The sequence below is a fragment of the Camellia sinensis genome, chromosome 3 (assembly GCF_055761805.1).
Source record: "Camellia sinensis isolate YWXY chromosome 3, ASM5576180v1, whole genome shotgun sequence".
Classification (NCBI taxonomy): domain Eukaryota; kingdom Viridiplantae; phylum Streptophyta; class Magnoliopsida; order Ericales; family Theaceae; genus Camellia; species Camellia sinensis.
In genome coordinates, this window is record NC_138963.1 from 53,520,674 (window position 1) to 53,592,762 (window position 72,089).

Genomic DNA, 72,089 nt, shown 5'->3' on the forward strand with positions numbered 1-72,089 from the left:
ACCCAACATTTGTAAATCCTAGATCTGTTCGAAGGTTGATCTTCAACCAAACCCATCTTCAACCAAACCCTGTAGGTTCAATAGTTGATATTCGAAAAAACTCTATTCATTCTGTGATTGATATCTAAGCTACGAAAATCTATTCGACATTGGTTATGTGAACAAGTTGAGAGAGAGATGTTAAAGTTCGAAGAGGGTGTACATGATCGACTCAGAGAGAGAGAGAGAGAGAGAGAGAGAGAGAGAGAGGAGAATGTAGGAAGGTTAGAGACTATAGGGATAGTGAGATGAAAGGCGTTGAATGAAAAAGAAGAAGATGCAGTTGGTTGGCAATGGGCGGTGGTAGATCAACGGGGTGGCTGGTGGATGTGTATTAAGAAATTATAACTAATAAGGGTTTGTTCTAAATGGTAATTTAATTATAGGATAAAAATGTTATTTTGAAAAAATTCATTAAGTGTGTGGCATGTGCAAGGTTTTAAAAGGCGGTTGCGGTTGTCGTATTGGTTGCAGTGATGTAGTTGCGGTTGCGGTTGCGATTGCGGGTATAAAAATCGTAACATAACGGTTGCGGTAACCGGAATCGTGATCTTTTTTATTTTTCGCACAACTTGAAGAAAACTTATTAATATGTATATTTTTTTTTTCTAGAATCACATTTATTAGGGTTTAAAATATATTTTGATCAAATTTTGTTAATTTTAAGTATGATCCAATATATTTCATATTTTCAAATCACTATAAAAAAGGGTTTTTACATTTTATTTTAATAGTTAATGACTTTAAGAATAATTGATTTTAAATGTTTACAAATTATTTTTGACCAATACCTTAACTAATTGGATAAAAAATATTCACAATTATTAAATGAAACGATTATAGAAATAAAAATTGTACAATAAATAAAAATTATTTTTGAAGCATTTTTTTAGACAACACTTTATAGGTAACTAAATAAAGTTATTTACAATTAAGTATTAAATGAAATGATTAACAAAATAAAAATTGTGGCATAAACAAAAAATATTTTTGAGTCTTTAAAGGCATTTTTAAGATAACACATTACAGTAATAAAATTAAATATTAAATAAAATAATTATAAAAATAAATACAACCACTGTTTATATATTTTTTATTTTACATGTTAATGTAATTAAAAAAAATTATAAATAAAATAAATTCATATATGATTTTTTCTTTGAGTTTAGATCACTTTTTATTTATTATATGATAAAATAAAGGGATTTTTATTGATAAGTCCAATTTAGAAGTGTTTTACCCCAAGAAGTCCATGAAGGAATTTTTTAACCCATTTAGTCTCATATATGTATAGTTTTATTCCATAAAGTCCATTTTATTGATTTACACTATTTTCTTGGACACTTATGCCCTTATATTTAATATTGATACCCTTATAAATATTTTTTTAACGATTAGCAATTTAATGATGTGAACATTCATATTTTAAAATTCACATTTGTAGGAATGTAAATTGGCCCGTGGGCGGCCCGAAACCCGCCCGCGAGCCAGGGCGGGCCCGGCCCGTTGACAATGTGAATATTCACATTGACATGTTAAAATTCACATTAATAGGAGTGTAAAATTGGCCCCCGTCCCGTGGCGGCGCGAAACCCGCCCGCGGCCCATGGGCAGCCCGGGGCGGGCCCGGTCCGGCCCGTTGACAATGTGAATATTCACATTGACATGTTAACATTCACATTGATAAAAGTATAAAATTGGGCCGCGGCCCATGGCGGCCAAAAGCCCGACGAAGCCCGGGGCGGGCCCAGCCCAGCCCGTTGACAATGTGAATATTCACATTGACATGTTAACATTCACATTGATAGGAGTGTAAAATTAGCCCACGCCTCGTAGCTGCCCGAAACCCGCCCACGGCCGGTGGGCGGGCCTGGCCCGACCTGTTGACAATGTGAATGTTCACATTGACATGTTAACATTCACATTAATAAGAGTATAAAACTAGACAGCAGCCCAGGGCGGGCTTGACTCGGCCCGGCCCGGCCCGTTGACAATGTGAATATTCACATTGACATGTTAACATTCACATTAATAGGAGTGTAAAATTGGCCCCCGTCCCGTGGCGGCGCGAAACCCGCTCGCGGCCCATGTGCGGCCCGGGGCGGGCCCGGTCCGGCCCGTTGACAATGTGAATATTCACATTGACATGTTAACATTCACATTGATAAGAGTATAAAATTGGCCCACGGCCCATGGACGGCCAAAAGCCCGCCCGCTGCCCGGGGCGGGCCCGGGCCGGCCCGTTGACAATGTGAATATTCACATTGGCATGTTAACATTCACATTGATAAGAGTGTAAAATTGGCCCGCAGCCCGTGGGCGGCCCGAAGCCCGACCACAGCCCGAGGCGGGCTTGGCCCGACCCGTGAAAATGTGAATATTCACATTGGCATGTTAACATGCACATTGATAGGAGTATAAAATTAGCCTGCGCCCCGTGGTTGCCCGAAACCAGTCCACGGCCCGTGGGCGACCCGGGGCGGGCCCGGCCCGGCCTGTTGACAATGTGAATATTCACATTGATATGTTAACATTCACATTGATAAGAGTGTACAATTGGCCCGTGACCCGTGGGCAGCCCGAAGCCCGACCTCGGGCCAGGGCGGGCCCGGCCCGTTGGCAATGTGAATATTCACATTAACATGTTAACATTCACATTGATAGGAGTGTAAAATTGGCCCACAGCCCATGGGCGGCCCGAAGCCCGATCGTAGCCCGAGGCGGGCTTGGCCCGACCCGTGACAATGTGAATATTCACATTGACATGTTAATATTAACATTGATAGGAGTGTAAAACTTGTTCGCTGCCCGAAGCTCGCCTGCAGCCCGGGGTAGGCCTGGACCCAAACTCGGGCCACCCCGGGCCGCCCATGGGACGCGAGTCAATTTTACACTCTTATCAATGTGAATATTAACATGTCAATGTGAATATTCACATTGCCAACAGGCCAGGCCGGGCCTGCCTCGGGCCGCCCACGGGCCGTGGGCGTGTTTTGGGCAGCTACGGGGCACGGGCTAATGTTACACTCTTATCAATGTGAATATTCACGTTGTCAACAGGCCGGGCTTGCGTCGGCCCGGGGCCGGGCTTCGGGCTGCCCACGGGTCACGGGCTAATTTTACACTCTTATCAATGTTAATGTTAATATGTCAATGTGAATATTCACATTGTCAACGAGCCGGGCCGGGCCCGCCCTGGACAGCGGGCGGGCTTCGGGCCGCCCACGGGCCACGGGTCAATTTTACACTCTTATCAATGTAAATGTTAATATGTCAATGTGAATATTCACATTGTCAACGGAGTGGACCGGGCTCGCCCCAGGCCGCCCATGGGACGCGAGTCAATTTTACACTCTTATCAATGTGAATATTAATATGGCAATGTGAATATTCACATTGTCAACAGGCCGAGTCGGGCCCACCCCGAGCCGCCCACGGGCCATGGGCTAGTTTCGGGCAGCCACGGGGCGCGGGCTAATTTTATACTCTTATCAATGTGAATGTTAACATGTCAATGTGAATATTTGTATTATTAACGGGTCGGGCCGGGCCCGTCCAGGGCAGCCCACGAGCCATAGGCGGGTTTCGGGCCGGCCACAGGCCGCGGGCTAATTTTACACTCCTATCAATGTGAATGTTAACATGTCAATGTGAATATTCACATTGTCAGCGGGCCGGGTCGGGCCCGCCCCGACCCGGGCTCGGGCCTAGGCTTCGGGCTGCCCACGGGTCATGGACCAATTTTACACTCTTGTCAATGTTAATGTTAATGTTAATGTTAATATGTCAATGTGAATATTCATATTGTGAACGGGCCGGCCCGGGCCCGCCCCAGGCGACGGGCTGGTTTCGGGCCGCCCACGGGCCGTAGACCAATTTACACTCCTATCAATGTGAATGTTAACTTGTCAATGCGAATATTCATATTATCAACGGCCCGGGTCGGGCCTATTTTTTTGGCTTGTGGGCCGGCCCGGCCCGACTCGAATTTTTCCGGGCACCCACGAGGATCGACATGAGCCGGGCCCCTACACATTGACGATATAAACATTTATATTGACGGTGTGAACATTCACATTAAGGGTATTTTGGTAATTATGTCACCCATAGGACTTATTGAAACATAAGAAAATAATGTGAACTAAATGGAATATAACTAAATGGACTTATTGGCTTGTGGGCCGGCCCGGCCCGACTCGAATTTTTCCGGGCACCCACGAGGATCGACATGAGCCGGGCCCCTACACATTGACGATATAAACATTTATATTGACGGTGTGAACATTCACATTAAGGGTATTTTGGTAATTATGTCACCCATAGGACTTATTGAAACATAAGAAAATAATGTGAACTAAATGGAATATAAGTAGATGAAAAGGGTATTTTGGTCTTCTTATCTCAAATTCCACCTAATGGAATAGTCAAAAAGAATATGGGTTGGATGGAATAAAGCTCTTAGAAAATGGATTTATCAAAAAAGTTTCCTAAAATAAATTATATGATTTTTTTGTAAATTTTTATTTATTATTTTTTTGGAAAATGAAGTTATTCAAAATATTATAAAATTGTGTAATAGACCATCATTACAACGTATAAGAGTTTTAGAGACTAAATATTTGGGTCTCTAAAAGTGAAAATTTTGTTACAAAACGCATTTAAGGATCAATTTCTATCGTCATGAAAATAGTCGCTAAAAGGTCGTCCCAAAAAATCAAAAACAAGGCTTCTAGGGACAAAATTTTGAAAATGCCACTAATAAATAGACTTTTAGGGACAAAAAAAAAATTAGTCTCAAAATAGTTTATTTTTTAAAACAAAAAATTTGGTCCTAAAAGGATAATAATTAATCACTAATGTCTAATTTTCGTTACTAAAAATATAATGATGACACTTTTCGCAATAAAAATATTTGGTCCCTAAAAAATATTTTTGTTCCTAAATTTTGGTCTCCAAAATCTTAATTTTTTGTAGTGCGTTACGGCCGTTACGATACTGCTACGGCCGTTACGTAACACTGAAATGGCCATTACACATATGAATTTCCGTCACACTACTATAGTTACAGCGGCCGTAACAGGTGACGATAACTACCACAACCATTACGTAACAACGTTATGTAACAGTTGCGACCGTTTTTCAAAATCTTGGACATGGAAATTTGATGTGTGAAAATTACCCAGTTTACATCAACAAATCATAATACCCTGGCGTCGGAAGGTTGTAACAAGCCCAACATCATGCTGGCCTTACAATGACCAAAGAGAGCATAATGCATAATTTTAAGGTCATGAAATAGGCATTTGTATTGGGATGAAGAATGTTGAGTAGTAGTAGTGGTGCAGTGACCCACCGAATGCTGTGGAGATAACAATGTGATGCCATTGACAAACTTTATCCGCAGATAGAGATGAGGATAATGAAATAATTCTGATAAAATGATTCTCATACTTATCATCCTCTTCTGACCTTTTAATTTTTCTTTGTTTTGTCTCATATGCTTCATGTTACCAAATGTTTAGTATTAGCTAGACACTTTATTTAGTGGGGGAAGAAAAGACAATTGGTGATATTATTTAGTGAGACAAAAAAATAATAACACATTTATTTACCAGAGTTGCTACGTAGCTCGAAAAACGCTCGACTCAAAATGGCTCGAATCCAAAATGACGTCGTTTTGATTTTTTTTTTTTTTTCTTCTTCTTCTTGCTTTCTCTTCTCATCTGTTTCTTCTCTCCTTCTTATTCTATTCAATGAACAGTGTTCATCTCTCCATCTCTTCATCTCTGTCTCTCCCTCTGTTCACAATCACCAAACTGAAATCAAAATCATTTTTTTTTTCCCTGCCGGCCAACAATCTACAAAGAAGAAGAAGAAAGCAGAGAAGAGGAGTTACATCATCAATCAGCCAACAGTCTACCAATCAAATCCAAAAATCTAAATCAAAACCAAACATCAACAACGACACATCATCATCATCATCATCATCATCATCATCCTCAACACACACAGATACACAAAGAGAGAAAGAGAGATGTACATAGATCTGTGCCGGTGATGGCGTCGGTGATGGTGCTCTAGTGCTCCCCCTCCCTCTTTCTCCAGTGATGGTAGCGCCGATGATGGTGCTCTGGTGCTTTCTCTCTCTCTTCCCCCTCTCTCATCTCTCTTCTCTCTCTCTCTCTTTCTTTTTCTCTTTCTCTTCTTCTCTCTTATCTCTCTTCATCCCTTTGTTTCAACGATATAAGAGGGAAAGGGGGAAAAAAAAAACCCAAAACGACATCGTTTTGGGTATTTGAGCCATTTCGGGCCAAGTGTTTCTCGAGCTACCAAGGATTATCCTTTATTTACACACATGTTTGTTTGGTTTTTTAGAAAGGAGGATTGGACTAATAGTCTATGAGACCCACTTAAGAGTGTTTATTTGGAGACATATGAGTGAAGGGGATTAACTATCCCCTTGGACTAATAATCCCCCTATGTGGTGACTAACAAAGTTGGGATTAGAAATTAAGTGAGAAAATTAGTGAAATTTTAAATGATTTTTAAGCAAAATTATATTTTTTAGAATAAAAATAACAATTATAATATTAAAAAATTACTAAAACTTAAAAAATATTAATTTTATATATTAATACTATTTATAGTATTACTAATTCGGTGGTGTACAAACAGGCATTCTTTGTGCCTGTTTGGTGCAGCTTAAAAGCTACTTATTTCAGCTTTCAGCTTAATTTAAGCTATTTTGATGTGTTTGGTTTAGCTTAACAATGTAGCTTATACCTTTTTGTAAGTCAGAAATCAGCTTATTCTTTGAGTGTGGTAGAAGATGCTTAATTTATAAATCAGAAATCAGCTTATGTTCATAGTTGTAAGCTATAAGTTGTTAAGGCATAAGTTATAAGCACTTTCCCACAGCTCTACCAAACAGGGCCAATCTTATATCTCCAATCCAATACCACCACACTAATAATCTCCTCACTCAATCCCATCGTACTCGTAATCCCTTTTATCTTATAAAGCCAAACAAACGTGATATAGAGGGTGTGTTGGCAGGTTGCGTATTTGACTGACAAGCTATGTAAGTAAATGTCTTTGTAAAACTATTGTTTCAAGAGTAATGATTGAGATCCCTATCCCATAAGAACCTTACAAGACATTTACAAATCTGAACCACTCATGGTGTAAATCACACATATACATGAGTGAGCCCTACACATACATGGAGAGTAAGAATCACTTTGGAGGTGTGGGGTCATCCCCAAAAGGGTCCCAAACATTTTCCTGGTTTCAATATTTGACTCTTTATTTGTGAATGACTTCATGGTTGTTGAAACTATTGAACTTGTCATATGTATGTGGTTATGTGATGTTGGATTTTTTATATATATATATTTTTGATGTAGTTTTTATTGGCAAGGAAATCCTTTCTTGGTCATGACCTAACAAGGGCTTCCATAAACTATCTTTTTTATTTATTTATTTATTTATCGTGAAACAAAATTTATTGATGTAAAAGAAAAATAGTACAACAAAAATACACCACTTGCACATCAAATGCTTCTACAAATTAACATGCTTTTGTTTTGAAAAGAGAATTTCAAGAGTGCTCTTGTGAGCGAAAGTGGGCATTGTGCCCGAAGGGACGTATTAAGTAGGTGTTTCAAATTTTTCCATATAGATAGAGATAGTTGGAGATTTGGAGAGCTATCGACTCTTAAAGACGGGTAGTTCTTATAATATTTATAAATTATTTCTTATTAATTGACCCTAAAAAAAGAAAAAAAAGGCGAGAAAAAAAAAATGGCCATAAAATTCTTTCTTGGTCTGGACCTAACAGCTGCTTGTACAAACTCGCATGATTTTGTTGTGAAAAAAAATAAATGAAATGAAGAGTTTATATACACATAAATAAATTATAAAAAAATGTTATGAGGATATACAAGTGAGTATGATTTGAAAAAAAAAATAATGAGTATGACAACAAATAAGAATACCTCCAAGAGCTTAAGTTGTGTTGGTTTTGGGGCATTAGGTCATACAATTAAATTATGTACCTTGGTCAATTTCGAATATTATGTTTGGATATAAAATTAAACTTCTGAATTAATAGTTTTTTAGACGGCATATTCTTGATATGAGGGATTATTGAACCTCATAAGAGGGTAGGATACAAGCATCTTTTAAAAATAGAAAATATTTTCTATCAAAACAATTTGATTTTTGTCGACTACCAAAAATTATTTTATATTAATTTGTATTTTTTATTGTATCGAATATTAAATATATATATATATATATATATTTAAAATATTATCAAAACAAAAGCGTTAACTCTCTCTAGATTGGCTTCACAAAAAATGTGACTATTATGTCAAGTAAGACACACTAATAAGGGGTGTAATTTGGGCGGGTTTGATCGAGTTGGAAAGTTGTTTAAGCCTGACTTAAGTTGTGCTGAGACCTGTCTAGGTTTGCCCAAATCCAAATTGCAAATCGAGATTGTCTGTCAAGCCCGACTCGAGTTAAGCCCGAATTGCCCGAGTTATCCAAGTTGCCCAGATCGTATATGAATTTTAGTTTTTTTTTTTTTTTGCAACTAAATTATTAATTTATTAAAATTAGACTCTATTTATATTTTTTTAGAAAATCATTAATAAAATCAAAACAAATAATGTATATAATGTAAAAGAGATGTCGCTATGGTAATTTTTACAATTTATGAATAAAAATAAAAAAAAAATGTAAGATTTTGTGTTACTTGTGTATAAAATATACATTCAACATGATTTAATAATTTAAATTATTTTAATATCATGTAATGACTAATAATTTACATGTATATTTAATATTTTTATATATCTAGATATATACAATTTGAGCTGCGGGTTGCTCTGGTTGTTTAATGTCACTAGTCAAACCCATTCAAATTTAATTTGAACTTACCAAATTTAAAAATACTTTATCTAAACTCTAATTACTCAAGTTAAGCCGGTCCAAATTGCAGCCTAACACTAATCAGATTCAAATGCATGTAGTGATGGATTGAGTTGTCCAAATCTAGTCATGACTCATTGAGGGAAAAGTCACATGAAGGCACTATAAAAGGAAGAAATTAATTATTAAATCTCAATCAATGTGACTTCATGTCAATGAGCACAATATCTTAGTGCCCCCTCTAGCAATTAGCACAATATTTTGTTAACCAAAAAAATAAAAATTTAACACAATATTTTATGGTATGTTTGGTACAACTTTAAGTAAGTTTAAAATTGATTATTATAAATTAAAAGCCAAAAACATCTCTATTACTGTCTTTCAGTAATCAACCTTTTTTAAAATATATATATATGGAATCAACTTTTAAATTTGTATAAGTTTTTTTTTCATAAGTTATAAAAACAAGTTACACCAAATATTTTACATATAGATTTTCAAAATTAAAAATAAATAAATAAAAATTATAAATAATTTTATAAGTTACACCAAACCGCCCCTTACATGCTCTTCTGCTCAGGCACTATATTTTAGAATATTGGATTCAATAATCTTTACAAGTGGCAAACTGGTATTATTTGTGGTGGGCTGGGCTTAAGGCCAAACCCACTTTTTATTTTGATGATCCAACATTAAAATTTCAAAGCCCAAAGCTATCCACCCTCCTTGACCTTTTATTAGTCAGAGCATTATATTTGGAGTTATGTTAGGGATCCCAAATAATCTGCCAAATATGTGAATCCTACACCCACGTGAGAGATTTGGTAGAAAATTTGATAACTTATTTGGGTTCTATAACATTTTCCTTATATTTGTAGTAATAGGCTTGAACCAGTTTAGTCCAATTAGCCTGTGAGACCAACAGTTTTATTGGGCCTATAATAAGTCCATGGGTTTTACAATAAAGCCCATTTTCTGAAACATCAAGAAAAAGCCCACTTTGTAAAAGGTTAGAAGCCTAGAGCCCAGGTAAGCCTCTGTTCTCATATTGATATTAATTAGTATCTCATTATTTTCCAAATTCCAATATATAAAATAAAATAAAAAATCTTACAATTATTTGGTCAATCTAATTTTTTTCATAAACAATATACACGAAAAAAACCTACAAAATAAACGATTTGAATCGGTGAACAAGACCCATAATAAGCTCCACAAATTCAAACAACACCTTCCAACCCAAATAAGAATTGCAAGTAAGCCAACCCTAAATTTAACACATCTTTCTTTCTGTATACATTTTATGTATAAGTTTTGTATTTGTATTATCATTACTTACTCATAAAAATTTAAAAAAATTATTAGGAAATCATTTTTCAAATATTTATATTCCAATTTGTTCGTAACAGATTTTAATATTTCAATAAGTCCCATTATTTAGACATTTGATCCATCAAATCTTAATTCTCATATTTAAAATATTTTATGAATAATTTTAGGGGGATTTGGTGATAGACCCCTCACTGTCTAATTTGTCTTTCAAAAGGACAAGAATTATATAGGTACTTTCAAAACCCCTTAATATTTTAAAACTTGTTTCTTTTACTATATTACCTTCATATCTATTAGCTCTCCTATTAAGCCATCTTCACAGTGTATTTTAGAGTAAAATTTTACTTTAAATCAGAGTAAACTTTACTCTGATTCAGAGTAAAATTTTACTCTGAATCAGAGTAAAGTTTACTATGATTTAAATTAAAATTTTATATTATTAAGCAAATCAACATGTTTTTAACCAAAGTAAAATTTTACTCTGAATCAGAATAAAATTTACTATAATTCAAAGTAAAATTTTATATCGTTAAGCAAATCAACATGATTTTAACCGGAGTAAAATTTTATTTTGAATCATAGTAAACTTGACTCTGATTTTGAGTAAAATTTTACTCTGAAAGTACAATTTTACTATGATCTAAGGAGAGTATCCACTTTGAATCACACTAAGTGTCATGTATTAATAACCTTGTGTGTTTGGTTGCTGAGAAAATCACAGAAACATAACAAGAAAACCAAATATAGTTTGGTTGCTGAGAAAATCAACATGTTTTTTAACCACAGTAAAAATTCAAAGTAAAGTTTTACTTTGAATCATAGTAAACTTTACTCTGATTAAGAGTAGTAAAGTTTCTGTGTGAAATTCTTATTAGAGAGATTCTTATTAGAGAGAGAGAAATTGAATAGATCATCCATTTTAATAGATCGATCATCCATTTAACAAGCTGAGTATGAACAGATCAATTCAAAAACTAGTAAAAACACAAATCTATATTACAAGGATATATAACCACAAAACACATAGATCAAAAACTAAACAAAAACATCCAAATATCAACATAATCATAATCTGATTGAGGTGGCCATTTCAGATAACGCATCCAAATATCTCTCTATCTTTTGATTTCAAAGAATGCATGTATTCAACAACACTTATACACATAAATATATATTTATATATATATACATATATATTCAAGACTTAGATCTGTGTTTAAAAAAAATATCATGCAATATACATACATACATACATACACTCACTTACCGATATATATATATATATATACATATACACATTTATGTATGAGTCATATATAGATACATACATACATGCACACACATATATATAAATACATACATACACATATATATAGGAAGAGCAAATCAAAGGAGACGTGGCGGAGCTTGGCGTGTTCGCCGGAGGGAGCAACGGAAGAGGATCGGACGCCGACGGCGTTGGTGAGGTCGACGTAGGAGTTCCAGAGGCAGTAGCTGAGCTTCCAGATCTGAAGCTTGAAGGAGTTAGAGAAGGGAGAGAGGGAGGAGAGAGACAGAGAATGTAGGGAGAGAGTGTGTGGAGAAGGTGTGGAAATTTAGTTGATGGTATAATAGTCTAATAAAATATTTAAATAATAAATTTTGTTCTTTATACAAGATTTTATAATTATGAGAGGATTTAGAAAGTATAATTTTTTTTTAGTCCTTTTAATAATGAAAGGAAGATAAAGGGGGTTTATAGCCAAATTTTTCATAATTTTACCCTTACAAATATTTTTTGAACGGTTAACAATTTAGTAATGTGAGCATTCATATTTTACAATATGAATATTTACATTGACAATGTGAGTATTCACATCACGGAATATTCACACTGTCAACGTAAATATTATTATTAGAGATATTTTGATAACTATGTCACCTATAAAATTTACTGAAATATAAAAAAATGATTTGAATTAAATGAAATGTAAAATAGGTAAAAGAGCGATTTATAAATAACTGCTCCTAAAACTTAAACCTTTAATCCAATATTTAAATATGTGAGATAAAGGAATTGCTTTTTCTTTTTCTTTTCTTTAAATTTTTTTTATTTAAAATTTATTTAATTTACTACAAAAAAAAAATAGATAAACTATAAAAATAAGGAAAAATTACTAGAAAAGTTTTGAAAAATTATTACAGTGAAAATATTTATAATTTTAATTATTAATATTTATAAAATTTATCACTTTTTTTATAAATAAAAAATAATAATTTCTACACACCATTGTGTCATTCCTTCTAAAAATAATAAATAAAATGGTAAATTACACTTTAACCTCACGTGGTTTGCCCAAAAATACGAAATTCTCATATAATTTCATTTGTAACACTTAAATCCCTAGACTTAATACCAAATTGTAATTTTGGACCGACGTAACAAAAGAAATAAGAAGTCATAAATGTCCATATATATTTTACACTCAGTCATTTCATTTGTATTATTTTGTATCTCTCTCTCTCTCTCTCTATATATATATATATATATTCTCTCTCACGCGACCACCATCATTATCACCACCTTTCAACACCAAACCCACCTCATTCACCCATTTTCACAACCAAGTTCCATCACCACTACCATCAAGCTCCACGATCACCATCACCACAAGCTCCACGATCACCATCACCATGAGCTCCACCCACTACAACAAAAACACACTTTAGTGACATTATATTAGTAGCATGTTTTTAGTAAATGCCACAAAAATAATATTTGGTGACATGTTTTAGAAAAATGCCATAGAACCACAAACATATAAGGCTCTAGTGGCATTTCAATAAAGAAATGTCACATTAATTGTATGACATTTTATAAATGAATGACACAAGAAATTGTTTGTGACATTCATTAACAAATGCCACTAAACTTTAGTAGCAATGACATTTTAAAAAAAATGTCACTAAACTAAGGCCTCGTTTGGGAACCCTCCATTTTAGCCAAACAGTTAAAAAGTTACTAAATTAGCCAAAAAGCTAACAGCTCATACCAAAAAGTCAAAAATTCTTTTTTCTCTCTACTTTTTGTACATCTTTTCGTAAAAAGCCAAAAAGTCATCCCAAACATACTAATTTTTTTTAGCTCATATTTTAGCCAAATAGCCAAAAAGTTACTAAATTAGCCTGTTCCCAAACGAGGCCTAAGTAAGTGCAAGTTATTTTTTATGGCATTTGGTAAAAAGTATGATAAACAAATATTTTATAGCATTTTGAGAAATGTCACTAAGCCAAAAACTTTCCAAGCTATCTAATGGCATTTTTTTGAAAAAACAAAAAATGCCAATATATTTTCAAAATTTTTAAAATGCACAAAATAAATTAAACTCAATATAACATGTTTTTTAACTTTACTTGCCACATGTATAAAATTGATCAACGGCTTTATATGACTTAACAAAAAAAATAAAATTTCAAATTGCTCTCCTGTACAATGATAAAGTTTCTTGAATTTTAGTCCCTATAGTTTCAATTAACTCGATTTTAACTATGAATTTACGGTATTATTAATTAGACTAAATTGACACAAAATTAAAGATTGCAGGTTACAATTAATTTAATTAAAAACATAAGGACCAAAATTAATACTTATTTTTTTATTTAAAATATGGATAAATTTAATCCATATGATGCATTTGGCCTCATTCTCCACCTTTTTTTTTTATTTAAATTTATATTATATAACAAAGGAAATAAGCTCAAAGGAAACAAACTGTAGTAACCCTAACTTTTTATTAAGTCATTATTTATTATTATTATTATTATTATTATTATTACTTTATTTTTATTTTTATTTTTATTTTGGCTTTATTAATTGCGTAAATATATAAGAATTTAATATGGTATTTAATTAATTTAATGTGCTATTTAATTATATATAAAAAAAGTGTTTTATATATTAATAAAATATATATTATATTTATGTTGTGTATTTATAATATAATATAACAGTTATTAGGTTATATAATTGTGATTAGGTTGTAATAGGGTTGTCATTAGGAAAATTAAAAGAAAAAGAAAAAAAAATCAAAACCAGAGACGAATCGGGGTGTAATTTTGGCCCATGACCCGCGGGCGGCCCGAAGCCTGCCCACGGCCCAATGTGGGCTCGGCCCGTTTAGACCCGTTTAGGCCCAAGCCCAGCCCGAGGCCTTGGGCCATTGTTTTGAAGCCCGGCCCGCTTGGCCTGCTCAAAAGCCCGGCCCGGTCCATTTTTTTGCGAGAGCCCGCAAGGCCCGACATGGGCCGGGCCGGGCCAAAATTACACCCCTAGAGACGAAGAGCAGCAGCCAAGAGAGAAAGAGAGCCGACGGGAGAGAGATGAAAGGAAAAAAAAAAAAGATATAGGATTTTATTTTTGTGGCTTCATTAATTCTCTAAGTATTTTTTTAATTTTTGAAAAATAATTGTGAGTGTCAAATCCACTTCCCTTAATTTATATTTATTTTGTTGTTTTTATTTATTTATTTATTTTATTTTATTTATTTGATGTTGGTTTGATATTGTATTGGCATATATAAAGATGATGGATTGATTTCAATTATTTTGGTTAGTTGTATATTCAAAGTTTAGGGCTTTTATATAGATTTATTTTATGGTTGTAATCACACTCATGGATATATGAAATTAAAATAAATTAGGAACCCATAGATAAATTCTAAATACTTCACCATGACCCCATGAATTTTGTTTTATTTGAGTACTGATAAAAAAAAGTGTATAAAAAAAAATTTGTTGTGTTTTCATGTTATCCTTATCTACTATCTACACCACAAATTTGTTGTGTTTTCATCTTTTACTATCAGAGTTCATTACGTATTCTTTCTATTTTTCTCACTATTATCAAACACACACAATACCTCTATCTTTGTGACTTATTCACGATCTTCTTGTTTTAGGTATAAAACTTGATACAATCTGGAAAATCTAATCTTTTAACTCATGAATTTATTAATTTTCATCTTTTAATATAAAAGGTTAGTTGTGATTTACTATTATTGTATTTATGTTGTGATTTTATATAATGTCTTGCAAGTGTTTGTTTAAATGCTTCAGTGAAATTTGCATTATTTTACTCTGTTTTATTTTATTTTATTTTATTTTATTTTTACCTTTTTTCTGTTTGTAAGGATGGATAAGATGACAAAATAATACTAATCTCTTTTCACACCATTACTTTAAGAAAGATTCTAAAGCCCCATCTATGGTTTTTTTTTTTTTTTTTTCATTCGTAAACATAGCATTTCTAAAAGTCCCAATTAGGTGATTAAATCATGTGGCTTGCTTATCTACTAGAGAAATGTATATCACTTTCAGTTGTGATTATCTTCACTCTGACACTTTGTACTAGTTTATTTTTTAAATATTATTTATTAATTGTAAATATATAATTACTTAAGTAGTTAAATCTTGATTTACAGGTGGGAGATATAGTTGTTCTAAAAAGTACATTAGGCCAACAAAAACAGTTGCAATTGGAATACTTAAAAGTACAGACCCATCTAAAAAAGTAGAATGGGAATAATTAGGACCTGACTATTGAGAGGTACATGTTCAAGTGACAATCAAACCTAATGAGAACTTGACCCGATCATATGAACTTGTCAAAATATTTGGACAAGCTATTGGAGCTCATGTTGCTTGGCTTGTTCCATTTGTGGAATATTTCTTTCATAAATACTAATTTCATTAACAAATTTATATTAACTTAATATAATTTCAATTACCTTTATATGTTTATTTTTTAGATGCAAATTTCGCAAGTTATGGATGCTAGTCGAGAATATTTATACAAGTGAGGTTGAGAACTTGGGAACTGAATTTGTTTTGATAATTTGTCTCTCCGGAAGATGGATATCACTATGGCTTTTCAGAACTTATGGTTGGAATAATTTTCTTTTAAATTTTTTTTGCTTTAACTTTGTTAGTGTGGTAGAATATTTTATAATTTTGATTATGATTTGTATTGCAATATAAATAAATTTATATTTTTAGATAAAAAAATTATTGTGGTTTGAATTTTTTTTGTTTTTGATGTGATGATCCTATGGTGGTAATATTTGTTTATTATTATGAAAATATTACAGGATGAATGGATGTCAAATTAATAAAGGATGTGGCAATTACTATTCATTTTTTTATAAAATTGATTCAATTTTTACAAGTATTTACGCATGTTTAGTTGTAGTTTTTAAAAAAGTCAATGAAAAGAACATATAAGTGGCATTTCGTAGTAGTGGTAGTAGTTTTGCAAAGTGTCACTAGAATAAACTCTAATGGCACTTATATCCGTTTAATGACACAAATGAATTGGATTTAGTGGCATTTTATGAAGTTGTTAAAAATATCAATTGTGGCATAACAAGCGATATTAAAAATCCATATAGTGACACTTTTAAAATTGTAAGTCTTCTTCAATGGCATTTGATAGCGTCATGAATAGTGTTTATCATGACATTAAAGTGCCACTGAAAATCTTTAGCCTTGATGGTGTAATGGCACTTACAAGTGTCACTGAAGTGCCACTAAATCTTTTTTTAATGGTGCTTGATAGTGTCACAAATAGTGTCTATCATGACATCAAAATGTCATTGAAAGTCTTTAGCCATGATGGTGTAATGGCACTTGCAAGTGTCACTGAGGTGCCACTAGTATCTACCGTTGCATGGGTATAAATGATATTTGTTTAAAATGCCACAAGCAAGACTAAAAAATGTCATTAAAAGAATAGTTTTGTGACACTTTCAAATGTCACTAAACTAAGAAAATGTTGTAGTGACCTCACCGTTAGACTGTCACGACCACCATCGCCTAGCTCCGTCAAAACCAAGAACCACCATTTACAAAATGCTATGAAGCTGTAAAAGATGGTAGATGATGAAAAAAAAAAGAAATAAATTTGGAGATGTTTCTTTGGAATGTGTGAAGTTAGTTTTCGGACAACCTTTGGCATGTTGAAACCACCCATTTTAGGAAGAAATGAAAAAACGAGGTGGCGTAGAATGAAGTATAAAGTAAGGTGAAGAGATTGGTGAAAGAACGGAATAAATTTGTTAAGAATCGAGAAAATTGTGGAGTCCGAAAGATGGGCCAAAGAAATGTTGGAAACGGGGAAAAATTTTTTTTTTTTAGTCTTCTTTCAGAGCTCTGACAAAATGCAAAAAGAACGGAACGACACGTGTGAGGAATGATACGAAAACTAGGTCTTGAGGTGAATCCAATGAAGCAAAAATGAGACAAAACAAAGTTAAAACAAAAGAGATACCAGGGCTTGAAGTGGTGCATTTAAATCTGAAAATTTGATCTTTCTAGGCTTGTTCGTGCATGTGGTTTGAAGAAGATAAAAGTGGGTTTGGTTGGGATGAATCCCATCAATGCTATTTCAAAAATCTAAATGTTTCGGCATATTAATTATTGGGTGAATTACACTAATGGTCCCAATAGTTTGGGGCTTGTGTCATTTTGGTCCCTGACTTTTCAATTGTGACACATTTGACCGTGTATTTTGAATCTTATTCCAAATAAGGACAATTCTAGATACTATAAATTAATTTCACGGGCAAAATCGTCAATTTGATAAAATATAAATTAATTTGACAAAAATAAATGTCAAAAAATTATTTTTGAATTTCTAAAAATTATTTCTAGCAACAAAAGATAAAATTATATAAAATTGATAAATCTTTTAGACATTTATTTTTTTTTACCAAATTAATTTTTATTATGTATTTGGATGATGATCATGTAAAATTAATTTTTAAAAATTAATCATGTAATTTTTATTAATTTTTTTTTATCAATTTTACATAATTTTATTTTTGGTAGGTAGAAATAATTTTTAAAAAATTTTAAAATATTTTTTTGACATTTATTTTTGTCAAATTAGTTTATATTTTATCAAATTGACGATTTTGCCTTTGAAATTAAGCAATGGTATGTTCAATTGTCCTTATTTGGAACAAGATTCAAAATTTATAGTCAAATATGTCACAATTGAAAAGTCAGGGATTAAAATGACACAAATCTCAAACTATAGGGATTATTAGTGTAATTTGTCCGTAATTATTTGATTCCATAGGTTGGGTTTGTTACTAATTTAAATCATAAGGAGAAAGTGGGATTGAATAATTTTTAGAGAGAGAAAAGTGGGGTTGATTTCATGATGGTGGTAATGTTGGTTGGTTGTGATTTTGCATGAAAGGTAATGGTGGTGAGATGAGAGGAGAAATAAAAGGTGATGGTAGTATTTATGCATGGAATATGATAGCGGTGATGTTGGTTGGTTGTGATTTTGCATGGAAGGTAATGGTAATGAGATAAGAAAAGAAATAAAATGTGATGGTGGTGGTTTGGCACGGAATATAACGGTGGTGATGTTGGTTGGTTATGATTTTGCATGGAATGTAATGGTAGTGAGATGAGAGAAGAAATAAAAGGTGATGGTGGTGGTTTTGCATGGAAAGTGATGGTGTTACATATTTATATAATGAAGGAGAAAGAAGAGGTGTTTTGATCCAAGAGTGTAACCACGCTCTATTGCACTATATTTTTATGCTTATGAAGCTCACATTCTGTTTAAACAAACGGATCCATTAGAAATTACAATTTGATATTAAGTCTAGGATTTAAATGTTATAAATAAAAGTATAGGGGATTTCGTATTTTTTTTTTTTTTTGGACAAATCACTGAGGGTTAAAATGTAATTTACCCTAAATAAAATTAACCCAACATCTCATCATCAAGCTAAAATTAACTCCTCTTTTCTTTCTCAATCTGAAATCCAAAACACATGAAGAGAGAGAGAGAGAGAGAGAGAGAGAGAGTCGCTGCCAGTGTCCAGCCTCTTATTACTTTTCTTGCCACATTGTCTTGAAAACAAACGCAAATCCACCAAACACTTTGACACACTGCAACAACTAACCTCTGCTTCCAAATACAGCTTTCATTTTTTTGCTTTTCACAGCTCCCTCATGATCCCTCTCTGTCCATGGTGTTCAATCGCGTATTACAACAAATGGGTATTGGGTTTTCTGTGAATTCCAACCAAGTTTCTTTGATTCTGATTGTTTAAAATTAGTGGGTTTTCTGAGTTTTGAATCAATTGGGTCTTTCTGATGGGTCCTGTGAGAGGTTACAAAAAGAGGAGGAAGGTTGAACCAAACGCTTCAGCTTCTGGGTCTTCTGAGGAGGGTTCTGTGGATTGGTGGGATGTCTTCTCCAAAAGGATTGCTGGTATAACTTTTTTATTATTAATTTATTCTTGATTTATTATCTCTGCTGTGTTGGTTTGTGTTTTGGCTTAATTTCTACGTGTATTGACATTGATTGCTCTCAGACATCATATATGGGATGATTTGTATGTTGGGTTTATCTTTATTTGATGGAATTTTGGATATTCTCTTTGCCTTTCTTCTGTACCTTTCATTGAAGTTGTTACAAGTTAATATATTGTAATTGCATTTGACAAGAATGATCCTTAATCTGCCATTTTCGGGCCCGATGAGTCATCCTTTTCACCTAACATTTGAGTATTGTAAATTTATCATATGAGGCCAAGAAATAATGTGATGCTGTCATATACTAGATTATATGTTCATTGACCTGTGTCAATGGGATTTAATAAAGGTATCTGGGTCCTCTATTTGGTTTTGAGTCTAATCTACATAAGTTAAGCATGCTTATAAATACTTATCATATGAGGGCAAGAAATAATGTGATGCTATCATGCTAGATTATATGTTCCTTGACCTGTGTCAATTGGATTTAATAAAGGTATCTGGGTCCTTGATTTGGTTTGAAGTCTAATCTACATAAGTTAAGCATGCTCATGAAGAGCATTTCCTTTTATTGTTTTTGGAAGGAAGTATAATGCTAGGAACATCTCCGTAATGATATATTGTTGAATTGATTTTGAAATTAATAGGGAAGCTGAGGTATAGTAGATCAGTTGATTTGTTTCCGTAATTTACCAATTAAGTTTCCCTTGTTGGGTGCTCTGAAATAACATTTCAAATTCCTTTTTCGTGTACCACTAATGTGCCAGGAAATTCCATCCTCCAAAGGGAACTATTATTTTACATAAATTTTGGTTGTATGCTGAAGCTTCTTTGGCAAAATGCAGACCTAAGATCAACCCCAATCCCATCCCTAAATGCATTTGGGTATGGACCTAAGATCAACATTGACACTATTAAGAAGCTCAGACAATGTAAATTTACATCTATTCTCCTCCTTTAAATTTCATAAATTAGTGTTAAATTTGCATTTTTTTGTTATCTTTGAACCAAATATTCATATACATGACTTATAATTGTATATCCTTATATATGCGATATAATAAATATATCAAACATATTATTTTGTGCATCCCCCACATGTATCCAACATTTTTTCAAAATTTTCATGTCGTCACACCCATGTTGTAACCGTGTCATATTCGTGCTTCTTAGCTTGCAAGTTCATTTGCATTCTTTTGATTGAAATTCTTGGGAGTGATCTTATGGCTTCAAAAGCATAGGGATTCCTGAGTTGCCAGCAAGGTCCAAAACCTAATATGGTATAAAGTCTTAAAATGGACCATCCACTCTACGGAATGAGCTCATTCATAATGCGGTAAAATATGTGAAGATTAACCAAAGAAATTCACAACTTTTGAACATTATAATTATAAAAGAAAAACTCGAAATACCTTGTTTAGTGCTGATGAATGGGTTGGTTTACTTGGTTGCTAGTTGGTGCTTGCACGTTTAGGGGCTACAGGAAATATACAAAAGCAGTTTCATGAAGTCATTTTATTCTTCTAACTTAAGCTTTTAAAACAATAATATGTCATGTTTGTTTCTGAAGTCGTGTGACATGTATTTATACATAATAATGTGACTTAATGTGAGTTTGGTATACCTTCATATTGGACTTGTACAAGGTATTGTGAAAACTGTTATATGCATTTCTTAAACCTTCAAGTTTTTCTTTTTGGATAAAGGTACCTACAAGGATGACAATGTAAAACTGGCATTTATCATCGATCAGATCCTTGATGACATTACAAATTACAGTCAACCTCAAAATGTTTATTTACCGAAACCTTGTTTACTTTTATTATGCTTGTGATGGAATTTGGCATATTGATCAAATTCGCTGTGGGTTATTGCACCTAGGTTTATTCAATAAAGTCTTCCACTATAACCACCATGCGATGTTGTCTCAAATTTTCCGATGGCTGAAAGAACCAGTTCCTCTGTACTCATTTACATTAAGTTTGTCCCCACAGAAATTCCTCTTTCTTGGTATTTGGAAATTCTTTTCAACCATTGTGCATGAGTGATAATTTTGGCTCATTCTTTTTTCCCCTCCTTGTGTAACATAATTCTTGTGTAGAGGTTGTAGTGGTTTATTGAATTACTGGTTACCCATATGACCTTGAGCAATTTTAAAGTTTTCATCTTAATTGCATAACATGGGTGATATAGGCTATTATGGTTGTAACTTGTAAGTTACATTGATGGTCTCACCCGAGAAATTTGATACATGCACAACCCTTATGGGCCTTGTCATAGTATATTTCCTCTTTCATCAACATGTAACCAGAAAGGTATCAGTTGTACTTGTTTTGTCAGACTTCATATGTTTTAAACATTAAACAATGCAAATCAAGGGCTGGACTAGTGTTAGCTTTCAATAGTTTTTGTTTAAAGCATTTGGCCCGCAGAAGTTCTTTAGTCAATGGATGAAAAAACAATGCCTTGATTGGTGAATCTGTTGTATCCATGCACCACGACATCAATCTTCTTGCCTTTCTTTCTTTCTTCTTTTTGAAAATAGGTCTTTGCCTTCCTTTTGGAAATACTACTCTGGAATTATTTTTCTGTATCAGTCAGTCATCCATGAAAATAATGCATCTATCTAGAGACTCAACTTAAGTTTAGATTAGCTTATCTCTGATCTCAATCTACAGAAATGTGCTTCATGGCCCTTTTTATATGCCAACTTGCAACTTACTGGTCTCTAGGATCATAGCATTATTAATCCCTTGAAATGCAAAGTTCCTTTTTGTGAAACCATTATTCAGGAAGTATAGTATTCCGTGGAAAACCTATTATATTCTATTCTTGTTGGCCTTCTTTGAATGTTCTATGTGGTTTCATCTCCCCCCCCCCCTTTCCCCTTTTTCTTTAATTTTATTTCCTGGTTTGGTTTGCTAGATCAATATGTGGGAAGTCAATAAAGATGGCAACAAATGATCTGTATTCTGTAGTATGTGATAGAAACAATGTTCACGAATTATGTGAATGTGCCTTGCAATCTGTACTGTTGGAGTTATTCATTCTCAACATAAAGTGATATTGAACTTTTTAATGCTCGTCCCTTCATTCAGAGTCAGCTTCATGCTCTACTTTTTAATGTATACTTTGTCCTCTTATTTGCAGGTCTTTTATCTCCATCAGAGGGTTCGGATAAGTTCGAATCTGTTTTCAAGATATCCAGAAAGACCTTCAACTACATATGTTCACTAGTTAAGGAACATATGATGGCCAGGTCAGCAAACTTTGTGTTTAGTAATGGAATGCCAATGTCTTTAAATGATCGAGTAGCTGTAGCTTTAAGAAGGCTAGGCTCTGGCGATTCACTAATATCAGTTGCCGATTCATTTGGAACGAATCACTCTACTGTCTCCCAAGTGACCTGGCGTTTCGTAGAGGCCATAGAAGAAAATGGGCTTCACCACCTTCAATGGCCTTCCGTGGAACAAGAAATGACAGACGTAAAATCCAAATTCGAGAGACTCCGTGGCTTTCCAAATTGTTGCGGTGCAATTGATACCACCCACATTACCATGTTGTTGTCTTCATCTGAAATGGGAAGTAATTTATGGCTCGATCGTGAGAAGAATCACAGTATGATCTTGCAGGCGATTGTGGACCCCGACATGAGGTTCCGAGACATAGTTACTGGATGGCCGGGAAAAATGAATGATTTTGATGTGCTTCAGAGCTCAACTTTCTTCAAGCTATGTGAGAAAGGAGAGAGGTTAAAAGGGCACACGATGAAGCTCTCAGACAGAACAGAATTAAATGAATATATAGTTGGTGATTCGGGGTTTCCATTACTTCCGTGGCTTGTCACGCCTTATCAAGGAAAAGAGCTATCAGAATCTGAGTTTGAGTTCAATAAGCGCCATTTTGCAACTCGTATTGTGGCACAAAGGGCGTTGGCGAGGTTGAGGGAAACGTGGAAGATAATTCAAGGAGTGATGTGGAGACCCGACAAGCATAGGTTGCCAAGAATCATTCTTGCATGCTGCATTCTTCATAACATTGTCATCGACATGGAAGATGAGGTGCTCGATGCGTTGCATTTGTCTCACCACCACGACACAGGTTACAAACACGAGGTTTGTGAATCTGCTGACAAAGCTGCTTTGGTTTTGAGAGATAAGTTGTCTCTTTACTTGTCTGGAAGACTGTTACCTTGATACTATTTGCTTTCAATGGTGAAATTTGAGTAACTAAAACTATAGGTCAAGTTTATAGTTAGAGGAGATTTGAGACAAGTAAAGCAGATTGAGATAACTTGACATTCAAGAATGTAAATGAAATTGAATAAGATGGAAAGTTTATATATATAATTTAATATTTTTACATTAATTCTCTCTTGGTGGAGCATGACTTGGATTTTGAACTTGAAAGTTTTACGGTACACTATTGTAGTGATGTTTTATTTACGTTCTTGCTTTACAGAAAACTAAATTGCTTCACAGAATTTTATGTACCGTTTTGTAACGTTTGCATTTTATTATTGTTATTATTATTATTTTTTCTTTATAGAAAACATTTAATTTTTGTAAAAGCAAAAATAATAAACATGTTTGATACACGTGTTTTTAAAACTTGTTTTGAAAACAAGTGAGGGGGCGGCTGGCAAGAGGTGATAGCTGGATATGGTTGTCAACAGTTAAAGATGGTGGATAAAAGTAATTGTCGATTGTCGGAGGTGGTAGCCGGATATGGTTGTCAACAGTTAAAGATGGTGGCCGGAAGTGATTATCGATTGTCGGAGGTGGTTTCTGGCAAGAAGTATTGGCCAATGGTGATTTTTGGCTGTCGGGGGTCCAATGGTGGCCAACTGACGAAGGTGGTACTCGGAGGAGGTTGCTTAGGGAGGTCACTAACCATGGTAGCTAGAGGTAGGGGTGGCCAGTTGTGGTAATCAATGATGGTGATGCCCCAGATGTGCAATTGATGATGGTAATGTGACCGCAGGGAGTGGGAGGAAGGAATTTAAAAAATAATTCTAAATAAGTGAAATTAATTTTTTTTGTGATTATAAGAATTTTGTAAAGTATTTGTTAAGTTCTTTTGAAAACGAAAATAGACACCAAACAAATTTTTACATATATAATTGTCAAAATTTTTGTAAATATAAAGAAACTATAGAGATAAAACATTATCAAACAATTGAACATTTGGAGTCATTATATCATTTATAGGCTTCCATAACCGTTCTCAATGATGCTTTGAGGGTTTTTTTTGGTTAATTACATTTGTTGTTCCCAAAATATGAGTTTTTGTTATTTTAGTTTTCAATATTTAATTTTAAATTGTGTCAATTTGATTCCCAATAAACAGTATTTTAATTTATTCCTATTATTTAGGCTTTGTTTGGAATTTGATTTTTTTTAGAAATTTTTTTAATTTTTTATGAGGTGAAAAAAATTAATGTATTTGAATATATATATATATATATAATTTTATAATTAAAAAAAAAAGTGAATGCTTGATGCATATAATCTTTTTTATGAGGTGAAAAAAAATAATATATTTGAAAATATATTTTTTATTTTATAAAAAAAAGTGAATGATTGATGCATATAATTATTTTTTTTAGTAATTTTTTTAAAAAAATTAATAACTTTTTAAAAAAATTTTGGCCTAAACGAGAGCTTTATAGGTAACATAATTGGCCAAAGTTTGGGCGTAGTCCAACCAAGAGTTCACTTTAAGCTAGTGCAGTGGAATTAAAATATGAAGTAAAATATGTGGTAAAAAAATTAATATGTTTAGTTTTTTATAAAAAGATATGTAAAAAGTAAAGAGAAAAAGAAATCATTGACTTTTTAATATAGGTTATAAAGTTTTTAATTTTTTAAGCTACTTGCGAAAATGTTTTAATGTCAAAATTGTTGGACCCAACATTGAAGTCAACACAACGCATGATCAAGCAGAGTGGCCACACAACCCCTCTTAATAGCCACCAACACCACTTGCATATTTAGAATTGCAAGTTCTTTTTTTTCCTTTTGGAGAAACTTACACTATCTGGGCTAAGCATCAAACATGGGATAATGTCTTCCTTACAAAAACTAGCAGGGGTGCCAGATCAAGTATTGGGCATCCGATGCATCCCTAGCTCGTCCGAATCTCCAGACTCCTCTGCTGCCTCTACCCAGAATGAGTTCAAAGTCAAAGATTATTCATACTTTTTGTTAGGATAACCAAAGTTAACGACAATGCCTAAGACTATTGTACAAAGTCGGTGCACAATCCAATTTACATCGGCTGCTATCTAGCCTCACCAAAAAATTGAGCCAAGTTTCGTCACTCCACCATATTCCCCTAGAGTTTCTCCGATCAACTGCAAAAAGAATGATATCCAACGCGGTCAGTAATGTTTGTTTGGACATTTCATGGAAATGAATCATCTCAGCTCTAACAATTTTATCTCACTTTTTAGACACATCCATCCTGCATAATATTCTTACAAGCTAAATATCATCCAAAATGTAACAAATATGTTGTATGTTATCAATCAGTACACATTCTATCAACTATTCTATACGAGCAATGGAATGAGTCCGGTTAAGAAGCTGTGAAATGATAAATGAACTCCAAATTTCCCATGCAATTTCCAACACGCTAATAGCATTTTATTTCCATAACAGTGACTATGGATTATGGATTTCGATAGGGATTTGAAAAAAAAAGGGAAAAGGTAAGTGAAATGTAACTATATTTCATTCAGATTTCACCTACCTTTTTGCTTTCCCTTTCCAAATCCCTATCAAAATCCATGGTCCAAACACAACCTCAGAGACCATGTTGCATGCACATTCCCACAGAAAATCCAAGTCAGAACTGTAACTAGAAGATAAACAAAACAAAGAACCAATACCTATATCAATTTTAACCTAGGAAGACGAACACTTCAAATTGGGTGTTGTAGCCGTGTCTGTGTATGGGACAAAGATACAGCACGGACACGTGTGTCCACGTGTCTAATTATTATTCTTTCGCAAGACATGTTGGGAACACTTCTTGAGATGCCTCAAGACACTTTGTAGGTTCTTTTATTTTTTATAATTTTAGAAAAGCTAATTTGGAGTCAAAGTAAAATATAAGGAAACATATTCATTGATGTCGTTTATATTTTTGTGCCCTAAATTTATATTTGCTTATATAAATAAATAACAAAAAAAAAATTGTTGTATCCCCCACCTGTCAGTATCTTAATTTTTTCAAAATCATTGTTTCGTGTCCATATCTATACTTCTTAGATTTCAATTATTAGTGTACCAGCGAAAAGGTGTAAGTTTGCCGAAGGGCTGCAATAATGAGAACAAACAGTGCATCATCGACACTGAGTTTCAGATAAAGCAGAGAAGAAATACCTTTCACCATTCAAAATTTGGTGCAGCAAAATTGTTGTCATTGATGGATAGCATAAATCTATTGGCCCATTGTTGTGTTACAGATTCAGGAACCACTGATTCGCCCATGAAAGCATTCCATGTATCCCCTCCAGAATCAGCAAGAACCCAATTGACTTTAGCTGGTGGTATGTCAGAATCAAATGTTGAAGTCTTCACTTCCTCTCGACAAATTTTCTTCCGCGGACCAGAATTCTGTGATTAGATATGGCCAACAAGAACAGAAGCATAATGAACTTCTAGTTTGAAGTTTGATTCTAAAAAAGTTATGAGCTCACCTTAACATGACAGCCCAATTTAAACACATGGGACAGTGGTGCATTTTCATCTCCCATTTCTTCCAGGTATCTCTCAACAGCAACCAGGGAACGGAACTGCCGACCGGTCCCTGGCTCATAATAATACTGCACAATAAGAAACAACATAAATTGAAATTGTAGTTTCTGACTTGCAGTTCACAACTGAATAAAAGATATCCCCACCACATACACACATACACACACACACACACACACACACAGAAAGTATTGATATATTCATATACAATGTCTACCAAAGAAACAGTTCATGCCACTTCATGCCACTTCTCTGTGCAAGAAGATTTGATGAAAATTATCATCATTGCTCGAGCCTTATCCAACACTAGGGGGGTTTATAATTTTTCTTGAAGATGATATATCAAATTTGAGGTATTACTTCAGTTTCTTTCTTATACTTGTCCAATGATTCTATCCTTGAAGAAGTAGTCAAGTTTCTGAAATTGTTCTTGAACATGGTGATTAGGCTACAAAAGACCAACTTGACATTACACCTAAAAGGGGGGGGGGGGGGGGGGATAGAGACTGACTTGATGTTTCAAAAATATTCATGTCTCACAAGTGACATACATGCAATGAAGCACGGACACCTCTCCGAAGGTGACATACAGGTGTCCGACACGTGTCGGACACAGACACACGCCGGATACACTCCGGAGACATGTTGAACATGCTATAGCGAGTTGGACACGCTAGGACACTTGGGACACGCTATAAACACATTGGGACATGCTATGGACATGTTGAGGATACGTTGGAGACACATTGAGGGCCATTTTTTTCAAAAAAAATAATTTTTTTATATTTTTTTTATTAAAATAGCATACCTAATAAATTTGATAAAATTAAATATTTGACATGAAATGAATATTAAATATTTAAAAATATAACATATAATAAATATATAAAATTATATATTTTACACGTGTCCCCAACGTGTCATGTCCTGTATTTTTTTAAAATTTGTGTGTCTGCGTGTCTGTGTCGTATCACGTGTCTGTGCTTCTTAACATACATGCATCAGTTCACACAAATAAAAAATAAAAAATAAAGATTTCTCTTATTTTGCATGTTAAAATATATGTATTATTGATTGATATATTGATTGTTGTATATTACAAATGGTGAGTGGCTCATTATATAGGAGAGGGTGAGTGTAGTAGGTGAGGAGTAGGTGGTGGTAGGTGATGGTAAATTGGTGGTAGGTGATGGTAAATTCTAACAGCCCCCCGCAAACTCAAGGAGGATAGAAACTAACCAACTTGAGTTTGAAGAGAGGAACAAAACAAGAAAATACATAAAAATAAAAAAGGATAGGAGACACTGTATGGTCGTGTCAGACCATTGTAGCAGACAGTTTATGGGGTCATGTCGGACCGTTGTAGCAGACAGTTTACGGGGTCATGTCGGACCGTTGTAGCAGACACTGTGTGGTCATGTCAGACCGTTGTAGCAGACAGTTTATGGGGTCATGTCGGACCGTTGTAGAAGACAGTTTATGGGGTCATGTCGGACCGTTGTAGAAGACAGTTTACGGGGTCATGTCGGACCGATGTAGCAGGACAGTTTATGGGGTCATGTCGGACCGTTGTAGAAACTAACCGGAATCTATGTCGGGACAGTTTACAGAGTCTTGTCGGACCCTTGTAGAAACTAACCGGAATCTATGTCGGGACAGTTTACAGAGTCTTGTCGGACCCTTGAAAAAGCTAACCGGAATCAAATGGCGGGACAGTTTATAGGGTCATGTCGGACCGTTGAAAAAATTGCACCCTCAAAAGGTGTGCCCAATTTTGTCAAAAGGCATGCCATCAAAAGGCGTGCCCAATTCATCAAAAGGCGTGCCATCAAAAGGCGTGTCCACTTTATCAAAAGATGTGCCATGAAAAGGCGTGCCAGTTTGTCGGGCGTCAAGAGGCTCGCGATGCGCGTGGCTGCCTTGGCTATATAACCAAGACGAAGGCAGAGGCTGAGGCAGAGAAAAACTGAGATAAACCTTTGAAAAATCCATCGTGTTGCTGAGAAAGAGAGTTCCTTGTGCTGAGAGAGATAGTCGGTAACACTTTGTTGCCCAGAAAATGGCCTCGTCTTCCCGTGGACTGCTCACCCTCTTTCCCGACCTCAACGAGTCAACAAGAGAGAGAACTGGAGCGGTGGTACTGGAACCTCAACCGAGTGCCCCGGAGTTTACTCCGCTGAACTTTCCGATGCGATCTGTGGAGCAAAGAATGGCAGTGCAGTCGGATGTGGAAGCCAATCAGTATACATTAAAGTCATGTGTGGAAACCATGACTGCGGTGACAAACTTGTCGAACCGGCTGCAGAGTAGGGCAAATGAGGTGCAGCAGTTAAACTCCCAGCTGGCTCTGCTCCAACGCATGTATAAGGATGCGCGAGCAGAGATAAGTGTGCTAAAGGCGGAAAATAAGGAGCTGAAGCGGAAGGCCACCGTGATGTTCCGATTTGGAGGTCCGCCATATGCTGCAGTGGAGGAGTATGGGGGAGTGAACTTGCCCGGTGGAGTGGGAAACACGGAGGCAACACCGTCAAGGACCGTCCAGGACGGAGGAAAAAAGAAGAGACCAGCTGCAGAGTAGAGAAGAAAAATCCCGCCTGTGGATGTGGTTATTTGGGTTGTGTGTGTTGGATTTTTTTTTTTTTTTTTTGGATGTAAAATGGTGATCGGGGTGAGCCCCGACATGAATAAAATATGGGCTGTTGTGCAAATTTGGAAATGTTTTGTTGTGTTTTTTTTTTTTTTTTTTTTTTTTTTTTTATTGTGTTGAATAATAATAATAATAATAATAAAAGATGAATGGAAAGCATGTGATGATGGCTGGGTGTAATAATAAAAGATGAATGGAAAGCAGTTCGTGCCAAGAGAGAGAGAGAGATGGGTTTGCATATGCCGAGGTAGTGGAGAATTATTGTATTGGAGAGAGATGGTGAGGTTGGACTGCGTAATGGAAAGCTGTCTGTTTTTTTTTTTTTTTTTTTTTTTTTTTTTAAAGAAAAGAGAAATAACTGGACGGTGGAGAATAGTTTAGAATAAGTTCAAAAGCAGAGAACTTCCATTCCTCTTTTTGAAACCCGACAAGCCCATACTCCAATTGCTGGTGATAAATATTCAGAAATGAAGGCCCCTAAGATGAGATCAACCAGTTTCAAAGATCCTTCGTTGTCGAGCAAACACAGATCTTCAAGAAGGCAAGAACATGAAGAATTCTGTGGATCTGGGGAGGTCCCTCCTTTTGGTCAACATAGGTCTAAGAGCCAGAAAGAAAGAACAAAGCATAGCCAACGGGATAAAAAATGGAGATAGTTTACGGAGCAGTCGGGGTGGTACAGAAACCCAAACCCGTTGAGACGAGGACAGTGAATTATGATGATCCAAACGGGTTCCAAGTGCACAATGACCGAAAATTGTTTGCAGTTGGCTCGGCGGCCGTTGATGATCGGCGTGGCCTCCTCGCAAGCCTTCTTAGCCGCCTCGGCTTCCTTAAACGTCACGAAGCCGTAGCCCTTGGATCGGCCGGTGATCTTGTCGGAGATGATGACGGCTTCCAAGATCTCGCCGTAGACATCGAAGTGGTCTCTGAGGGCTTCCTTGGGAGTGGCATGTGGAAACAGAGGATGCATGTCTCAAACACCACACAATATCAGATCCAGAAGTAGCAGATGAAATAAAGCCAAACACTACACGAAATAAGATCCAGCAGTAGCAGATTAGATAAAAAAGGCAAACACATCCAATGTCCGTTGTCAAGCAACAGGAATATAAGACACAGTATGAAAGATGCTCCGTAATACAGGAAGTGGGGGATTTGGAGGAGGAGACGATGGTGGCTCGATGTCGCCATTGATGAACAAATATGTGTATGGCAGAGAAGAGTTCAGCTATGACTTTCTGGCAGCGGAGTAGAGTGGAGGTATGTGTAGAGGTCCGGCGGGCGGCCAAGGCGAGGCTGCCGCCCGCCGGTGAAGCAGAATTACTAGTTTCTCAACCTTGCTCTGATACCATGTTAAAATATATGTATTATTGATTGATATATTGTGTTGTTGTATATTACAAATGGTGAGTGGCTCATTATATAGGAGAGGGTGAGTGTAGTAGGTGAGGAGTAGGTGAGGAGTAGGTGGTGGTAGGTGATGGTAAATTGGTGGTAGGTGATGGTAAATTCTAACATTGCACATGTCACCAACATGTCGTATCATTCTTGGTACATGTTAGTCTTTCCACAATTAACATTTATAATGTTCTCTATGCTTATAATGTTACTTTTTTGGCAAAGATAGCCTATTGTAGACTATCTTCTACTCTGTCAATGTTTTTCACTCTATTCCCAACTTTTTCTCTCTAAATTTAAAGTCTTTTGTGTGTATACAGTATTCATGTAAATGACATCCAATCACCCGAAAATAATGTGTAATTATCAAATTGTTTCATGAATTTGCTATCTAACCGCGCTGCATCAATAAGCCTACCCCTCTCCCATGACATTCTACAACATAAGTTGTACCATTTTCTCATTCCTTCCCTTCATACTAAACAACCCGTGTACCAAGTACCACTGATTTAATACAAACATGTGAAAAACAGTAATGGTGCATAATAGCCAGCAGCATAGTTACATAACCATCCATAAACAACCTATACATACTGCATTATTATACAAACTAGTAATGGTGTCAACATCATATTATCATGCAAGGCATTGGCCAATTTCTCAATGGCTGGTTAGAATTTATTAATAACAGAATTAGCCTTTTGAAACATCTATCCATAGATATGCATTCAAACACCAATTTCAGTTAACAAATATTGCATGGCAAATCCCTGTAGTTAGGGTCTTTTTGAAAAACAACTTTCTTAACATTTTACCAGTAAAAATATCTTAAGGAGCAAATAATATCAATATTTTGCACTACTGCATATAATCATTTTCTGGTAACTTTCGTGTCTTCAACATCACATGCACAGAAATAAATAGTTCCTTTGTGTCTTACGTAGAAGTTGAAGGATTACAAAGGTCATCCCTGAGACTGGCAATCATCTCACGTATAATCATTAGAATCAAAACCAATTAAAACCTATCTTATACCTTAAAAACTACATTTTCCTTTCATGATCCTATGTAGATGGTGTCGATCTCAAAATGCCATACAAAGCATAATGGAGTGACTTAAAGTACAAGAAATGCATAAAGGCAACCTAACGTCTTCCATTCTGTAAAGTAATTCAAAAATTAAGATGATGTGATGCTCTGTTTTATCACTGGAGTCGTGGGATAACATTCAGATTACCATTACAAATTTACCAAATGTAAAATTAAATGGAAGACTAGGGCATTCAACAAAATCACCGGTTGTTAAGTTTCATATTGGTTATAATAACATCCTCAATCTCAAGCACAAGAAGTTTAGAGCATGTTTAATACGATGGAATGAAATGAAGTGGGAACGGAATGAGAGTGAGAATGAAATATAAGGTTGAATGGAATGGAATGTCCATTCCTATTCCATTGTTTGGTTGCCAACATGGAATGACATAGGAATAAGATAATAATTCTCATTCTCATATTTGGTTATGCCTATTAAACTCATAGAATGGAATAAATTTTTATTATTTATTTATTTTTTTAAACAAATTAGGAACAAATAAATTAAAATTTTGTATAGATCATGATAATGTTGATAGTTGTGGAACTGATGATGTGAGTCGTAATAGTGGTGGTCGTGGTGGTGGCGGTGGCGACATCGGTTGTGGTGATAGTAATGATAGTAGGATGGTGGTAGTAGGTTGTTGTGGCCTTAGTGGTGGTGGTAAGGTGGTGTTGTGGTTGCGATAGTGGCGGTGGCAGTGGCGGTGACGGCAGCCAACAGTGGTAGGGTGATGGTTCTCACAATGGTGATGGTGATGGTGGTGGTGTGATGCTTATGAAGGTGGTGGTAGTAGTATTGTTAAGGTAATGGTTGTGGCGGCAGAGGCTATGGTGGTAGTGGGAGCAATGGTAGTAGAGCAGTGGTTCTAACGATGGTGATAGTGGTGGTTTTATGGTTGTGGATATGGTGGTAGTAGTTGTGGCGGTGGTGTGATGGTTGTGGCAGCAACCATGGTGGTGATGGTGGTGGTGGTGGTGGTGGTGGTGGAGGATTGCGTGGTAGGAGAACGAAATAGTGGTAGTAGCTAAATAATAATATTTTTTAAGTGCCAATAAAAAAAATAATAATAAAATTTTATAGTAATTCCATGATGGAATGAGTTAAAATTCATGTATTATTGATTTATATATTGATTGATATTTTGTCTATTACAAATGGTTCCTTATATAGATGTAGGTGTAGTGGATGGTGTGTAGTGGATGGTGATAGTGGTGTAGTGGGTTAGGTTTAGTGGAGTAGGTGAGGTGGTAGTGGTGTAGTGGGCAGGAAAATACGCTCAAGCCCGGTGATGTGATTCAGTGCCGAGAGTGTGGTTATCGCATCTTGTACAAGAAGCGAACCCGTAGAATTGTTCAGTATGAAGCACGCTGAAGATGCGAGGAAGGTTCCCCTAAGTTGATTCGAAGAAACAAAAAACAATAGTGATTTTATATTTTGTCTATATTGTTTGGTAATGGGAATGGATGTAACTGGTCGTACCCCGTGGATGTTGGACCAAGTCATATGATTGCAATGGTTTTGCTTATGTGATTGTGTCGTTGGTATTGTCTTGTGAACAATGAGAAAGACGATCAGTAAAGATGTTGTTCACTTTGTTGTGTTTGCTTGTGAGCTTGATTTTCACTAAATCCTTGGGAAAGATTTCGGTTGTGTTTGGTAGAGTTTTAGAATTATGATTTGAGAATAGAATTGTATTATTGATTTATATATTGATTGATATTTTGTCTATTACAAATGGTTCCTTATATAGATGTAGGTGTAGTGGATGGTGTGTAGTGGATGGTGATAGTGGTGTAGTGGGTTAGGTTTAGTGGAGTAGGTGAGGTGGTAGTGGTGTAGTGGGTTAGGTTTAGTGGAGTAGGTGAGGTGGTAGTGGTGGTAGGTGATGGTAAATTCTAACAGCCCCCCGCAAACTCAAGGAGGATAGAAACTAACCAACTTGAGTTTGGAGAGAGTAACAAAACAGAAAATAGACGAATACATAAAAGAAAAGAGGATAGGAGACACTGTATGGTCGTGTCAGACCATTGGTGAAGACACTGTATGGGGATGTCATAACGGTGTAGAGGACACTGGATGGCGGTGTCAGACCGATGTAGAAGACAGTTTATGGGGTCATGTCGGACCGTTGTAGAAGACAGTTTATGGGGTCATGTCGGACCGTTGTAGTAGACAATGTTGTGACAGTTTACGGAGTCTTGCTGGACCCTTGTAGAAACTAACCGGAATCAATGTCGGGACAGTTTACAAAGTCTTGTCGGACCCATAAAGGAGCTAACCGGAATCAATGTCGGGACAGTTTACAGAGTCTTGTCGGACCCATGAAGGAGCTAACCGGAATCAATGTCGGGACAGTTTATAGAGTCTTGTCGGACCCTTGTAAAGTCGCACCCTCAAAAGGTGTGCCCAATCTGTCAAAAAAGGCGTGCCATCAAAAGGCGTGCCCAATTCATCAAAAGGTGTGCCGGACATGATGGCGAGGCACGTGAGCGCCTTGGCTGGCGCGCCCGGTTTGTCGTCTGGCGTCAAGAGGCGCGCGATGCGCGTGTCTGCCTCGTCTATTTAACCAAGACGAAGGCTGAGGCTGAGGCAGAGGCTGAGAAAAAACTTGCGAAAAACCTCTGAAAAAAACTCTTCGTTTTGCTGAGAGAGATAGGCTGTAACACTTTGTTGCCCAGAAAATGGCCTCTTCGTCCCGGAGTCTGCTCACTCTCTTTCCCGACCTCAACGAGTCAACAAGAGAGAGAACTGGTGTGGTGGCACTGGAACCTCAACCAAGCGCCCCGGAGTTTGCTCCGTTGAACTTTCCGATGCGGTCTGTGGAGCAAAGAATGGCAGTGCAGTCGGATGTGGAGGCCAATCAGTATACTTTGAAGTCATGTGTGGAAACCATGACGGCGGTCACAAACTTGTCGAACCGGCTGCAGAGTAGGACAAATGAAGTGCAGCATTTAAACGCCCAACTGGCTCTGCTCCAACGCATGTATAAGGATGCGCGAGCAGAGATAAGTGTGCTGAAGGCAGAAAATAAGGAGCTTAAGCGGAAGGCCACCGTTATGTTCCGATTTGGAGGGCCGCCATATGCTGCAGTGGAGGAGTATGGGGGAGTGAACGTGCTCGGTGGACAAGGAAACACGGAGGCAACACCGGCAAGGGCCGTCCAGGACGGAGGCAAGAAGAAGAGACCTGTGGCAGAGTAGAGAAGCAAAATCCCGCCTGTGGATGTTTTTGTTTTGATTGATTGTGGTGTGCAGTCCGTCTTCTGCCCTTTTTTTTTTTTTTTTTTTTTTGTGTGCGCAAAGAAATAATAATGAAAAAAAAGATGAAAAATAAAGTGAAAGAAAAATAAAAAAGAAAGAAAGAATAAGAAGAGAATCACGTGGGTTGCTTGTAATGGAATCAGAGAAATGATGAAAGTGGGTTTAGTGGATAGAAAAAGGGATGAGAGAGAGAGGGAGTGGATTGAATTAAAAAAATAAAGAAAAATAATGTTATCAGAAAGTGCATGTGCAAAGCAATGTGTGTGTCGTGTGTTTTGCAAAAGGTGTGGTTTATAATAAAAAAATAAAGTGCGGTTTATATTTGTTTTGTTTTGTTTTTTTTTTGTTTTTTTTTTTTTTTTTTGTGAAATGAAATAAACAAAAGATTTTGGGGCAGCTAAGTTTTAGTGGGGGACACGAGCGGATGAGCTTGGTGTTAAAGGGATTAAAAGAAATAAATAAAGAAAGAAAGAAAAGAATCAAAGAACATGGGTTTGGACTATGTGCGCGGAGAGAGAGAGAAGTTGGGTCACATGGGTTGCCTTTTCGAGTCAAGTGGAATTAAAAAAGCTTGAAGTGGCACCACTGGTGCTAATGGAGTTCGTAGACCAAATACCGGAACTGCAGGCATGATGGATGCCTGTACTGGGTCCTCAGCCATGCTATCCTCCATGCTCATCTGATCACCATTACCTGAGGCAGCCGTGAAGACAGGAACAGCACTACCAAACATGGGTTGTGCTTGGGAAGAGGCAGTGGCAGTAGAAGCAATTGAAGTGAACATGAAAATGGAATCCAATGAGCCACTAGTAGGAGTGGATGATCCAAACACCATAGGGGCACTGTTGGTAGCAGCAACAGAAACCGAGGATGCTCCAAAGGAGAACCCAGTTGACGGAGACGCAGAACCTATGTTACATGGACTCGGGTACGGGTGTCGGGTACGGGTATGTATCTAGAGGTCGGACTCATCAAATCATAAATTTAAGGATACGCGGACTCGGCAAAAAAATGTCATATTTTTATATTTTTAATCTAATATGTGAGATAAAATGGTATTATATTTAACTTATAGTGTCAAAATGACATTTATAGCAATTATACAACAATATGTACATATAATAATAGTGTTATATACAATTATATAAGAAGTATCCGTTGAAAAGTATCCGACACATATCCCATACCCTTGTCCGAGTGTCGGGTGTCCGACACGGGTACTTGATTTATTTTGAAGAGTCCATGTAACATAGCGCAGAACTAAATGTTGAGTTAAATGAAGGCTTGGTGGGCTGTGGGCTGTGTGACGAAGCCGAAAGAGTTTGAAGAACGAGGCTGGCGGCACGTTGTCGGAGACAAAGGAGGTGGTGAAAGGCAAGGTTGGGGAGAGGTGGAAGATGCAGGAAAGTAAAGGTATGTGTAGAAAATGCCAGCGGGCAGCGAAAGCGAGGTTGCCGGCCGGCTGCCCGCCGGTGAGAAAACAAAATACGGACCTAAATCTTACTGCTCTGATACCAAGTTAAAATTCATGTATTATTGATTTATATATTGATTGATATTTTGTCTATTACAAATGGTTCCTTATATAGATGTAGGTGTAGTGGATGGTGTGTAGTGGATGGTGATAGTGGTGTAGTGGGTTAGGTTTAGTGGAGTAGGTGAGGTGGTAGTGGTGTAGTGGGTTAGGTTTAGTGGAGTAGGTGAGGTGGTAGTGGTGGTAGGTGATGGTAAATTCTAACAGAATGGAATAGCCATTCTTTAGATTGGAAGAAAGAATAGGCATTCCCACATTTTGTTGGAATTGGAATAGCCAAATGACTATTCTTACTTAGATAAGACGTACCAAATAAGGGAAAGGGAATGCAAAATTAGAATGGACATTCCATTCCAGCCCATTCCTTCATACCAAACATGCTCTTAGGGGAAAAGATGTCAAAGCTAGACAAAAGCAGTGACCCACTAGTCAGTTACATCATTTTACGAACCACTCAATTTTCAAAATCTTGAGAAATTTAAAAATCACATCCATGTCAGCTTGCAGAAGTTCACTAATTGTTAGATTTCACTACAAATTAATGTTATAAAATAGGACATCCTGTGTTACAGAGAAACTATAATACTCCAGCGATTTACATTTTGAAACATGTGTTCCAAAGCATGATACACTTTCATTCCAAAACGTTGAATTTAGCAAATCCCCAAAGCTTTTCCTATTTATTTCCTTAACATTTAAAAATGAATATAATGAAGTAAAACTTAGAGAGTAGAGTTTTGACAAGATAAAAAATGTCGTAATGCTCTTGGAAATGTATTTTGACATAATTAATTTAAAAAATAAACTACTATCTTTTTTATGTTTGAAAGAAATTTAGTTTCATGTTTAGGAAGTTTCTCTGTACAAACCTACTCCTTTAGTACCACTATTTTTGGCATGTGACGTACCATGTTTCCGTTCCCATTCCTCATACCAATACAACCAGCATTCTAGGTAACATAGGGACATCCAACATTCTAAAATTGATTCAGCACCCGGACCTACCATTCTAAAAATATTCACACATATATATTCATGGTTTGTAATCAAATAGGATAATACAACATATACACAGTTCAAAAATTCTTAAGATATTGAAGAATCACCATCCAAATCTATATCAGCTGCACAATTACGCTAATTGTTAGATTTCACGACAAGTTAATGGTGTAAAATGGGACATCCAACATGCTAAAATCGCCACCAATCTACAATTACACAGACATATATGTTTGAAGTCAAGTCAGTGATTTTTTTTATTTTTTCCTTTGGTTCTTGATAAGTGGTTTGAATTAAGCATTTCAAATCAACTTTTCTCTGGCAAGATTCCATTTTCCCCTCCATTGGTGGCTCTCTGATCAAACTTAGGCATATTTATCAATCCTATATCCCTTTATTTGTCGAAACATATTGAACTTCACATTCTTCTCCATCGGTAGTGAAACTGATTTCCTAGAAGGCGGGGAATTTTTATTTATTTTTAAATAGATCAACGATTACTAAATTAATTGCACTTGCACTCACACAACTGGAATATAAGTTCAGTAAATATTTATGTATCTATACTCTTTTAAGGCATTTTACTTCATAAACCTTAATATTTTAATCCTAATTTTTTAAAAAACAAGCAAAATAGCAGAGCAGAAAATTAATGTTCGTGTACAAAATTGGTCTCCCAAGATTCAAAAAATAATAAATCAAAGAAGAATTTTGGAGTAACTGAGTAAGGACCAAACTATGAATCAAGGACACTTCTAAGAAGGTGGCATGTCCGTGTCGGACACCAATCCTCATCAAACACTTCCCAACACATGCCGGACACTCATCCAAACCCGAAGAATCTTCGGATACTTGAGGGAGACACGTGTCCATCACTAGGACACACATAACTAATTATAAGTTTAAACAAAATAACCTAGGGGTGCAAAGACAAAAGAAAATTAATGTAGATTTACAAAAATAGTATTATTTTGTATTTTTTTTTTAATTATCTTTGAATGATATATTCGTAGATATAATATATAATAAATACATAAAATTATATATTTTGTGCATATCACCCACGTGTCGTGTCCTGCATTTTTTTAAAATCATTGTCTTTGTGTCGTATTGTGTTCGTGTGTCCGTGTCCATGCTTCTTAGGAACCCAACATTTTCTTTATTTTCTAACATTTGGCCAGAAAACTGAATAGTAGGTAAGGACAGTACCTTGTCGGTCTTACCATTGCGGCTACGGGGTACCTCCTCCACAACCCAACCATCAGGGAGGATGAAGGGTGAGGTAGCTGCAGCAGTAGTGGGGGCCACAACCGCTAATTGGTGATTATCAAATTCCTCCTCATCCAGCCTCAACAACTGCAGTGGCATCGGCATCATTGGTAAGTGTTAAAATCCACCTACTCTCCACCTACTTCACCCACTTAAACCTACTCCACTAAACCTAACCCACTACACCACTACCACCTCACCTACTCCACTAAACCTAACCCACTACACCACTACCACCTCACCTACTCCACTAAACCTAACCCACTACACCACTACCACCTCCACTTCACCTACTCCTTACCTACTACACACTCACCCTCTTCTATATATAGGAATCATGAATCATTGTAATAGAAATCAATATATATCAATCAATAATAATACATACAATTTATTCTCTCTCTTTCTCTATACATTATTTCTTACATGGTATCAGAGCTGGTTTAAAACCTAATATTTTCGCTTCCCCGGCGGGCGGCAACCTCACCTTAGCCGCCCGCCGGACCTCAACCTATTCCGCTTATTTTCTACACAACACATACCTTCACTTTGAAACCAGAGAACATTTTGCTTTCAAGCCCTCACAGTGATGCAGTGCTAAAGATTGCTGTTTTTGGTCTCTCAAGAATTTTACATCCTAATGATCACGCAGAGACAGTTTGCAGGTCTCCACTGTATATGGCCCCAGAAATTCTGCAATTTCAGCAATATGATGCCAAGGTTGACATGTGGAGTGCTGAATGTCCAGTCGTGTTCATGTCTTCCATTTTCCGAGCTCATCCCTTACGGTAATGCCAGGATGAGAGAGAAAGCTACAACACCCATCTCTTCTTTCTTTCAGATTCCTTTTCTCTCACAAGCATATGTCTCACAGACCCATCGTTCCTCACTCTTCTTCAATACCCTTCACTCTCCACACTCACTCCTCCATCACCATCATCAAAACCATCATTCACAATGGACAACTTTCTGAATATAATATAACCCACTATGTTTGTCCTCCACAATGGACAACCACCCACATGCCTTCTCTCTCTCATCTTTTCACTTTCCAACCCACTTTGCATCCACCGCCACTTTCCCCACTTTCTTTATTTTATATATATATATATATATATATCTCTTTTTTTTATTATAAAAAAAAAAAAAAAAAAAAACATCATCTCTCCTCCGTTTGATTTCAAACTCCATTATTTTTATTTATTTTCTCCAAACCACTTTCCTTATTTCCCCATCTTTCATTTTTGATTTCAAATATATTTTTATTATTTCTTTCTTTATTTTTCTTTCACCTTATTTTTAATCTTTTTCCAATTCCATTCATACCATCTAGCTTTGCACACCAAACCATATTTTATTCATCTCAGGGATCAACCCTGATCACAATTTTACAAAAAAAAAAAAAACAAAAAAAAAAACAAACAAACAAACAACCACATTCACAGGTGGGATTTTTTCTTCTCTACTCTGCCGCCGGTCTTTTCTTCTTGCCTCCGTCCTGGGCGGCCCTTGCCGGTGTTGCCTCCGTGTTTCCCACTCCACTGGGCATGATCACTACTCCCTGCTCCTCCACTGCAGCATATGGCGGCCCTCCAAATCGGAACATAAAACTGGCATTCCGCTTCAGCTCCTTGTTTTCCGCCTTTAGCACACTTATCTCTGCTCGCGCATCCTTATACATGCGTTGGAGCAGAGCCAGCTGGGAGTTTAATTGCTGCACCTCATTTGTCCTACTCTGCAGCCGGTGCGACAAGTTTGTGACCGCCGTCATGGACTCCACACATGCCTTCAAAGTATACTGATTAGCCTCCACATCCGTTTGCACTGCCATTTTTTGCTCCACCGACCGCATCGGAAAGTTCAACGGAGCAAACTCCGGGGCGCTTGGTTGAGGTTCCAGTGCCACCGCACCAGTTTTCTCTCTTGTTGACTCATTGAGGTCTGGAAAGAGAGTGAGCAGACTCCGGGAAGACGAGGCCATTTTCTGGGCAACAAAGTGTTACAGAATATCTCTCGTAACAGAGTATTACAGAGTTTCTCTCTCAGCACAAGGAACTCTCTTTCTCAGCAACACGAAGGATTTTTCAGAGGTTTCTCTCAGTTTTTCTCTGCCTCAGCCTCTGCCTTCGTCTTGGTTATATAGCCAAGGCGGCCACGCGCATCGCGCGCCTCTTGACGCCCGACAAACTGGCACGCCTTTTCATGGCACATCTTTTGATAAAGTGGACACGCCTTTTGATGGCACGCCTTTTTATGGATTGGGCACGCCTTTTGATGGCACGCCTTTTGAAAGATTGGGCACACCTTTTGAGGGTGCGACTTTTTAGGGGTCCGACAAGACTCTGTAAACTGTCCCGACATTTGATTCCGGTTAGCTTTTCCAAGGGTCCGACAAGACTCTGTAAACTGTCCCGACATTGATTCCGGTTAGTTTCTACATGGGTCCGACAAGACTCTGTAAACTGTCCCGACATTGATTCCGGTTAGTTTCTATATGGGTCCGGCAAGACTCTGTAAACTGTCCCGACATTTGATTCCGGTTAGCTTTTCCAAGGGTCCGACAAGACTCTGTAAACTGTCCCGACATTGATTCCGGTTAGTTTCTACAAGGGTCCAGCAAGACTCCGTAAACTGTCACAACAACTGTCACCACATTGTCTGCTACAACGGTCCGACATGACCCCATAAACTGTCTTCTACATGGTTATGACACCCCCATACAGTGTCCTCTACAACGTTATGACACCACCATCCAGTGTCTTCACCAATGGTCTGACACGACCATTCAGTGTCTCTTATCCTCTTTTATTTTTATGTATTTTCTTGTTTTGTTACTCTCTCCAAACTCAAGTTGGTTAGTTCCTATCCCCCTTGAGTTTGCGGGGGGCTGTTAAAATCCACCTACTCTCCACCTACTTCACCCACTTAAACCTACTCCACTAAACCTAACCCACTACACCACTACCACCTCACCTACTCCACTAAACCTAACCCACTACACCACTACCACCTCACCTACTCCACTAAACCTAACCCACTACACCACTACCACCTCCACTTCACCTACTCCTTACCTACTACACACTCACCCTCTTCTATATATAGGAATCATGAATCATTGTAATAGAAATCAATATATATCAATCAATAATAATACATACAATTTATTCTCTCTCTTTCTCTATACATTATTTCTTACAGTAAGGATCAGCCCTCCGCGTTTTGGGCTTTTGTTGTGAGTTGGAATTGTAACAGTGTTTCAGTTGTAAGCTATTTTTAAATTTTAATATGAATGTATCCAAAACTTCAGTTATACTTTATCTCTGCAGCTAATCCAAACAAAAATTGTGTATGTCAGTTTTAATATTGTTATTTATGCAACTGATATAACTTCTAAAATTTGGTTGGACTATATATATATATATGATCACATTATAGCATAATAAACCAAAAGGGAAAAAAAAATTATCATATTTAGTCAAGAGTTGGGGTGTCCAATATTTCAAAATTTGGGTCAAAATATATTTAAAGCAGCTTTTGCACATGGCTGAACCATTGATGTGCTGACAAAAGGGCTCTGCTTATCTCCTTTAAGGGCTAGTAGGACCCATGTTTAATTGGTGCTTCGACAAAATCAAAAGTTGAAGTTTTACCATTCCACCCGAAATTATCATCTTTCGTGAACCAGAACTCTGCGAAAAGCATTAAAAGAACACTTAAATATGCTCAAGGTCAACAGAAGGAACAAATTTCTCGAAATTCAGCTGGTTAGCAAATCTTGAACTCACCACAAAATGATTCCGCAGTTTATATGTCTTACGAGAAGGTGTATATTCCACTCCTGTTAGGTACCTCTCAACAGCTTTTAGAGATCGGAACTTCTGTCTAGTTCCCAGCTCATAGTAATACTGCATAAGGGGATAGCAGTTCTAAAGTTTCAGACTTGCATCACAAAATTGAGCAAAATAACTTCCAGAGAAAATAACTTTTAACTCTTTAATGGTTACTCTAATTGAAAAAACTACCCATAGCAACAAGCCAGGAAAATATTGTAAAATGGTGCCAACTGACAAGTTAATGAAGTTTTCTCTGGGCAGTGGATCATCTCAAGCTGATTTTACAATCTGGACTGCCATGACACATGTACTAATTACTGTTTAACATAGACTCACATCAAAAAGCATTTAAGGAAGCCCTCCAAATATGCGTATCAGATGTCCCCCCAAATTCACTCAACTGTCCACACTGCTATCAAGCCCAGTGGAGGAAGTTATAGAAAAAAACTATTCATTATTTCCCAAACCTTGTCCCAATTATATGGGTCAACAATGTTTCATGTAGATAATGGCATAATAGCATTATCTATATATATATATATTTTTTATAATTCTACATATTCATTGTAAATGATAGAAAGGTTAAATAGATTCAGAGAAAATAATCGATAGGGTTTCTTGGAGTTCACAGTTATAGATAGTACATACAGGAGTTCCTGTACTGTTTCCTGCACATGCAATAAGGTCATGGATCAAAGAGTTCCATAAGAATCTGCTTCGCACACAGAAACTCGGACACGAAAAATGTCACGAACACTCAGAGCATGTGGAGCCCATTTCCTTCAGGACTTTGACTTAAAATGGAATCTTATTTATCCGGTATGATTATTTATTTATTTTCAATTCGATTAGCTTGGAGACCAAAACAGGGTGCAAAGTGCCAATAGTCATCCTTTTTATCTTCCTCAGCACTTTGCTTGAAGAGTTAAAAAGGATGAATAAAATATATATGCAAGTTGCATAGTCTAATGAGAGCTAAGCGTCTCAGACACAATTATAAGTTTCTTTAGCGTATGACAATATGCAATTTGTTCATGATCATATGAAAATAAGTCACTAATATTATAATCTCCAACCAGTACTTTCAAATCCTATACCACGATAACTAACAAAAGTATCTAGCTTCAGCTCATGGCAGTCAAAAATTTTTGCTGAATCATGGATATAGCAGAGCATGGTTTCACTATGTGCATATACCAAGTTAAATTTCAACTTAATGGCACTGAAACTTTTCTTCAACGACATTGATTTACAGTTTTCCTGGTAAGGTTTGAAGTTGTTAGACCATTTCTTAAAACATACGGGAGCAATATCCATCCCCCTTTCAGCTTCATATGTTTGTATTCTCGCTTTATATATACCTCATACATCTCTGCAGATCACCATAATGCATAAGGCAAAATGATACTAAAAACATCAGATACGTCATCTTGAAAAAGAACCAGAGGAAAGCAAGACCATGCTAGAAAGTTTCAGATTCATAACATAACAGTCCTATTAAACATGTTTCTGAACTAGAAAGTTTAAAAAAACCCGTGAGTTTTGTATATAAATTTTCTGCACCGTACCCTTCCTGAAAATGAATGTTAATTCTTTTTAAGGCTTTGTTTTTATCAAGAGTTGCACTTTGTTTGGATCATGGGGTGAAGGGGAAAAAATTATAGTAGTCTCTCGTCTAGGTGAGAAAAGAAAAGTTATTATACTCTCACAATCATACTTGGATGGGTTAGAAAGCAAAGTGTGTGATATAAGGATGTGGGTGAGATTTCTTTTTATTTCTTTATAATTTAATGAACAATCTCGATATTATAAAAAATACACAACTAATTAGCATGTTTTTTTTACCAAATCTCACCACTTCCCATGAAATGAAACCTATAAAATAAGAGAGTTGTCTCTCTCTTCATTTCTCACCAATTCGCTTCACCAAAAATTATAAACCAAACATGAGAAAAGAGTTTCATTTCTCACCATTCCTCATCATTTCTCACCAAATTAGCATCCAAAGAAGTAATAAATAAATCTCTTGGAACCTTATTGTTATCTTTTTCGAGCTAAATTTGGTCTTTAGCATAAAGAACTGAGACAATCCAAAGCTGAATCCTAAAAAAACTTACACAAACTTGCCATATTTCTAAATTACACACACAAAAGCTTTCATGCATGCAAATTAAAGTCTAAATTCATAGTCTAAATTCATACTCTAACCCTTCTAAATGCTCGGAAATTCAGCGAATTTCACCAAATCCCTAAATTCTCCAAAACAAAGAAGCAAAAACAGAATATCAATATATATATATATATACGTGAATCAATATGTACATGCATAGTCCGCATTGATCGTAAAAGTAAAATTGAGAAAACGAGAGGCAACCTTGTCGACTCGGCTTCCATCGGAACGGAGTACCTTCTTCACGGCCCAACCTGGTGGAAGCTTGAACTGTGAGGCGGTGGAGGAGAAGAGGGCGGTGGCGGTGGTCGGGGGCAGAACCGCCAGTTGACGGTTTAGAGAGGAATCGCCGCCGTGGTAGTCAGGGGTTAGCAATGGCAGTGGGATCAGCATCATGGATGATGAGGATGAGAGTGAAAGTGATGCGCCATTGTCATCCATGGTTGGCTGGGTTGGGGGGCTTGGTTGTGAGTTGAGTTGGTGACTCGCTATGAGTCCGCTTTTTGGACACTGCGTAGTGTGAGAGAGAAAGAGCGTGCACTAAGCAGTGCTTCTCTCAGCTGGTCCAAAACATAAATTAGACGTGGGGTCACATCGAAGGAGGTCGTGTTTGTCCTTTGTGAACAAAAAAAATAAAAATAAATAATGATACATCTCATTAAAAGTCGTGCTTTAAAATATCACTAATGAGTTAACAAACACTTTAAATAAAAAAAATTAAAAAAAAATATAAACATTGGGTTTCGTCTATTGCCACATCACTAGTGGTGCTTTTAGAGCACCACTTTTAGTTGTCTCAAGTATTATTGCCAAAAAAAAAAAAAAAAGTATGTTTGGGAACATAAATGCTTTGTTATTGTAATTAATTTTTGAGTAAATTACACTGACACCCCTAAAGTTTATATTTATTACAGTTTCCTTTTCATATTTGAAAAATTACACTAACCCCTATTAATTTAATTTTATGTATGATGATCATTACGGTGAGGGGGAGAACTGTTATTAAATTTTAAATCTCAAGAGGCAATCTGTAATGAAACTTTAAATATCAGGGAGGGGGATGTAATTCTCCAAAGGTGAGGGGAACTGTAATAAACATACATCTCAGGAGGTGTCAATGCAATTTACCCTTAATTTTTTTATTTTTTTTTTAAAGTCTTCGTTTGAGATGTGGATTAATTTTTTAGTTTTTTAAACTTTTTGACTATTCTAGTTTGGGGTTAAAAAATCTCGTTTGGAATGAACTTTTTTTATTTTTGTGAGAAAAAAATAAAATGATTATGATTTAGATGTGACATTTTATCTTGTTAGACTAAAAAATTTATTATCTTTTTGTGGCTAAAATAGCCCTAACCCAAACCTTCATGTCCTAAATATACGTAAAAATAAATAAAAATAATGAGGTGATAATTTATAATGATTTTTTTTAAAATTTTTTGATTATGTCTTCATTTGGAAACAACTTTTTTAATTTGACTTTTTTATTTTTTAATTATTTTAGTCTGGTTAAAAAAAAATTCATTTGAGTATAATTTTTGATATTTTTGTAATTTTGTGCGAGAAAAAATGATTATAGTTTGGATAAGACATTTTATTGTATTGGCTTTTCAAACAAGACATATATTGGGGTATTTTGGGAAGATTGTTAAAAGTCATCTTCCAGCTTTTAATCCATTCTCGGTCACGTCATCTCTCACATTTTTTACACGTTTTTTCGAAAAAAGTCAAAGAAATTCTAAAAGTCAGGGAAATTCTATTTTTACATACTTGATTACCTCAATGCACATCTTCTCTCAATATACACATTTATTAATTTAATTATTAATAAATTTTCTCAATCCACACATTAAAAGTTACAAGCATACTCTTCATTCATAATCATTATAGATACACCACTTAACTCTCTTTTTCACGTACTTGTTGAGTGGTTCTGTTTCCAGATTTGTAAATCCATTGTAGACTTACATGAAAATCATTCAAGACCACAATGTGAAGTAAAGACAAAGTCCTCCATTGAAGACTCTATTGAACCTTTATTAAAAACACTATTAAAAACCTTTCAAAATATTGTTGAAGATGAGGCATCTTTCCATTTTGTTATTGCATTTACTATTTCCAGATACATGTGCACTCCATTGCCATAATATGTTTTTCGGTTTGGAAATTTCAGCACTGATTTTTTGAAATTATACATTTAATTAGAAACTTAACTTCTGAATAAAAGTGATTAGTTCGACAAATTTGTTCCAAAAAAAATTTTACAAAAACTTTCGGCAGTTGATGTCCAAATATAATGAAATAATTCGGCAATTGAGATCCAAATATAATGAAATAATTCGACACTGGTTGTCTAATTGAAAACCGTGAAAAAAAAAAAGACGAAGAAGAAGAAGAAGAAGAAGAAGAAGAAGAAGTTGGCCTCGTTTGGAACCCTCTCTTTAAGCAAAAAAATCAAAAAGTTACTAATTAGCCAAAAAACCAACAACCCATATCAAAAAGTCAAAAATTCTCTTTTCTCTCTACTTTTTGCACATCTTTTTGTAAAAAGTCAAAAAGTCATCCCAAACATACTAGTTTTTTTTAGCTCATATTTTAGCCAAATAGCCAAAAAATTACTAAATTAGCTTGTTTCCAAACGAGGCAGTATGAAAAAACTACATTTTCATCACTAATAAAATATAAATTTAGAGATTAAAGTAATATGAGAGTTGTTATGAGAATATTTCTTTGCAAGCAATAGAGGAGTATAGAGTATATAGCAAGCAAAGTAACAGCAATGGAAAAATTAGAGTTTAGTTTTTTTTTTACCCAAAATGTGTATATTGAGTTTTTTTTTTTTTTTTAAAAAGATGTGTATAGAGAATATTTTTATATAATATTATGGGTGATAATGGATGTCTATTATAGTCATTTTAGTTTAGAGTATAATTACTATTAAATAATATTTCATTAAATATGTGTACTGAGATAATTAGGTTTGTGTGAAAATAAAATTTCTCACAAAGTCAACTTTTAACTATCTTCTCAAAATAACACATTATTTCTTATTTTTTTACACATATGTTCGTAAAAAATTAAAAAATTAATTAAAATAACTAGTTTCCAAAATACTCCCAAGATGAATGAGGACTTACGTATAAGTCCTAATAGGTAAAATATTATTCAATTGGTTTTGTGAAAATTAATGTCATTTTTATTAAACACTATTAAAAAATTCACCAATTGTTTACTTTCAAAGACAATTTAAAAATTATGTCCCAAAAAATGTCACTAATTATAAGTTTTAGAGACAGTTTAAAAAAATTATCACAAAAAAAGTTGCTAATTTTAACTTTCAACAACAGTTTGAAAAATTATTTATAGAAAAATGTCACTAATTGTAAGTTTTAGTGACAATTTATAAAATTTGCGATAAAAAAATCATTAATTGTCAATTTTTAACGACATTTAAAAAAAATCATTAAAAAAAAAAAATAGCAACGATTTTACTAAGACTTATTTTCAATAGGACTTAATAGGAATTCAGTCCAACTATTAAGACTTATTGGTAGTTTACTCCCAAAAAAATTACAAATAGATTGTATTTTTTAAAAGTAATTACAGATTTATGAGAAAAAAATTTAACTTTAATAATTAAAATTTGTAAAATTTACTATTATTTGATATTTTTCTTTCCAAACATAAACATACATTGATTTATTATTGGAGGAATTGCACATCAGCGGAGTAGACAAAAAGTATTTTAAAAAAATAAAAAATAATTATAATTATAAATATTAATATTTATAATGTTTATTATTTTTCTGTAAATTTTTTTTGTCTTTTTTCTCTGATATGTAATTCCTCCTTTATTATTTTCTCAAAAATATTTTGAATATCACGTGGATGGTATTGATTTAAGTTGGTGGGAGTCGGGGCCACACTTAGAATAATGGAAAATTATCAATTAAGTGGAATGTAGAGAAAATAATAAGGGTAAATTACATTGACTTTTCCTTTAATAAATCTTAAAATTTTAATATAATTACACTAAAATTTTCTTTTTAGTAACATGAAATAGCCAAAAAAAACTAATGCCAATGGTACAAAAATACAAAAATAAATAACGTAAAGTATATATTTTCATATAAAAGATAAGATAACATTATTTTTTAAATCATGTAACTAACAAATTATTAATGAAAAATGGGTCAATTGTTACATAAATTAAAATTTTAACAGACACTACAAAAAATTAAGATTTTAGAAACCAAAATTTAGAGACAAAATTATTTTTAAGGAACCAAATAATTTTGTTACAAAAAGTGTTATTACCCAAAGACAACCTAAGAGGGGGGTGAATTAAGTTTTTATAATTAAAAATTAATAATATCCTAATAAAAATTATGACTAGCACAATAGATAAATATAGTTAATGAAATAAAAATAATTAAAACAAGTGTTCTAACAACTATGTTAGTTAATGATTTTAGTACAGTGAAAATGTGAAATATAGTTACAGCAATTTAAATAAAATAAAGAGATAAGGGAGAGAGAGGCAAACAAATTTATAGTAGTTCGGTTTCAACTCAGCCTACATCCACTCCTCAAGCTTCACTTAAGATTTTCCATTATGCTCTAGCTTCACGGGAGTGCTAGCAACCTCTTTACAAATGGAGCAATCCTCCACAGATTTTACACAGACTTTCTAAATCAAGAACACTGAGTGTACTACACTCTTATAAGGTTAAAAAAAATATGTTTTTGCTTTCACAGAAAACTACAAGAATTATCTCTCAAAGATAGACTTAAAAATGAAACTTTGATTTTTCTGCAAACCTCACACAGGAAAGATGGGCTTAAAGCTTTATGTCTCAGTATATAATTTCTGAAAGATGATGTAAACAAAAATTGAAGAACACTTCTCAGAGAATTTTTCAGAACATAGATGTGAGTGATTATAGATTAAAGAATATTTTCTGATTTTTTTTTTTTAACTTGTTTACATTAGAGGCTTTGGTATATATAATGAAACTTATAACCGTTGTATTCATTTGAATTTATAGCCGTTGTATTCATTTAAATATTTTTCACTCCAACATTACTAATTTGAATATCTTCCACTCCATCATTACTAATTTGATTCTGTCACTTAAACGTTTTAAACTGCTGTTGTGCTAGGCTATTTGATCCTCTGTTTTTGGGCTGTTTGAACCTCTGTTTTGAGCTGTTTGAACTCCTGATTTAATCAAATATTAAATACATTCTAACAAAATTTAGGATAAAGATTTAGGTGAGAAATAATGAGATAAAATAAATTTTGATTCTATTTTTCTCTTTCAAATAAATTAAAACATAATTAAATAAATTATCAAAATAAATTTTGATTTTATTTTTCTCTTTCAAATAAACTAAAACATAATTAAACAAATCATCAATATGAATAAGTCTAACAATCTCCCCCTTTTTGATGATGGTACACAATGATGTTTTGATTTGATTTGGAAGTAAGAAAAGCTCCCCCTTAAGTCATGCTCCCTGAATTCATTTCTAAATACATAGGTTAGCACATGTGTAATAAATAAGCTTTAATTAGAGACATGATATGAGACTGAGATATCAAACTATAAATGCATAATCATCAGATTAGTTTTCAAATAATACCATAATTTTAAATAATACAATAATACATAATATCATAACAAAATAATATAATAATACATAACATCATATAATTTCTCTCCTTGTGACATTATCAAAAAGAAATCATGGGTCAGAATTTGGAGGAGGAGGAGGAGAAAAATTGTCACGACCCGAACCCGCCCCCATGGGTTAAGGACGTAACCGGCCAGTAATCCTAAGATCACCTACGGCCTCAAACCAAAACAGACTTAACACATCAGAGTAAAGGGGGGCCAAAGGGAAGCCAAATTTAAAACTTTGTCCATAGAGCTGTGCTTATATGCACATCAAACAAACCATGCTCAGATATGTTAATAACCCACGTCAAAAATACAGTTTCACAAAATTCATTACAGACAGGATCATCTAAACTGAGTCAACCCATATCACAATTACATACTGATATACACAAGATCCTTGCCAACAAGACAAAATGGAAATACATAACAGAATGGCAAGGTTGAGTCTCGTGCGTGAGACACAAGGCTGACTCTCTAAACTCATGTTATTCCTGGCAGACTTCACTGGGGCTGGGTTTGAACTTCTCTTGGCTCACCTACAAAGACATGAATGAGCGTGAGCGATAGCCCAGTGAATAATATCATCAAATATGACAGTTACATCACAATATGTAGAACAACATGCTCCAAACGGCCCTGGGCCCAATTCATACTTCTAATTAGCAAATATATAAGACTATACGAAATGCAAATCAAGTAACTGTAGTTCCAACATTCTGGCCTTTGGCCCATTTGGGTTTCCATTCATGGCAAAACGGCCTTCGGCCCATTCACTTATGTCGAAACGGCCTTTGGCCCATTCATTTTTATCAAAATGGCCTTCGGCCAATTCATTTATGTCAAAACGGCCTTTGGCCCACTCGTTCATGTCAAAACGGCCTTCGGCCTACTCATTCATGTCAAAACGGCCTTCGGCCTACTCATTCATGTCGAAACGGCCTTCGGCCCACTCACATGTGTCAAAACGACCTTTGGTCCATTCATTTACATTAGGACGACCTTTGGTCCATTCATTTATATCAGGACGACCTTTGGTCCATTCATTTACATCAAAACGACCTTTGGTCCATTCATTCACATCAAAACGACCTTTGGTCCATTCATTCATTTCAAAACGACCTTTGGTCCATTCATTCATATCAAAACGACCTTTGGTCCATTCATTCACATCAAAACGACCTCTGGTCCATTCATTTCTATCAAAACGACCTCTGGTCCAATTACTTTCATGTCAGACTTTTGCCCACAATCCCAATCAGCAATTCCAGCAATTCATAAAGCTTATGAGGGAATAGACAATTGGACATTCACAATTATTCGAATATCGATATTACTCACAGTGATCGGCTTGTGGATTCGCCCTGGAACTTGACCCTACACGTTTCATGAACACAAAAGGGTCATTAACAGTTCAATCCGTTATTTAATTCACATATTCCTCTTTAGGCTTTATTATTATCTCATCAACTCATTTACAATGCTTAACATATGCCTAAGAGTGCTTGCAACTGAAAGAGAACGGAAAACAGAACACAAAATGCAAAAACAGAATTTCAGAAAATATGGTCCCCGCTCGAGCGTGGACTTCCCCGCTCGAGCGGACCCTTAGGTCTGCAAAAGTACTGGTTGCCTTCAATTCCAGCTCGAGCGTGAGCTCGGCCGCTCGAGCGTACTGCCTGTCTACATAGCTCCCCGCTCGAGCGTCAACTTCCCCGCTCGAGCGGGAACCATGTCTGCAGAAAATGCTGGGAGCTCGATTTCTCCGCTCGAGCGGACGTCGAAAATCTGGGAATCCCAGGTTGAGTTCTTGAGCTCCATTCCGACTTTTAACCAACAAATCATGCATGTTGTAGCTCAAATATCACATATAAGTATACTAACAAGGTATAAACACCAAAACACCTTATTATGGAGCTCAATTTCAAGGATTAAACACTTGCATGTCTCAAATTGACACCAAACTCAATTCTATCATTCATATTCATGCATTCAAAGCTCCCATCTTCAATTATTCAGACATGCATGCCCATTTGACTTCATATTCACTTCAAATAATGTAATTAGTGCTCATTCCCATAAAATTTAACAAAGACATGCTTGCATGTGGGATTACACTACCAATCTTTCACAATTTCACAATTTACATGCTAGATTTTGTGATTCCTTAGGAGTTCTTCACATGCATGTACATATCAAGCCTCAATTTCAATAAAACCAACTCAAATCATGCTCTTGATCACAAACAACCCTTGAACACACAAGATTACACATTAAACTCATGAATTCAAGAATCAATGCTTACCTAGGGGCTCAATTCTTCCAATTTGGTCAAGCCTAGAGTTGTCTTCAAGACTTCCAAGATTCAAGAGCAAAACTTTGATTTCCTCCCCTCTCTCTCTCTAATTCGGGTCTCTCCTCCTCTAGAGAGTTAAACCAACCAAGAATGAAATAAGATGAGGGAGTTGAATACATAAGGGTCCCATATAACCCCACTAAGCCTCATTAATTTAATATTACATATTTGAGCACCAATTCATTAATTAATCAATTTAATCTGGCCTGAATCATTTTTCAATTAAATTTCACCGTAGGCTCTAAAAATTATGCCAATCACAATGGCGTAATCGATTTCGGGTTCTGTGGCCGATAAGGCCCTCAATTAAATTTCCAAAGCTGATTATTCAAACAGATATTCCTACGGTGAACAGATAGAACTTCAAACCACATATTTTCACATAGTGGAACACAAAATCATATCAAAATACATAATCACATCATGTTAAGGACCAATTAACATATTACGGAACAGGGGTATTACAGTCTTCCCCCCTTTAGGAAGTTTGGTCCTCCAAACTTAATTTACCTGTAGCCGAAAATAATTCGGAATACTTTCTTATTCAACGGTTCCATTTCTTTTTGATAGCCACTTGCTTAGCCCCAAAGTCAAACAAAACTCAGTTCTTACTCAGTCAGAGACTTACCTTTTCTTCCATACAAGGCCTGTATGGTGCCATACCGAAACTAGAGTGTAAACCGTCGTCGTGAGTAAGGTCTGCTAATGATGAATAGATCTTTCCAATTCCTCGAAAATCTAAGGTACACATTTGGAGCATTTCTCCCAGTGTCTAACAAGTTCTTTCTGATCATACATCAATTTGCGGATGGAAAAACAGCGCCGAATCATAATTCAGTTTCGTATCAAATTCGTAATTTGTCCAGATCATATACAGAAATCATAAGTCATGATTAAGTTTACGTGACACATCCATTAGCATTAACAGAACAGAACAGAACGGAACAGAACAGAACATATACACGTGAGGTTACGAATAACCAGTTTCATAAGGGAACCTTCGGGTCCGGATAACATAACAGAACAGAAGCTGAGCCCCCATTGCCTCTTGAAGGCTTTTCGGAATTCAAACACATTTAGAATTTCTGTCTAAACAATAAATACTGAGACTCCATGTAAACGAGAGATCTTATCGATGTAAACAGTGGCTAGTCTACAAGCATCATACAAAATTTTATAGGGAGAAATGGGCAACTTCAATAATTTTACCTACAATAGCCCAAATGGGACTTATACCTTGGGTGCTCAAGGTAGTCCCACAACGAAATTCGTAGCCACATATTCCCATTTCCATTCCAAAATGGAGAGAGGCTGAAGTAGTCCCGCCACTATCTGAAATTCAACTTCGACCTGTTGGCACCGAAAAAAATTTTTTAGACATATTCACCAACTGCCCTCTTCAAGGTAGGTCACCAACATATTTATTTCAATGTCAGCTAACTTTATCACAGAAGTTCGGTCTATTCTGTGTCACAAAAGTTCAATTCATTCTTCAATAATTCCCCAATTCACAATCTGATTCGGTATTTAGTCCAGTGACTCATCACAATCTTCAATAATTCCCCAATTCACAATCTGATTCGGTATTTAGTCCAGTGACTCATCACAATTATCCAAGGTCAATTAAAAGTCTTCAGGAATATAAGGTGGATCCAAATACTATTTCTCGAATCAACAAAGGTAGTATCGAAGTAAATACCCGTACAACGCACATAGTCCGTATATCCCCATAATACTGATTGTAAGATATAATAACATCGAAGCAGTCAATTTCTAACACAATACACGTGTTCTCAATTTATTCAACAGGTTACGGTCTACAATTCAGTTCGATATTCAATTTCCTGCTCCATCGAGTCTTTCCACACTATTTCATAGTCGCCAAAGCAGAAGGTAATTCATATATTAATCCCCATGATGTCAAAGATAATATCAAAATAGTTAGTCACATGTTAGACCCAATTTACACATCCTCAGAGCCCCAATCACAGAATATAATGGCACTGAGCAGTTATTCACAAGATGTACTGAATTCGCACATGTCCGGATAATCAGGGTTTTTCAAAGCTTTTTTTTTTTTGGATGTTAATAACATCTACATAATACCAAGGGATGACATTCCGAACAAAACAAAGGAATAATCGTCTCGGAATCGAAGCACACCCGTTCGCGACCGTCGGTGGCCGATTCCAGATTGATTATTCAAACCCACCCGTACGAAACCGTCGGTGGCAAAAGGTATCTCAATCAAAGGTGCTACATAGGCTTAACGTCCCCTAGCACGAAAGGACACTCTAAGAATGTCATCAAAGCAACACAACACCATTCACTATAACCTGATTTTTCTAAAATCTGGTAACACTGAAGCAATCACTCTCCCTTACAAAACATGTTCTGATCAGTCAAAGACAAATGTTCAGTACTGCTCAAAATCAAATCAATCTACCGTCATCAGTCCCCATAGCATCAAACCAACCAAGATGGGACAATACACAAGCATCGTTCCTTAAGACACCCAATCACGGGATTTGTACAATTCAGTTCATCTATAACACATATGTCCTCAGTAGTTGAAGGTGGGTTCTCAATGGTGTTCATAGGTAGATCAATCTATTGATAGCCCACAAAAGGTCTTTCAAATAAGTCAAGCACTCCATACGGATTCAAGTTTTAGGTCCATCAGTTTTCCTGCCAATAATAATCTGGTCATTTATTTATAGACAATTCTTAACCCCTTTTTACAAAATCAACTTAGATAGAGGTTCTTATCAATCAATCCAAGCAAAGGTCTTGTCAGATTAAATCAAACAAAGGTCCCGTCAAATTATATCCAATGAGGGTTCTATCAGGTCAATTCAGACAAAGGTTCTATTGGATCAAGTCAGATAGAAGTTTTCTCAAATAGGGTACATTTGATTCTGTAAAGCTCACTTCGTTTGTTTAGGCACATGGCTGATAGTTTCACAACTGCCCTAAATTTATCAGTTCTCAAGGTCGTATCAGAATCATTCATCACAACTGTTCATATCAAAGTGTTTCAAATCACGTACAATACGGTATTGTCCACATAAGTTCAGGTATGGTTACATAAGCATGCAAGTGTTCATATCAGGAGGTACGTATCATAATCAGTATAGCAGTTCCCAAAGAAGCCTTATATGCAAGAACATGGTGCACAGTAATACATTATACAAAGTTCCTCGGGTACATATAGTATGGGATTGTTACGCAAAAGTTCCAAATTAGTCACATCACCCAGTCAACTTTCTACCAATCAAAATATATGGTCTCACAATTATAGAGTTCATCATTAGGGCGCTCAACTTGGTCACACGATTATAGAATCATAATTCTAGTGGTTTAGTCATTGAAGACGGTAACATAATAAATCATCCTGAGCATAGGTGTAGATATATATGTGCATGTGCCGAGTCAATCAATATCCCAAAACGTATTTCACAAATTTCCCAAACGGGGCATATATCCCCAATGAATACAGTCTCAATCATGTGGGTCTAACCAATCTAGATAAACATGCAGCAGATATGAAATATATGCCGATCCGAATCAAATAATATCCCAAGCGAAGATGCACAAACGTACTAATTCAGAATCAATCAACACATAAGCATTCATTTGTAAACAGTATAGATACCTGGGATAATGGTTACAACATTCTGAGTGCTTTCTGGGATGAGTGTGATTACTCCATCCTGAGTAGCAATTCCTACCACTGGTACGAATTTAGCCAAGGCAAAGGATTCATTCACATTTCGTTCAATCCGGGGACAGGTCCTTGCCGTATGGTCCATTTTACCATATCTATAACGAGCCCCAGAAGTCTGATAACAAACTCCTCGGTGTTTCTCACACTGGTGGTGGCAAAGGTTCTTGCCGTAGTGGCAACTGACACTGCTGTCTCGAGATCTATGCCAATTCTTGTACTACTCTTTCCGGACTATCAAGTCGGGCTGTGGAAGAACCTTCCAACCCGTATGCCCTTAATTTGTCCATACTCTACACAAATTTTTATCAAACTTTACCAAATACTGGGATGCCCAATACGAAATTAAACACAAAATCACATGAGTACATTCGCACATAGGCACACTGTTATATTCTCCTTTCACATATCGTACACAATTAATCACTTACGTAACAGATAATTGCATATTTATCAAATATCGCATGCTGAACATTTACTAAGTAATTATATACTCATATCATGTTCATATTTCAAATAGACACCCGTAGGCAGAATTGAATGCACATAAACAACTTTTCATGTACGTGCATTATAACAAAACAAACTTGTTGTACACATTAGTGTAACAATTTATATCTCATATTCGAATCATGTGTGGTACTTCTTTTAGCGTGACATATCATGTTGGTCAAGCATATCAACATATCTCATACATAGGCCACGGTATTATTTCCCCCGGGCGAGGGCCTGTGCCACGGTATTATTTCCCCCGGGCTAGGGCTTCATGACCATAAGCCACAGTATTATGTCCCCTGGGCGAGGGCCTCCGCTAAGGATACCACAATTATGTTCCAGGGTACTTGTCATTTCATATCATTAACAAATATTTAAAGTTAAACATAACTTTACGAAGTTCTTATTCACCGTCTGATTAAACTTGCATTATACAATATACGAAAGATTCTACAAATATGCATATACTAGAGAGCATATGTAACCAAACAGTTTGCAATGCAAGTACAGCACAACTTATAGCACATAATTGCCCAAATCAAAACACTTAAGCATATTCTCGATGCTTTCGAATTCATACTTATCACATGAATGCATCCTAGATCTTTTCTAGACGCTTATTGCTCTTTTGGACAAGTGCGTGAGTTATTAACTCGTGCTCTGATACCACTCTGTCACGACCCGAACCCGCCCCCATGGGTTAAGGACGTAACCGGCCAGTAATCCTAAGATCACCTACGGCCTCAAACCAAAACAGACTTAACACATCAGAGTAAAGGGGGGCCAAAGGGAAGCCAAATTTAAAACTTTGTCCATAGAGCTGTGCTTATATGCACATCAAACAAACCATGCTCAGATATGTTTATAACCCACGTCAAAAATACAGTTTCACAAAATTCATTACAGACAGGATCATCTAAACTGAGTCAACCCATATCACAATTACATACTGATATACACAAGATCCTTGCCAACAAGACAAAATGGAAATACATAACAGAATGGCAAGGTTGAGTCTCGTGCGTGAGACACAAGGCTGACTCTCCAAACTCATGTTATTCCTGGCAGACTTCACTGGGGCTGGGTTTGAACTTCTCTTGGCTCACCTACAAAGACATGAATGAGCGTGAGCGATAGCCCAGTGAATAATATCATCAAATATGACAGTTACATCACAATATGTAGAACAACATGCTCCAAACGGCCCTGGGCCCAATTCATACTTCTAATTAGCAAATATATAAGACTATACGAAATGCAAATCAAGTAACTGTAGTTCCAACATTCTGGCCTTTGGCCCATTTGGGTTTCCATTCATGGCAAAACGGCCTTCGGCCCATTCACTTATGTCGAAACGGCCTTTGGCCCATTCATTTTTATCAAAATGGCCTTCGGCCAATTCATTTATGTCAAAACGGCCTTTGGCCCACTCGTTCATGTCAAAACGGCCTTCGGCCTACTCATTCATGTCAAAACGGCCTTCGGCCTACTCATTCATGTCGAAACGGCCTTCGGCCCACTCACATGTGTCAAAACGACCTTTGGTCCATTCATTTACATTAGGACGACCTTTGGTCCATTCATTTATATCAGGACGACCTTTGGTCCATTCATTTACATCAAAACGACCTTTGGTCCATTCATTCACATCAAAACGACCTTTGGTCCATTCATTCATTTCAAAACGACCTTTGGTCCATTCATTCATATCAAAACGACCTTTGGTCCATTCATTCACATCAAAACGACCTCTGGTCCATTCATTTCTATCAAAACGACCTCTGGTCCAATTACTTTCATGTCAGACTTTTGCCCACAATCCCAATCAGCAATTCCAGCAATTCATAAAGCTTATGAGGGAATAGACAATTGGACATTCACAATTATTCGAATATCGATATTACTCACAGTGATCGGCTTGTGGATTCGCCCTGGAACTTGACCCTACACGTTTCATGAACACAAAAGGGTCATTAACAGTTCAATCCGTTATTTAATTCACATATTCCTCTTTAGGCTTTATTATTATCTCATCAACTCATTTACAATGCTTAACATATGCCTAAGAGTGCTTGCAACTGAAAGAGAACGGAAAACAAAACACAAAATGCAAAAACAGAATTTCAGAAAATATGGTCCCCGCTCGAGCGTGGACTTCCCCGCTCGAGCGGACCCTTAGGTCTGCAAAAGTACTGGTTGCCTTCAATTCCAGCTCGAGCGTGAGCTCGGCCGCTCGAGCGTACTGCCTGTCTACATAGCTCCCCGCTCGAGCGTCAACTTCCCCGCTCGAGCGGGAACCATGTCTGCAGAAAATGCTGGGAGCTCGATTTCTCCGCTCGAGCGGACGTCGAAAATCTGGGAATCCCAGGTTGAGTTCTTGAGCTCCATTCCGACTTTTAACCAACAAATCATGCATGTTGTAGCTCAAATATCACATATAAGTATACTAACAAGGTATAAACACCAAAACACCTTATTATGGAGCTCAATTTCAAGGATTAAACACTTGCATGTCTCAAATTGACACCAAACTCAATTCTATCATTCATATTCATGCATTCAAAGCTCCCATCTTCAATTATTCAGACATGCATGCCCATTTGACTTCATATTCACTTCAAATAATGTAATTAGTGCTCATTCCCATAAAATTTAACAAAGACATGCTTGCATGTGGGATTACACTACCAATCTTTCACAATTTCACAATTTACATGCTAGATTTTGTGATTCCTTAGGAGTTCTTCACATGCATGTACATATCAAGCCTCAATTTCAATAAAACCAACTCAAATCATGCTCTTGATCACAAACAACCCTTGAACACACAAGATTGCACATTAAACTCATGAATTCAAGAATCAATGCTTACCTAGGGGCTCAATTCTTCCAATTTGGTCAAGCCTAGAGTTGTCTTCAAGACTTCCAAGATTCAAGAGCAAAACTTTGATTTCCTCCCCTCTCTCTCTCTAATTCGGGTCTCTCCTCCTCTAGAGAGTTAAACCAACCAAGAATGAAATAAGATGAGGGAGTTGAATACATAAGGGTCCCATATAACCCCACTAAGCCTCATTAATTTAATATTACATATTTGAGCACCAATTCATTAATTAATCAATTTAATCTGGCCTGAATCATTTTTCAATTAAATTTCACCGTAGGCTCTAAAAATTATGCCAATCACAATGGCGTAATCGATTTCGGGTTCTGTGGCCGATAAGGCCCTCAATTAAATTTCCAAAGCTGATTATTCAAACAGATATTCCTACGGTGAACAGATAGAACTTCAAACCACATATTTTCACATAGTGGAACACAAAATCATATCAAAATACATAATCACATCATGTTAAGGACCAATTAACATATTACGGAACAGGGGTATTACAAAAATGATAGTGATAAATGACATCAAAAAATAGATAATCAAAACACACACATACACACACACACACACACACACATATATATATATATATGATTCGCCTGCGTATCTATTTTTCGTCGAAAATCGCGTCGGACACGCGGCCTCGCTTTTGCGTTAGCTGACCGACAAAAGCGAGACGAGTCAATCAAGGGTCAATCAACAAATATATATATTACATAGCTATATAATATATATACATATATATATACACATACAACTTTCCCGCGTCTCTCTTTTTTTTTACAAAACGCAGTTGCCACGCGGCCTGGCTTTTGCTTCATTGGCCGACAAAAGCAGCTCTCCTCAATTGCCGCTCGCCTCGGTTATCTCTCCCTCCGTGTCTTTTTCTCTTCAGCTTCTTCTCTTCAGCCTTCTTCTTAATCACACCCGTCTGCTTTTTCTTCTTCACCTCACTCTCTTCTATCTCTTCTTCATCACTCTCTTCGATCTTCTTTTTCCTTATTCTCTTCCATCACTTTCTTCTTCTGCGTGAGAGAGATAGAATAAAGAGACTGAGCAGAGTAGAAAGGTTGGCAAAAACGACCCTCCTTTCGATTACATCTCTCTCTCCTACTACATGGCCTCGTCTCGTTCCCGTACTCTCTTTCCGGACCTGAATGATCATGTAAACGCTGCTGGACCGAGTACCCCGGCTCTTACTCTTCCCAACCTGCCTATGATGTCGATTGAGCAAATAATGGCAGCTTAATCAGACATTGAAGCCAATCATTTCACACTGACGTCTTGTATGGAGACGGTAATTGCCGTCACAAAATTGGCTCATCGCTTGCAGAACAGGACGAGTGAGCTCCATCAGGTTAATGCCTAACTCTCTCTGATCCAACGCATGTACAAGGATGCGCGAGCAGAAATAGGCGCACTGAAGGCCGAAAATAAAGAGCTTAAACGGAAGACCACTTCCATGGCCCAATTTGGAGCAACGTCGTTCTTGGCCTTTGATAGTCAGCAGGGAGTCGTTGCTCTCAACGAAAGCATGAGGACAGGACCTTCAAGGGCCTCCCAAGGTAATAAAAAGAGGAAGAAAACGATGGAAGAGAGGAGTAAGTAAGATTGGCGTATGGTCGTAAAAAAAATGAAGGGATTTTTTTTTTTATGTAAATATGTTTATTTTGATCGGTGTATGGCCGTAAAAAAAATGAAGGGTGTTTTTTTTTTACGTAAATATTTGTAAAATGATTTGTTTTTGTTTTTATGTTTAAGTACTGAAAAATGAAATTAAAAAGCATAAAAAATAAGAAAATTAAGCCCAAACAAAAAATAATAATAAAAAAATAAAAATAAAAGAAATTAAGCCTAATAGCAAAATAAAAAAAATAAAATAATACCAGCAGAAATTAAACTTAATGGGACGTTGTTGTTGCTGGAATGGTAATGCAAAAAAAAATACCATGAGGGTTTTAAAAAAAATCAATGTATGGAAAGTTAATTTTATCTCAAGATGCAGAACCAAAAAAAAATTACACAGTTGCGAATAGCAAACTGTTAAGGAGAATAAATGTATGAACGACTTGAGAGTATTCAATTGAAATTAATGTTTCCATATTAATGTAGCAATACACATATATCATTTTAATAAAAATTCAAGTTTCAAAGTCATAACAAAACTTTTTAAGTAGAAATCGACATTCTAAGCTCGCTACGAATAAAATTGAAGCGATCATCGCTTAGGGGTTTTGTGAAAATATCCGTCAATTGCTTGTCGGTGTTTACAAATTCAAGTACAATATCTCCTTTTTTAACATGATCTCTTAAAAAATGATGTCGAATTTCAATATGTTTTGTTCGTGAGTGTTGAACCAGATTTTTGCTTAAATTGATGGCACCAGTATTATCACATTTAATAGGGATATGATCATAATGCAATCAAAGTCCTCCAATTGTTGTTTCATCCAAAATATTGGAGCACAACAACTTTCGGAAGCTATATATTCAGCTTCAGCTGTTGATAAAGCAACAAAATTTTCTTTTTGCTAAACCAAGATACTAATGAGTTACCAAGAAAGTGACAAGTGCCACTGGTGCTTTTTCTATCAAGTTTGCATTCGGCAAAGTCGGCATCCAAGTAACTAATTAAATCAAATGCAAAACCTCTAGTATAAAACAGTCCCAAATTTTGAGTGCCAACAGGATATCTAAAAATTCTTTTAACAACATGAGATGTGATTCCTTAGGATTTAATTGATATCTAGCACTCATACAAACACTAAACATAATATCGGGTCTACTTGCAGTTAAATAAAAAAGTGAGCTGATCATACCTCGATATTTTGTTTGATTAATGGACTTACTTTTTTCATCCTTGTCTAGCTTAATGGATGTGCTCATAGGTGTTCCAGCTATTTTTGAGTCATACATACCAAACTTTTTGAGTAGTTCTTTTGTATACTTAGCTTGGTTGATAAAAATTCCTTTCTTACATTGTTTGATTTGAAATCTAATGAAATAATCTAGCTCCTCCATCATGCTCATCTCAAACTTACCTTGCATACACTTAGCAAATTCCTTACACAAGGTTTCATTAATAGCACCAAATATAATGTTATCCACATATATTTGCACAATAAGTAAATCATCATTTTTAATTTTAACAAAAAGTGTTGTGTCAATCGTTCCTCTAGAAAAATTATTTTCAATAAAAAATTTACTCAATCGTTCATACCATGCACGAGGTGCTTGTTTCAAACCATATAAAACTTTTGATAGTTTAAAAACATAATTTGGAAAAGCATGATCTTCAAAACCTAGGTTGTTTAACATAAATATCCTTATTTATAAAATCATTTAGAAAGACACTTTTTACATCCATTTGATAAAGTTTGAAATCTCTAAAACATGCAAATGCAAGTAACATGCGAATCGCTTCTAATCTAGCAACCGGGGCAAAGGTTTCATCGAAATCAATACTTTCTTCTTGATTGTATCATTGTGCAACAAGTCTAGCCTTGTTTCTTATAATTGTGCCGAATTCATCAAGCATGTTTCGAAAGATCCATTTGGTATCGATAATGGTATGATCTTTAGGTTTTGGCACAAGTTCCCACACTTTGTTTCTTTCAAATTGGTTAAGCTCTTCATGCATAGCTATCATCCAATGTTCATCGAATTCGGCTTCTTGAAAGTTTTTAGGCTCAATCTGTGAGAGAAAAGCCGGGTTATGTAGACACCCCATTTTTGACCGTCCTCAAGACTTGGACGTCACCGTTTGAACACTCGGTGATCATCCATGTTTGTGTTCGTTTGGAGTTCCCGGAAGTCTCGGCTCGCGTGCCTTGCTTCAGGATCCCCGAACTCGACCGTTTAGTGTCTGATTTTGCACCAAACACTTTTGTTTTGCCCTTGAGAGGCAGGGTGGGGCTTGTAGACCATCCCCACCCACCACCGGCAGTGGCTAGAGGCCACCGGCTGGTTTTTGCTGCCACCGGCAATGTATATTGCCGGCCGGCACTATTTGTTGCCGGTCAGCACTATTTTGTGCCGGTCGGCACTCTTTTTGGCCAAGATGGCATTTTTGGCCGGCCGATTACTGTGCAGTTGCTTTTTGAGATATTTTTAGGCAGCTGTATTGCAGTGACTTTCCCTCCATACACGTGTATGGAGGGATGGCCCTCTAGTTTGGCTTAACTTGTAAGTTTTGCAAGTTTTGGTAGAAGGGGAGATAGAGGCTCTCTCTTGTGGCTAAGGTGAGAGACTTTAGACATTTTAGAGAGGGAAAAACACAGAGAGAAGCTCTGGTTTTAGGGTTTGAGTTGCATACATATCCTATCTCTATATTTACTCTTGTGTGTGTTTTAGTCCTTACTATTGCACACAAGCACCTAGTGTTTCACCTTCCTCTTGGAGTTGAGGTTCTAAAGAGTTTGTTTTGAAGTTTTGGTGTTGGATTCAAGCTCAAGGAGGCCATTGGAGCACCATTTGTGAAGGGGTCTTCAAGGGTGAGATTCTAGTCCCTTTTTCTCCCATTTTTGCATTGATTTTATACCTATCTTAGAGCTGTTTTTGTGCTTATTGTATAACATAAAAAAGTTCTGTTTTTAGGCCCTCTTTCTTGTTTGTTAAGAGTGTTTTGTTGTTTGAGGGTTGTTGACCACCCTTAGGCCTCAAAAGGCCTCATTTTGAGCCATTTTGTGTTAGCTCCGGGATTTTGGTGTTGAGGTCTCTTCACCACTGAAATATTGAGGGATTTCAGTGGTGAAGATGATGCTTTGAAGTCCCAAGAAGGAGAGGGCCACCCCCTCTCCTTGTTGTCCTTGAAAATGGCATATTTTGGCCTCTTAAGGAAGCCTATGCTTGAGTGTGTGTTGAGCATGTTTGGTCTGTTTTTCATGCTTATATATCCATAATATAACATGATTTCAAGTTGGTTTTGGAACTCCATGCATGCTTAGCATAGTTGCCATGTAATGCCTTGTTTATGCCTTAACATGTCTTAGGTTGTTAGCCTTAGTTGGAGCATGTTTTAGGCTTGGTCTTGTGAAGATTTTGTGCTTATTTTGACATGTTTTAGATCTGTCCATAAGTATTTGGGTTGATTTTGGCATGCTTGATATAGCTCCTTTGTATTTAGGCTTGTTGGCCTTGAGCATGTGCATGTGTAGCATGCCATCTTTGCATTGTTTTGGTGATTTGGGATCATTCTACATGCCATTTCAGTCTCATTTCCATGCTTGTTTGATTGCCTTGCATGTATCTTGAATGCCTCATAAGCTTGTGTAGTAATGCTCCATGTTTTGGTGTTTATGCATGCCTTTGTTTTTGAGTCACTTAGATGCCATCTAAGTAGTCCTTTAGCTTTGTTTTAACATGCTAAACCTCTGATTTTGGTCCTTCCTTTCATGCCATGTTTGGTCATGTTAAGTGTAGTTCAATGCTCCTTTGATTTGCTTTGAACACTTGGACTATTTGGTGCATGCTTGGCTTGATTTGTTGCTTGGTTTGGCACCATGTATTAGCATGATTTCAAAGCTTATAATGCATGCTAATTGTTCATGTTTGTCCCTTTCAAGTGTGCTTGAATGTTGCTTGATTTGTGCTTAAGTGTTGGTCCTTATGTGCATGTGTGTGTGTATGCCATTTAGCCCTCACTTTTTAGCACTTTGGCCACTGTTTTGGGCCTAACTAGAGCCGCCTAATTCATGTATAAGACCATCTTTCCATTTATTTGCATTGCCATATGTACGCTTGCATGATTGCATAAGTTCATTGCCATGCCATGTTGCATCCTTAGCTTGTATGCCTAGGTTGCATTGCATCTTGCATGCATTCCTTATCCCTTGACTTGGGTGATAGGGATTGGGAGTTTTTGTTTGATTGGTTTGCATACATTTGAAATCAAAGTTGCATACTTGGTTCTTTGGGCCATCATGCATGGAAATGCGTGATTGGTGGTCCGGGAACCGAGGCACATGTCCCTTTGAGTCATTACAATGATAAGGGATATGGTTGATGCATACATGCCTTGAATTGTGCTGCCATGCCTTGTTTTGCCCTCTGTTGCTGTGAGTTGTAGGTTCTGCAGGCTTTCTTTGCCGACCGGCAGTGTAAGGTGCCGGCCGGCAATCTTTTCTCTGCCGACAGATTCAATTTTGTGCCGATGGACATATATCAGTGCCGGTGGTGATTCCACTCAGCCGGTGGTACTCCCCAGTGCCTAAGGGAGCAGTCCTGAGGTTTTGACAGCCTCCAGAGGAGTGAAAGAAAGGAAACAGAGGCAGCTTGCGCATGGCGGCACGTTTCCCGAGACGATTTTCCTGTTTTAATTAATTTATTTAATTTGTTAATTAAATTAATTAATTTGTAATATTAATTAGCTTGCGTAGTTAATTAATTTGTAATATTTATTCGGTCCCTCCGAGCGAGGGCAAATCTGTAATAAGTGTGCGTGAGTGTGTGTATGTCTTCCAACCTCACGTCTTTCTTCCCTTTTACTTACCCGCTTTAATGGTTAGTATTAGGGCACGTTTAATTTAGCATACCCTATGCCATGCATGTGTGCATTCATGCATTTGTATTGCATGCATTAGGCTCGGTACATCACGCTAACTGCATCAATACTTCAATTCCCAAACTGAATACGTGATAATTGTGCATTTTCACATGACATGTTTAGGATAGCCGAGCCTATTCTAGCAACACTTTGTATGCGATGCATTAGGCACTTAACATGGACTTGGATCATGCATGTTTGCTAACAAGTTCTTTGTTTTGGCACGGAGTACGATGTAAGTATTTCCGCTTTAGCATATCGCATGAGTGTGAATGTTGCCATGTCAGTATGCTTGCCATGCGGCTAAATGCTTATGTGTTAAAATGTTTTGAATGCCTGTGGGTGAAGGTTGAATTGTTTGAGTTGGAAGAACTCATTGAAATCCGTGTTTTAGCCTACTTGCGAGTAGCAAAATTCGAAGCATTTTCAAAACAAACGGATATGCAATGTTTCTTTCCAAATTAGGCAATCTAGTCTATACTTGTTTGCTGCGCGCATAATATAGTAATTCTAGGCTAATAAATGGATTAAGAACACATAACGTTTTCAAAATCGGATATCATGGTTAGTAGAGGCCGGTCTTCGGACCGGGCGAAAGGGGGTGCTCACAGCTGACCTTCCCCGATCGTACCCAAGCTCCCGAGCCGAGACAACTCCGGTGATGACGGACATGTGGCCTTCGGCACCGAGTCAGGGTTTCCTAAATTTCCCCATTTTAAAAATATTTAGGTGGCGACTCTGTATCTGGCAAAGCAGTCCATGTTTGGCACTACTTTTTCAAAAATCTGTTTCTCAAAACGATTTGCCAGATTTGGACTCTTTGGTTCAGATTAAGAACCGTGATACAAATCGAGAGTCCGAACTGTAGCACGAGGCCCACCGCGGGCGCGTCTACAGGTTACCACAAATGTTTCTAAGCGAAGAGTGAGTTTCGATACCTTTTGTAGAGTCACCTAGGATTAAATCCTTAGGGTGATTATGAATAAACTTCCATTCTCTTGGCAAATCATCATTGTTTCCTCATTTTTCTTGAGGTGAGAGAATAGGTTGTTCAACTCTTTGTTCAACTTACATGGTTAGTTCTCTTCTTTGTAGATATTTGAATCTTCCACATTTGGTTCTAAATCTATATTATCACTAACAATTTGCTTTTGAGCAGAGATGTTAATTTCATCAAATGCCACATATATAGATTCTTCCACAACAAGAGTTCTTTTATTAAAAACATGATAAGCTTTGCTAGTTAAGGAATAGTCAAGAAAAATTGCTTCATCAGATTTTGAATCAAATTTACCTAAGTTACCCTTACCATTATTATGCAAAAAACATTTACAACCAAAAACATGTAAGTGATTAATGTTGGGCTTTCTATCATGCCAAAGTTCATAAGAAGTCTTTTTGAGAATAGGTCTAATCAATGCACGATTTAAAATATAGCATGCGGTATGAACGGCTTCGACCCAAAAATATTTAGAAATATTATTTTCGCAAAATATTGTTCTACTCATCTTTTCTAAAGTTCTATTCTCCCTTTCTATAACACCATTTTGTTGAGGGGTTCTAGGTGCCGAAAAATTATGTCCAATACCATGCTCATTACAAAACAATTCAAATTTCTCATTTTCAAGTTCTTTACCATGGTCCGTTCAAATATTAATAATAAGAAAGTCTTTTTCATTTTGAATTCTACGACAGAGTTTTGTGAAAGAAGAAAAGGTTTTATCTTTGTGTGCTAAAAATATAACCCATGTAAATCTTTAATAATCATCAACTATAACGAGACAATAATGTTTACCACCTAAACTAGATGTCCTCAAGGGACCAAATAAATCCATATGCAATAGTTGTAAAGGTCTAGTTGTGGAAATATGAGATTTTGATTTAAATGATGTTTTAGTTTGCTTTCCTTGTTGACAAGCACTACAAAGATGTTCTTTTTCAAATTTAATTTTTGGAAGTCCAATGACCAAATCCTTTCTCAATAGTTTAGCAATTAAATCCATATGAGCATGACTAAGTCTTCTATGCCATAACCAACTATTTTCATTATTAACATATAAACATTTAACATCACTAGCATAGAGATCATTGAGATGAAAAACATAAACATTATCATGGCGATTACCAACAAATAAAGCTTTATGATCATTTGTGCTTTCAATTATGCAATGTGATTTATCAAAAATAACTCGATTACCTTTATCACATAATTGACTAATACTATGTAGGTTATGCTTAAGTCCATCAACAAGTAAAACATTTTCAATAAAAGGGTTAGGAGAAATACCGATGCTACCAATACCGATGATTTTTCATTTCTTGTTGTCTCCAAAAGTAACAAATCCTCCATCTTTCAATGATAGTTTAGTAAAGAATGATTTATCTCCGGTCATGTGTCTGGAACATCCACTATCAATGTACTACTTTCCTTCTTTAGCTTTGGACTTAAAGAAAACCTACAAAATGACAATCATGTGTTGGTTTTTGGTACCCATAGTTTCTTGGGTCCTTCTTGATTAGTTTTGTTAGATCCCATAATAATCCAAATCCTTTTAATTCTCATGTTCATATTCTTTTTGAATGGACAATAAGATATATAATGGCCTTTCTTTCTACAATAATGACAAGTAATATGAGGGTGTGTCATGAGAGGTGCCTTTTCAAAAATTGTATTGAGATTCTTTTGTTTCTTAATAGGGTCATATCCAATACCTGCTTTATCAAAAACACATCTTCGATTTCCAAGAAGCATGTTGAGATTATCTCTATCTTTTACAAAATTTTCAAGTGTTTTTGTTAAATCATCAACATTGTTTTTTAAAGCAGTTTTCTCATTAGAGATGGTGTCAAAATCATTTTTCAAAACAATTTTTTCTTTCTTTAATTCTTCTACATTACTAGATAAAGATGCAACAAATTTTTTTAACACATTATTTTTGGCACAAACTTTTTTAAATTCATCTTGTAGTTCATGGAATGCACTTTCAAGTTCTTCATAAAGAGTAGTTACCTCATCTTGAGTAGAGTCTTCATCTTCAAGAGCCATGAGACACAAGTTGGCTACTTCATTTTTAATTTCATCACTTGAGCTTTCATCTTCACGCCCCCAAGCTGTTTCTTTTGTAGTCTTTTCCATGGTTTTTCAATTTTGGATAATCCATCTTCATATGTCCATGATTTTTGCACTCATAGCAAATAATAGGTTTTTTCTTGTTACCTTTGTTGTACTCCTTTTTAAAAGGTCTTCTTTCTCCATAATTGTTTTTCTTGAAGTGCTTTTTGAGATTTTTACTAAACATGGCATAGCTTTCATCCTCACTGGAGTTTTCATGTTTTTCTTCATTTGATGAGGCTTTGAATGCAATTCCACATTTCTTTTTCTTTTCAACATCCTCATGTCCTTTCATAGTGATCTCATGAGCCATAAAGGAACCTATAAGCTCATCCAATCCAAGTGTGGAGAGATCTTTGGCTTCTATAATGGCGGTGACCTTTGCTTCCCAATTCTTTGGTAAACACCTAAGAATTTTTCTCACCAACTCACTGTTAGTATAAATTTTGCCAAGAGATTTCAAAGAGTTTACAATTTCAGTAAATCTAGTAAACATACTTGAAATAGATTCATCAGAGTTCATTTTAAATAATTCATAACTGTGAACAAGCATATTAATACGAGATTCTTTCACTTGGTTTGTACCTTCATACGTTACCTCAAGTTTGTCCCAATTTCTTTTGCCGAATCACAACTTGAAATTCTATTATACTCCTTAGAGTCTAATCTACAAATAAGGGTGAGTTTGGCTTTAGTATTGACTTGCAATAATTTATGATCCCTCTCATCGCATTCATCTTCAGTTTTAGGTACACTAATATTATTTAGTAATTTGGTAGGAATTTTTGTACCTTTGGTGACAATAATCCATATGGCATAATCGGTGGCTTGAATGTATAGGGTTATCTTATCTTTCCAATGACTATAGTTATTTCCATCAAATAGTAGTGGCTGTAGACACCTCATTTTTGACCGACCTTAAGACTCAGACGTCACCGATTGAGCGCTCGGTGATGGTGCATATTGTGCTCGTTCAGAAGTTTCAGAGTCTCGGCTGCGAGCCTTGCCTCCAGACTTCCGGGCTCTTTCGTATCTTGCCTCGGTTTGCGAACCAGGCTCCCTTTTCTCTGTTTTCTCTTCCCGAAGGGAGGGAGAGGTCTTGTAGATCATCTCTCAGTGGCCGTAGGCTACGTTTCGTGGTCGTAGGCCATTTTTCTCGTTTGGAGCCCGGTTTTCGATTTTTCAGAGCCGACGGCCGTGTGCCTCGGTTCGGGACCACTTAACCACCTCCGTTTGCTCCGATTTTTGGTATACACCCCACCACCACCCATTCCAAAAACTTGGAGCTATTTTTCAGAGCTTAGGAGCACCATTTCTCAGACCAAGAGCTGCTGGTCCATTAGTCTTCAAGGGTAAGCTTCTTTTCCCTCTTTTTTGTTCCTATCTTGCTCTATATCTAAGCCTTGCTTGAAAGAATTTTTGGGCTCCGACCCAAACTGAAAATAGTCATATTTTGAGCCTCTTTTCATGTTTTATTAAGGACCTCCTGCTGTTTGAGGTCTCCTACTATCACTTGCTTCTTTATCTCTCTCTTAGGGCCTAATCTTGCATGATATATTAGCCTTGTTTTTGATCATTTCTGGGCTCCAAGACAAACTGTAAATAGTCTTATTTTGAGCCCCTCTTCAACATTGTTGAAGGGTTCTTCTTTGTTTGAGGTCCCCTACTGCCACTTGCCTCTTTATCTCTCTTTTG

The 72,089-nt window shown here is 36.2% G+C and overlaps 2 protein-coding genes across 4 annotated transcripts; one reads left to right on the top strand and one right to left on the bottom strand.

Moving 5' to 3' along the window:
• Positions 1 to 19,014: 19,014 nt before the first annotated feature.
• LOC114261789 (protein ALP1-like) lies at positions 19,015 to 23,991 on the top strand. Its single transcript, XM_028202099.2, has 2 exons — positions 19,015 to 19,579; positions 22,774 to 23,991. The coding sequence occupies exons 1-2, from the start codon at positions 19,462 to 19,464 to the stop codon at positions 23,817 to 23,819; spliced, it is 1,164 nt and encodes a 387-aa protein (XP_028057900.2). The 5' UTR covers positions 19,015 to 19,461; the 3' UTR covers positions 23,820 to 23,991.
• A 1,621-nt stretch (positions 23,992 to 25,612) lies between these two features.
• On the bottom strand, positions 25,613 to 46,185 carry MBD7 (methyl-CPG-binding domain 7). 3 transcript variants are annotated; one of them, XM_028202101.2, is made up of 7 exons: positions 45,803 to 46,185; positions 43,381 to 43,500; positions 43,246 to 43,284; positions 39,533 to 39,679; positions 27,329 to 27,454; positions 27,012 to 27,245; positions 25,613 to 25,978 (listed from the first exon to the last, which is right to left on the bottom strand). In XM_028202101.2, the coding sequence occupies exons 1-6, from the start codon at positions 46,037 to 46,039 to the stop codon at positions 27,015 to 27,017; spliced, it is 900 nt and encodes a 299-aa protein (XP_028057902.1). In that variant the 5' UTR covers positions 46,040 to 46,185; the 3' UTR covers positions 25,613 to 25,978; positions 27,012 to 27,014. The 3 variants fall into 3 exon arrangements, with proteins under 3 accessions (XP_028057902.1, XP_028057903.1, XP_028057904.1); XM_028202102.2 differs by lacking the exon at positions 39,533 to 39,679; XM_028202103.2 differs by lacking the exons at positions 43,246 to 43,284; positions 43,381 to 43,500 and having other exon boundaries at positions 45,803 to 46,157.
• Between the last annotated feature and the right edge of the window lie 25,904 nt (positions 46,186 to 72,089).

Excerpts from the sequence above, each read along its gene's own strand:
- LOC114261789 (XM_028202099.2), top strand. The coding sequence starts at position 19,462 with ATGGGTCCTGTGAGAGGTTACAAAAAGAGGAGGAAGGTTGAACCAAAC. Across the intron at positions 19,580-22,773 it reads CTTCTCCAAAAGGATTGCTG|GTCTTTTATCTCCATCAGAG; the intron begins GTATAACTTTTT and ends TCTTATTTGCAG.
- MBD7 (XM_028202101.2), bottom strand. The coding sequence starts at position 46,039 with ATGGATGACAATGGCGCATCACTTTCACTCTCATCCTCATCATCCATG. Across the intron at positions 43,501-45,802 it reads ATGGAAGCCGAGTCGACAAG|TATTACTATGAGCTGGGAAC; the intron begins GTTGCCTCTCGT and ends CCCCTTATGCAG. Across the intron at positions 27,246-27,328 it reads AATTGGGCTGTCATGTTAAG|AATTCTGGTCCGCGGAAGAA; the intron begins GTGAGCTCATAA and ends ATCTAATCACAG.